The sequence below is a fragment of the Panthera tigris genome, chromosome B1 (assembly GCF_018350195.1).
Source record: "Panthera tigris isolate Pti1 chromosome B1, P.tigris_Pti1_mat1.1, whole genome shotgun sequence".
Lineage (NCBI taxonomy): Eukaryota > Metazoa > Chordata > Mammalia > Carnivora > Felidae > Panthera > Panthera tigris.
The window spans coordinates 31567253-31624609 of record NC_056663.1 but is presented as its reverse complement, the minus strand read 5'-3'; the positions used below and the strand labels follow the sequence as shown (position 1 = coordinate 31624609).

The following is a 57357-nucleotide window of genomic DNA, read 5'->3' as shown; positions in this document are numbered from 1 at the left end:
CTGCCCTGGTTAGACCTTCCAGTTGATGGTCAAAGGAGTGGTGAGGTCAGTTCAGACACATCCTTGCCTTGTCACCAATGTTAGGGGGCAAGCATTCATTTACCATTACCATTAAGTGTGTTATTTACCATTAAGTAGGTTAGTTGTAGGGGTTTTGCAAATGGCCTTTTTCAGGCTGAGGAAATTCCGTGTTATTCCTGGTTTTCTGAGACCTGTTAATCATGAATGGATTTTGGATTTTGTCAGATATTTTTTTGCATCTACTGAAATGATGTCTTTTGTTGAAGGACCGGCCTTGCATTTCCAGAATATTGTTAGATTCTTTTGCTAGTATTTTGTTATTTTTGCCTCAGTGTTCATAAGGGATATTTATCTGTAGTTTGCTTACCTTTTAATGTCATTTTGGTCAGTGTAATGTTGCTCTCATAAAATAAGTTTCCCTCCTCCCCCATATTATGGAAGAATGTGGGTAGAATTCATATATAGTTTCTTCCCTACGTGTTGGGTAGTATTCACCGCTGATGCCATTTGGGCCTCTTATTGGAAGATTTTTATCTGAATTCAAGTTTTTAAATAGAATTATACAGATTATTTCTTCAGTTTTAGCATTTTGGCTTTCAAGGAGATTGTCCATTTCATCTAAGTTACCGGATTTATGAGCATAGTTTTTCATAACATTCTGTTTATCTTATTTCTGCTCAGGCTGCTATAACAAAATACCACGCACTGTGGTTTTTCTTATTTTTTCTTTTATTCCTCCTTCCCCTGTCCCTGTCCTCCCTTCTCCCACCCTCCCTTTCCCCTCCTCTTCTCCTCCTCCTCCTCCCTTTTTTGGTCGTCAAACCAAAGAGTTTATTTCATTTATGGTTAGAAAGTCCTTCCCTTCATTTAGGGTTAGAAAATGAGAAAAAGTTCTTTTATGTTCACTTTTACACTTAAAAATGCTTTTTATTATGAATCATTTTACTTCTTCATTGCATTTTCTTTTTTTTAATTTTTTTTTTTTTCAACGTTTATTTATTTTTGGGACAGAGAGAGACAGAGCATGAACGGGGGAAGGGCAGAGAGAGAGGGAGACACAGAATCGGAAACAGGCTCCAGGCTCTGAGCCATCAGCCCAGAGCCCGACGCGGGGCTCGAACTCACGGACCGCGAGATCGTGACCTGGCTGAAGTCGGACGCTTAACCGACTGCGCCACCCAGGCGCCCCTCTTCATTGCATTTTCATTTCTACTAATGATGACATATGAGAGCTACTGATTTCACTATATTTTACATGTAGCCATTAACTACAGCATTAAGTAACTCTACTTTGTATGTCACTTGACTCTGGTGTTTTGTGTAATTCTATTGTGTCCATATAATTTCACTTGTTTTCCAATATCGACACCTTTTATTTTCAAATCTCTTTCTCTTCTGCTTTAATTGCGGAAACTTCCAAAACAATGGTAAATAAAAGATACGAAGTTGTTTGTTTGCTTCGGGACTGCATGGCGATACCTTTGGTGTTTGTTATTAAGTATAATGTGGGCTGTTGATGGAGATACTCTTTACCATGCTAAGAAAATCTCCCTGGTCCTATTTTTATTAATTTTTTTAATGTAATAATATCAAATACTGTGGCTGTCTATTGAGTTTATTTTTATTCCCTTTGACCCTACTAAAGCGATGAATAGTATTTTTGGAATTTCACTTCTGTATACCAGAGGACATGGATCTTTTGTTCTTGCATGTGGCTGATTTTGTCAGGACTAGGCCAGCTTCGTAAAATTAAACGAGATGGTCTCATCTCTCTCAGTGTTTTACCTTGGTTTTGCTTCTTTTACTCAAGAGTACTGTTGCTAATTCCAGTGGAGTGGGGGTGGGGCGGCAAGAGGTAAGGTGATATTTCTATGGTGGTCACTCCTTCTCCAAAAGGTCCTTCTTATCTTAATTCTGAACTCCATCGAGGTTATAGTAGTTAAAATTATTATAGGTAAAGAATTGGCTCCAAATTACCAAATAATATGCCCTATGAGCGTAATCTTGATTTACACATCAATTAGGAAGTACTTTATTGCTTAAAGGGACCTCAGACCTCATTAAGCCAACCTCCTCATTTGAAAAATGGCCAGATATAAAGTTGTTCTGTCAAGAGTCACACGGCTGTGAGTCACTCTACAAAGACAACTGTAATATATGTCCCTTGTGGGGGAGTTGAAATGTATTCCTACTTTGTTCTCTGAATCGCCCAGCAGTCGGCAGAATGGAGCACCGTAATTTGAACTTTGGCTGGTGACGTTTTGCTTCTTGGCCCTAATCTAGATCAAACTCTTTGCCCAGCAATTCACTTAGTAATGCCTGAAAAGATCTACTGATGAGATTATAGAATTGTGATCGTAAGCAGCAAAGAACAGGTAGTTAGGACGTGATGGGATGCCACACTAGGGACCCTGCCAGACTACAAAAATATTCTTATAAAGTGTTTTCCTCCTCTTACCCTTTCTTCACTCCCTCAACTGGTGGCCAAGTGCTGACCTGTCTTGCGGATAAGTTTATGTGGTCATCAGACGAGAATGGCATCCAACACGCACTCTTTCATTCATTCCACTAACGTCTAGTTACTTCCCTTCCTTCTGTAATTCTTTGAGTTTGCACCTCACCTGCGTTAGAATTAGGGCAAAATTACTTGTAATTGCGTGTGATACTAAGTCAACACTCAATATAATAATAAAATACTTTGCAGGGTATATCGTGGCTTCTTTAGTCCTCTTAAAAATTCTCACTTGATCCCAACTACGTTTCTGAAATGGCGAAAGAGTATTACTCTCCCCATTTGGCCCTTGAAATCAGGCTCAGAGGATGTGACTTGCACAAAATCTCACCACTGGTCAGCTTGGGCTCAGACCCAGTTTTTCTTACTCCTGGTCCCCTGTGTTTTTTGTTTTGTTTTGTTTTGTTTTGTTTTGTTTTGTTTTGTTTTGTTTTGTTTGTGTAATATACACACTGCCTCTTTGATAGGCTCCACACTGTCCCCACAGAGCCTGAAGCGGGGCTTGAGCTCACCCAATGCAGGGCTTGAATTCACAAGCCATGAGATCATGACCTGAGCTGAAGTCAGATGCTTTTTTTTTTTTTTTTTTTTTTAATTTTTTTTTCAACGTTTTTTATTTATTTTTGGGACAGAGAGAGACAGAGCATGAACGGGGGAGGGTCAGAGAGAGAGGGAGACACAGAATCGGAAACAGGCTCCAGGCTCCGAGCCATCAGCCCAGAGCCTGACGCGGGGCTCGAACTCACGGACCGCGAGATCGTGACCTGGCTGAAGTCGGACGCTTAACCGACTGCGCCACCCAGGCGCCCCATGAAGTCAGATGCTTAACCAACTGAGCCACCCAGGCGCCCCGTGCTAAAGATGTTACATAAATTAACTCATCCAATTTTCGTAAAGTAACTTGCCTGGGGCCACACAATTAAACGAGGGCCACTACTTTAAACTGCCAGAAAAGTTGTAGACAAATCTTTGTCAGAAAGTAAACAAGCTTGGGGCACCTGGGTGGCTCAGTCGGTTAAGCATCCGACTTCAGCTCAGGTCATGATCTCACAGTTCGTGGGTTCGAGCCCCACGTCGGGCTCTGTGCTGACAGCTCAGAGCCTGGAGCCTGCTTCACATTCTGTGTCTCCCTCTCTCTCTGCCCCTTCCCTGCTCATGCTGTGTCTCTCTGTCTCAAAAATAAACATTAAAAAAAAAAATTAAAAAAAAAAAAAAAAGAAAGTAAACAAGCTTAAGGTCCTAATTTAGATATCGGTGTTCAGGTGCCAAAGCAGTTCCCAAAATTTTGGATCAAAATGTCCATTTCGTTTCCAATTTATATTAAGTTTGGCCATTATTTTTTCCGTGGGCAGTAAAAGTACAAGGTTCTAGAACTGGATGAAATTTCAGAGATCAAGGTAAAATGTTTTCTGAGTGATATAATTGTGGCTCTTACCTTTCTTTTGACAGGAGAAATTTGAGAGAGCATTCCTTGGATGACCACACAAACAGCCATCACTTTTTTTTTTTTTTTTTTGAGCACTTGAAAGGAAACCTTTTTTCCTACAAGAGAAACGTTAAATAATTGAACCTCATAGATTGCACTTGGCATAAGCCCCAAAATAAAGTGGTAAGTCTGATAATGAGAGATTCTGAAGGAAGTGAACATGGCGGCACAAATGGTATAGGAGAACTCAACTTGGGTCCAGGTGGGATCTCTGTGAATCTGGGTAAAGAAGAGTGTGGCCCAATCAGAGCCATTTTTCTAGACAGTGCCTTGGAAGCAGAGAAACTAGACTAGGAGTCGAACGCACGAGTCATTTATCCACGTTTGTGTTAAAATGCAAGGGGAGCCCAGGAGCTGTGGGTCTGTGTGTTGCAGTCAAGTGGTCTGGATTCACGTCCATATCTGTCACTGCCATCTTGTGTGCAGTACTCTGCACGTGTATCAGTTTTCTTCCCTATAAAATAATAGAGACACCTAACTCATGAGATAATTACATAGAACATCAACTGTATGAAGTACTTACAAAGTCTGGCGTATATTAAGGGCACAGGGACTTCAGCCGCTATTATAAATGTCTGACCCCCCCTCTTCTACCTGATTTATTATCTCATTCGTTTTGAATAAAGGCACTGGGGGAAATAACATGTAATGTAGTACGTACGAACTCTCTAACATCCACACCCAGTTTAACTCAATACGTAAATCGCAAATTTCCCCTCAGGAGAACATACTTTACAGACTCCGGTTCAGGCCTTCCTCCAAAGTGGAGCCAGCCAGACCACGTGTTTTGCCCCTCACTAGGATCTCACCTGCATGTGGCTTATGTCATTAGTATAAACCTGGGAGGGGCGCCTGGGTGGCTCAGTCAGTTAAGCGTCCAACTTCGGCTCGGGTCATGATCTCGTAGTTCGTGAGTTCGAGCCCCGCATCGGTCTCTGTGCTGACAGCTCGGAGCCTGGAGCCTGATTCGGATTCTGTGTCTCCCTCTCTCTCTGGCCCTTCCCTCTCGAGCTCTGCCTCTCTCTCTCTCTCTCTCTCTAAAAAATAAATAAACATTTAAAAAAAAAAAAAGGATAAACCTGGGAAAGGGACATTTACCAAGTCTGTTCGGAGAAAGCCAGGCTGTGCCCGGTAATTCAGTTGGCCTTCACCGAAATCTGCTTCTCTCCACCAAGGAAAGCCTGCTGTTGTTTACAGACCCCTAAATGGGAGGTCATTGTCTCCTGCTCCTTTTTCATCCTTCTCAACTCTTCCCTTGGGCCCTCTGTCCCTGTCCGTGGGCCTGCCAAGGTTCTCTTGCCACAAGAATAAAAGGCGTTACACAAGGACATGCTTCCTGCATGTCTTAGTTCAGTGTCTGCTTCTCGAGCTTTCTCCAGACTAACCCCTAGTTGGTTCCCCCTCGGTGAGCCTTGGTCACCAATCCCCAGGCCTCCGCTTTTCTCCATGGCACTGGTTACTCTCTGAAATTGCCATTCCCTTGATCTTTCTCTGTCTCGCTGACAGTTGTGACAATTGTGCAATAGGACTTTAAGCGATGTCTGAAAATTATTGTTCTGTATATTTGATCCAGTTTATTAGTTGTGTATTGTCAGAAGATAGGTCTAGTCCCTGCTACTCTGTGATAGCTGGGAGGGGAAGTCCTTGATTCATAAAATTTTTTTAAATTTTATATCCTGTCCTAGTGACTACTCCAAAATATAACAGATTTAATTAATTGAATAAGCCAAATGAATTTGTGTGTCTGCCACTGTTGCACAGAATGATGAAATTATACAGTTGTGTAATTTTGGCAACTTATTCTCAAATAGTTCTACCCATGTTCTTACTTTGTCTAGAAGTTTTTTATACACCCCTTCAGTCAGTGATGCAGTTTCTACTTGCGTCTTTCATAGTTACACAACTTTTGCTGTATAATTCTTTTATATTTAGATACTTAAATACAAAGTCTTATTCATAAAGAAAATCAAGGGGATGACCACATATTTTAGTGGAAATTCTGAATAACAATAAAATTTGTAATATGTTACCACTAGCATATAAAGGAAAAGATATATAGTAAGAGGGATTAGTTCAAAAGTTTCAAATTCATTCATTTCTTATTTTAATGTATCAGTTTTGATCTCTTCATTTTTAAATAAATTGTATTAAGGCATGATGTAGAATAAATTCTTTTTCTATTGCTTCCAAGCACATCACCACAATCTTAGGGGGTTAAAACAACACAAACTTATCATCTCACAGTGGCGCAGGTCAGAAATCCACGTGGCGTTGGCTAATTTCTCTGCTCCAAATCTCACAAGGATGAAATCATAGTGTTGGCTGGCTGGGGTCTTCTCAGGAGGTTCTCAGAAGAATCTTTGAAATACACTGAGATTACTGGGAGAATCCAGGTCCTTGTTTGCTTGTGCAACTTAGGCCTTCCTAAGCTCCTCGAGGACTCTCCCCATATGGATGCCTAGATCTTAGCACCAAAAATAGCAAGTTGAATCCTGAAATGTTTGGAATCTCTCTAACTTACTTTTTTGATTCATCCCTTTTTAGAGACATAATTCTCTACTCTTGAGTGCTCATGTGATCAGATTGAGCCCACCCAGCTCAGCTCATCCAGGATAATATCCCTGTTTGTGCATCTAGAGACTTAATTACATTCACAAAGTCCCTTTTGCCATGTAATATAACACAGGCACAGGTTCGAGCGATTAGGACATGGACATCTTTGGGGCGGGGGGAGGGTTCTGCCTGTAATATAAAATATTCAGAGGAAAAGAAGTATAATGTTTAGAAAGAAAAAGAGCAAAATGATCAGAAAATGATAGATATTAAAGACAGGCATCACAGAGAAAGATCATGAAGATGTATAGGAATGCAAAAATATCTAGCACTAACTATGGCAAAAATCAGTGTCTGAAATCCAGTCAAAGAAGACCAGGAATGCAAAGTTGAAAAAACACAATCCATAATGAGGAGAAAAACCAACCAATGTCAACAAAGAACAGTCACAGGAGATAAAAGTGCATTAAAATAATTTTTAAACCTGTATTTTATTCATTTTTTAAGTAATTTTTATACCCAATGTGGAGCTCAAACTCATGATGCCGAGATCAAGAGTCACACGTTCTTTTCACTGAACCAGCCAGGCACCCGTGAATCTGTATTTTATATGTTAAAAAGAGGGGCACCTGGGTGGCTCAGCTGGTTAAGTGTCCAACTTTGGCTCAGGTCATGATCTTTGTGGGTTCGAGCCCCACATCGGGCTCTGTGCTGACAGCTCAGAGCCTGGAGCCTGCTTCTGATTCTGTGTCTCCCTCTCTCTCTGCCCCTCCCCTGCTTATGCTGTGACTCTCTCTCTCAAAAATAAACATTAAAAACAATTTTTTTTAATTAAGGGAAGATATAACACAGATTCAAATCATATTTCTAGGGATTAGAAACTACAAGGTCTGAAATGAAAATACACCAGATGAGATTAATGGTAGATTAAATATTGCAAAAGAAAAGTTTAGTGAACTTGAAATGATACCAATAGAAATTATTCTAAAGGAAAGATAAAAAAATAATGAAAAGACACCCGTGAGCTATAAGACAACATTAATATATGGATATTGGACATATATGGACAACCTAATATATAGATAAATAGCATCCACAAGGGGATCCTGAGAAACTTAACAGAAACCCATGGGGGAGGGGAAGGAAAAAAAAAAAGAGGTTAGAGTGGGAGAGAGCCAAAGCATAAGAGACTCTTAAAACTGAGAACAAACTGAGGGTTGATGGGGGGTGGGAGGGAGGGGAGGATGGGTGATGGGTATTGAGGAGGGCACCTTTTGGGATGAGCACTGGGTGTTGTATGGAAACCAATTTGACAATAAATTTCATATATTGAAAAAAAAAGTAGCATCCACAAGGAAAGGAGAGAGAGCAGGAGACCAAAAAAAGATTTTTTAAGGAAATCATGGCTGAAATTTTTCCAAATTTGATGAAAATTATAAATACAGAGTTCCAAAATGTTTAATAAGCCCCACACATATGAAATATAAAGGAAATATAAAGGAAGCTAAATCAAAGTGCCTCGTAATCAAATGGCTGAAAATCAGTAATAAAGAGAAAATATTAAAGGCAGTGAAAAAAAAAAAGACAACATTATACAGAGAAACAAAGGAAAGGATGATATCAGATTTCTGATTGGAAATAATGCAAACAAGAAGACACCAGAGCAACATTTTAAAAATACTGAAACGAAAGGGGGGAAAAAAACCTGTAAACCTTGAATTCTATACCCAGCAAAAATAGCTTTCAGAAACAATGGAAAACCAACTAAAAACTGTCAGAATCAAAATTTTCAGGACTCTGGATAATAATAAATATTCAGCATTCAAAGGAATACCAAATTAGAAAAAGGCAACCAAAACATGGCAGTAAAGCTTTGTGGCATTTCTACTCACCCTGGCCCCATGCATCCCTGGCACGGAAGTGATCTTGTTGATGGCAGAGCCTGCATTCCCACTGTGAGAGCCTGGTCCTTGGTTTCAGAGAGAGAGAAGCACACAGTATTTTCGAAGAAGTATGTTTGTCTGTTTTAACCTGTGTGGGGGTTACCTGAAAGTGCCTTTGTTTCCCCTGACTTGGAAATCATTCAGGGCAGAAAGATGGCTATATAGAGGGAATTAACTTATAATCGTTGCAAGGCAAATGAACTGCTGCTGCCTGGACAAAAGATTACAGCTGCAGCAAGCAACAGATGTGCCAAAAGTGGGAAGATGGCTTTTTTTTTTTTTAATTGGGGCATTCAAAAGTGACTACATATACTGAGGAACTAAAAAAGTCATGCATATGCCCAAGGCAGGATGTGTGCCTAGAAAAGACATGAAGGGGTGCCTGGGTGGCTCAGTTGGTTGGGCGTCCGACTTCGGCTCAGGTCATGATCTCACAGCTCGTGAGTTCCAGCCCCACGTTGGGCTCTGTGCTGCCAGCTCAGAGCCTGGAGCCTACTTCGGATTCTGTGTCTCCCTCTCCCTAACTCTCCCCACTCGCACTCTGTCTCTATCTCAGAAATAAACATTTAAAGAAATTTTTTTAAATAAAAGAATGAGAATGACTCTCCACTTTTAGAAAAGACTTAGAAAGACACTACACTGTCACCCCTGGCTAATCTCTAGGCCCAGCAGAAGCAAGAAGTAGGGGCTCAGAGTTGTAAATGGGCTGTCAAAGCACTGAAGGAGTGCCCCAACACATACTGAGAATGTTCTTCCCATTTCTTTTCTTTTTTTCTTTTTCGTTGGTTCTAGACATTCAAAGAAATCGCTGTCAAAACACCAACTGATCTCAAGCTAAAGGAACAGAGGCTTCAGAAATTTCACATGACAGAGAATATGGACTTGACAGAAATAGTTTTTAAAGGCCACTAAAAAACTAAACAGCTATAGTCCACAACTAACAACAAAACAAACCCTAAAATGGGAGGGAAATCTGACTTCCAGAGTTTCCATATTATATTCAAAATGTTCAGTTTTCAACAAAAGTTAGGAAGCATATAAAGAAATGAAAATGTATGGCCCATTCACAGAAGAAATTAACAAAAACTGAGGAAGCACAGACATCGAATTTATTAGATGAAGATTTTAAATAAACTGTTTTACATATGCTCAGAGAGCTAAAGAAAACCATAGATGAAGAGCTAAAGGGAACAAGGGGAATATCTCAACGAATAGCAAATATCAATAAAGACACAAATTAGGACCCCCTGGGTGGCTCAGTATCTGACTTCGGCTCAGGTCAAGATCTCGCAGTTCTTGAGTTCGAGCCCCTTGTCAGGCTATCTGCTGTCAGGGCAAAGCCTGCTTGGGATCCTCTGCCTCCCTCTTTCTCTGCGCCTCTACCATTTACACACGCTCTCCCTCTCTCAGAAATTGATAGACATTAAAATAATAATAATCATAAAGAGGCACAAATTATAAAAAGGAACAAAACAAAAGTCCTGGAACTAGAGAGTACAATACGTGAAATGAAAGAATCATCAGATTTGAGCAGGTGGAAGAAATAATCAGCACACTTGAAAATAGGTCAACTGAAATCCAACCTGAGGAACAGAAAGAAAAAACAATTTAAAAAAACCCACAGCTTATGGTTTGTGGTCAGTACATAAGAACCTTGGAAGCTATCACTCCATACGTATCATAAAGCCAAAGCTGAACAAATTGAAAAATCAACAATTCTTATATCCACAAGAGAAGTGACGACACTGAGCAAACCACTGCCCCCCAAATTGGAGAGACTGGCAGGCAAATACAGAGAATAATAGTCTTCTGGAGTAGAAACTGATGAGCTAAAACTTTCCCAGGAACCAATGCTGGGGGTAGGAAAACCTGACCATAATTGATGAAATGCTGAAGGCTCAGTGTGGACCAGTCTGAGAGTTTGAACCCCAGGGAAACCAATCACTAGGAGGTCCTCACACATGTGAGTTTTACCGCCTGGATTTCTACCGTGTTCTCACAGTGAATATGGGAGAAAAATCCACTTGTGCTTACCTAGCAAGGGGGTTGGGGCAGGAGGAACCATTTTAGAATATGCCTGACCATTCTGTTCTTAACAAGGTCTGCCTTCTGGAGAAACTATTTAACCAAACATATATCTGTCTTTTTTTTTTTTTTTTAAATCAGAGCCTAATTGACCTCAGGGAAGGAAATTACCCAATCCTGGGTGACTCTAGTCTTCTACATGGAGGCTAGAGGGAAGGGACGGGGGGATGGGAACCACTCAAGCCCCTTCTGGACTTACACATGGGAGAAGGAAAATACCCAATTTCAGCCCACTCTAGCTATCCTCTCTCACCTATGGGGAGTGGGGATTGAAAATCACGTGTGAAGCTTACAGTCTAGAAGCACAGCCTCACTGAGACTGAGACCTAATCATAGGACTATAGAATATTTCCCCTTGCCTACACTTTACCAGCACATTACTAAAGGCTTATTTACAGCAAATCCTTTTGCTGAGTGCATCATGCTCAGTTAAAAAAAGAAAAATTACAAGACATACTAAAAGGCAAAAAACATGGTTTGAAGACTAATGCAAACATCAGAACCAATCTCAGATATGGCAGGGATATTGGAAATTTCAGGCTGGGAATTTAAAACAATTATGATGAATATGCTAAAGGCTCTAATAGATAAAGTAGACAGCACGCAAGCAATATAAGCAGAGAGATGGAAATGCTCATAAAGAACCAAAAAGAAATGCTTGAGACCAAAAACACTGTAACAGGAATGGAGAATGCCTTCAATGGCTTTATTAATAGACTGGATGTAGCTGAGGGAAAAAACCTCTGAGCTTGAGAAGATCTTAATAGAAACCACCAAAACTGCAAAGCCAACAGACAAAAGACTGAAAAAAGCAGAACACAATATCCAAGAACTGTGGGGACAACTATAAAAAGTGTAAAACATACAGCTTATAACAAGATTATAACAGAATAAGAAGGAAGAGAAAAAGGAATAAAAGAAATATTTGAAACAATAATGACTGAGAGTTTCTCCAAATTAATGCTAAACACCAAACCACTGATACAAGAAGTTCAGAGAACACCAAGTATGATAAATACCAAAGAACTATACCTGAGTATGGGGAGCCTGTGTGGCTCAGTCAGTTAAGCATTGGACTTCAGCTCAGGTCGTGATTTCACGGTTTATGAGTTCAAGCCCCGCGACCGGCTCTGTGCTTGACAGCCCGGAGCCCAGAGCCCACTTTGGATTCTGTGTCTCCCTCGCTCTCTGCCCCTCCCCCACTTGTGCTCGCTCTCTCTCTCTCTCTCTCTCTCAAATAATAAAAAAATAATTTTTAAAAAACTGTACCTGGGTACATCATTTTCAAAAAACAGTAAATAAAAGAAAATCCTGAAGAAAGCTGGAGGAGGGGGGGACCTTACATATAGAGGAACAAAGATACATCTAAACACAAAACTTCTCCTCAGAAACCATGCAAGCATGAGAGTGATGTGAAATATTTCAAAGATTCAAAGAAAAACCCCAGCAACCTAGAATTCTGTATCCTGTGAAACTATCCTTCAAAAGTGAAAAGGAGGGGCGCCTGGGTGGCTCAGTCGGTTAAGCGTCCTACTTCAGCTCAGGTCATGATCTCATGGTCCGTGAGTTCGAGCCCCACGTCAGGCTCTGTGCTGACAGCTCAGAGCCTGGAGCCCGTTTCAGATTCTGTGTCTCCCTCTCTCTCTGCCCCTCCCCTGTTCATGCTCTGTCTCTCTCTGTCTCAAAAATAAATAAACGTTAAAAAAAAAAAAGTGAAAAGGAAATAAAAACTTTCTCAAGCAAAAATTGAGGGCATTTGTTCCCGGTAGACCTGCCTTGCAAGAAATATGTCTCTTGAGAGAAAAGGAAGATGCTGTGAGTCAAAAATTCAGATCTACTAAAAGACAAAAAGAGCATTGGAAAAGGAATAATTGAAGGTAAAATAAAAAGTTACTGTTTTTACGTTTAATTGATCTAACAGATAAGGGTTTGTTCGAAATAATAATAAAAGCAACGATGCATATATATATGCTTCTATATAATGAAAATGAATTATAACAATGATATTAGGGAAGAGATGAAGGAATTAGCCTTATTTTGGTATTGTAAGGTGCTTACACTACCTGGGAAATAGCATAGTGTTACCTGAAAGTAGGCTCAAGTTAGTTGTATGTGTACATTGCAAACTCTAGGGCAATCACTGAATAAAGGGGAGAAAAGTATAAGTGATATGCTAAAAAAAGGAGAGAAAATGGAATGACATTAAATGCATAATTAAAATGGCATAAAGCAGAGGGGAGCCTAGGTGGCTCAGTCAGTTAAGTGTCTGACTCTTGATTTCGGCTCAGGTCGTGGTCTCACAGTTCATGAGTTCAAGCCGCGTGTCAGGCTCTGTGCTGACAGTGCAGAGCCTCTTGAGATTCTCTCTCTCCATCTCCTTCTGCCTCTCTCCTGCTCTCTCTCTCTCTCTCTCAAAATAAATAAATAAACAAAAAAATGTTAACGACATAAGGCAGAAAAAGATTGGAAGAAAAAATAAGAACAAAGACAACAAATAGAAAACCAATTCACCAGATATGGTAAATATTTATCCAACTATATTAATAAGCACTTTGATGTGTATTTATTTTTGAGAGAGAGAGACAGAATGCAAGTGGGGGAGACACAGAACCTGAAGCAGGCTCTGGGCTCTGAGCTGTCAGCACAGAGCCCAATGCGGGGCTTGAACTCATGAACCACAAGATCATGGCCTGAGTTGAAGTCAGAAACTTAACCAACTGAGCCACCCAGGCACCCTCAATAATCACTTTTTTTTTTTTTTAACGTTTATTTATTTTTGAGACAGAGAGAGACAGAGCATGAACGGCGGAGGGTCAGAGAAAGGGAGACACAGAATCTGAAACAGGCTCCAGGCTCTGAGCTGTCAGCACAGAGCCCGACGTGGGGCTTGAACTCACGGACCACGAGATCATGACCTGAGCTGAAGTCGGATGCTTAACCGACCGAGCCACCCAGGCGCCCCTCAATAATCACTTTGAATATAAATGGTCTAAATGTGCCAACTGTCAGAGTGGATTAAAAAACAAGACCCAACTATATGTTGTCTAAAAAAATAAAAACCTTATTTTAGGAGCATGTAGGTGGCTCAGTCAGTTAAGAGACTGACTCTTGATCTCAGTCAGGTCATGATCTCACAGTTTGTGAGTTTGAATCGCACATCGGACTCTGCACTGATGGCGTGGAGCCTGCTTGGGATTCTGTCTCTCCTTCTCTCTGCCCCTCACCTGCTTGTGCTCTCTCTCTCTCTCAAAATAAATAAATAAACTTTTTTAAAAAAAGGATTTTTAAAACCTTATTTTAAATATAAAAACAAAGATAGATTAGAAATAAAGGGATGGAGAAAAATATACCATGCTAACTCTAAATCAAAGTAAGTGGGAATAGTCACATTAATTTCAGACAGAGAAGACTTCATAAAAAGGGAGGTTTTAAGAGATAAAGAGGGACATTACACAGTAAGTATTAAAGGAATTGATTCTCTAAGAAGACATAACAATCTTTAACATATATGCACCAAACAACATCAGACAAAAACAGAGCTTCAGGGAGAAACAGATATATCCATTATTATAGTTGAAGACTTCAACACACCTGTGTCAGAAATGGACAGATCCAGGTGGGAGAAAACCATTGAATACATAGTAGAAATCAACAGCACCATTGATCAACTGGCTATAATGGACATCTATAGATTACTTCATCCAACAATAGAATACACATTATTCTCAAATTCCTATGGAACATTTACCAAGATAGGTCACATTCTAGGCCATAAAACATACTTTAACAAATTTCAAAGAATAGAAATTATATAATGACTGCTCTTGGACCATAGTGGAATTAAACTAGAATTTAATAACAAAGATAGCTGAAATATCCTAAAACACTTGAAGGTTAAACAACACACTTCTAAATGACGCATGGGTCAAAGAGGAAATCTCGAGAGAAACTTAAAAATATTTGACCTAAATTAAAATGAAAATACAAGTTCTCAAAATCTGTGGTATATGGTGAAAGCAGAGCTTGGAGGGAAATTTATAGTATTGAGTGCACATATTAGAAAAGAAGAAAGATTAAAAATAATCTAAGTTTCTACCCTTGGAAACTAGAAAAAGAAGCACAAATTAAACCCAAATTATACCAAAAGAATAATAATAAAAATTAGAAATCAATGAAATTGAAAACAGGAAATTAAGAGAAAATCAATGAAACAAATAGCTGGTTCTTTGAAAAAAAATCAATAAAATCAATAAGCCTCTAGCCAGATAATTAAGGAAAAAAAGAGAGGACACAAATTACTAATATCAAAAATGAAAGAGAGTACATTAACACGGCCCATGGACATCAAATGGACAATATGAACAATTCTCTGCTCACATTTGAGAATCTAGATGAAATGGATGAATTTCTTGAATGATGCAATCTGCCAAAACTCACACAAGAAAAGATAAAGCATCTGAATAGGCCTATGTCTATTAAAGAAATTGAATCTAGGGGCGCTTGGGTGGCTCAGTCGGTTAAGCGGCCGACTTTGGCTCAGGTCATGATCTCACGGTCCGTGAGTTCGAGCCCCGCGTCGGGCTCTGTGCTGACAGCTCAGAGCCTGGAGCCTGTTTCAGATTCTGTGTCTCCCTCTCTCTGACCCTCCCCCGTTCATGCTCTGTCTCTATCTGTCTCTCTCTGTCTCAAAAATAAATAAACGTTAAAAAAAAAAATTTTTTTTAAATAAAAAAAAAAAAAAAAGAAATTGAATCTAAAATTAATAGCCTTCCCTTCAACAAATGATATTGGGAAAACTGGACAGCAAAATACAGAAGAATGAACCTGGACCACTTTATTACACCATACACAAAAGTAAATTCAAAATGGATGAAAGACCTAAATGTGAGGCAGGAAACCACCAAACTCCTAGAGAACGCAGGCAGCTACCTCTTTGACCTCAGCTGCAGCAACTTCTTACTAGATATGTAAGTGGAGGCAAGGGAAACAAAAGCAAAAATGAACTATTGGGACTTCATCAAGATAAAAAGCTTCTGCACAGCAAAGGAAACAACAAAACTAAAAGGCAGCCTACAAAATGGGAGATAATATTTGCAAATAACATACCTGATAAAGGGTTAGTATCCAAAATCTATAAAGAACTTCTCAAACTCAACACCCAAAAAAACAAATAACCCAGTTAAGAAATAGGCAAAAGACGTGAATAGACATTTTTCCAAAGAAGACATCCAGATGGCTACAAGACACATGAAAAGATGTCTAACATCACTCATCACCAGGGAAACACAAATCGAAATCATGATGAGATAACACCTCATACCTGTCAGAATGGCTGAAATTAACAACACAAGAAACAAGAAGTGTTAGCAAGGATGCAGAGAAAGCAGAACACTCTTGCACTGCTGATGGGAAGGCAAACTGGTGCAACATTTTGGAAAACAGTATGGAGTTTCCTCAAAAAGTTAAAAGTAGAACTACCCTATGATCCAGCAATTGCACTACTAGGTATTTGCCCACAGGATACAAAAAATACAGATTTGAAGGGGTACATGTACCCGATGTATATAGCAGCATTATCAACAGTAGCCAAGTTATGGAAAGAGCCCAAATGTCCATCAACTGATGAATAGATAAAGAAGAGGTGGCGTGTGTGTGTGTGTGTGTGCGTGCGCGTACACACGCGCGCAATGGAATACTACTCATCCATCAAAAGGAATGAAATCTTGCCATTTGCAACAATGTTGATGGAGCTAGAGTGGATTATGCTAAGCTGAAATAAGTCAGTCAGAGAAAGACAAAAACCGTATGATTTCACTCATTTGTGGAATTTAAGAAACGAAATAGATGGACATATGGTAAAGGGAAAAAGAGAGAGAGAGGGAAACAAACCATATGAGACTCTTTATTATACAGAACAACCTGAGGGTTGATGGAGGAAGGGAGGTGTTGAGCACTGGCTGTTATAGGTAAGTGATGAATCACTAAATTCTACTCCTGAAAAAAAAAATAAGTAAATAAATAAACTGTAAATAAAAAATAAAACAAAACAAAACAAAATTAAATTAAACTAAATTAAGCCTTCCAAAGGAGAAAGTCCAGGCCAAGATGGGTTCACTCGTAAACTATATGAAGCATTTAAAACATATCAATTCTCTAGAATCTCTATAAGAACATAAAAGCAGAGAGAATTCTTCCTAACTCATTCCATGAGCCAGCATGACTTAAAACCAAACGCCAAATACCAAAACTGGACAAAAACATTAGAAAAAATTGCAAACCAATAATTCTTATGAACACAGACACAAGAGTCTTAAAAAAAAAATTAGCAAAGCAAAGCCAACAATGTATAAAAAGGGTTATATACCATAAACCAGTGGGATTTATTCCAGGAATGCAAGGCTGTTCACATTACAAAATCAATTAATGTAATCCATAAGATCAACAAGCTAAAGAAGAAAAATAACATGCTCATATCAATAAATGTAGGAAAAGCATTTGACCAAATCTAACACCGATGCGTGATAAAAACTCAGTAAACTAAGAAAAGAGGGAAACATCCTCAACTCCATAAAGAATATCTGCACAAACCCTACAACTAATATCATACTTAATGGTGAGAAACTTGCAGCTTTTCTTCTGAGATCAGGTATAAGGCAATATTGTACTGAAAGTTCTAGCTAATGACATCAGGCAAGAAAAGGAAATAAGAGGTATATAAACTGGGAAGGAAAAAATAAAATTGTCTTTGTTCATAGATGGTATAACCATCTACGCAGATAATCCAAAATAACCACACAAAAAATTCCTGGAACTAAGAAGCAGTTATAGCAAGATTGTGAGATACAAGGTTAATATACAAAAGGCCATCACTTTCTATATACCAGCAGTGAGCAAGAAGAATTTGAAATTTAAAACCACAACACCCTTTCTTAGCACCTCAAAATAATGAAACATTTAGGTATCAATCTAGCAAAATATGTGCAAGATCTATATGAAGAAAACTGCAAAACTCTGATGAAAGAAACTAAAGAAGAACAAATTAAATGAAGAGATATGCGATGTTGACGGATGGGAAGGCAGTATTGTCAAGAATACAGTGCTTCCCAACTTGATCTATACATTCAATATGTAGAATAAATATAATCCTAATCAAAATCCCAGCAAGTTATTTTGTGAATATCGACAAACTCATTTTAATATTTATATGGAGCCATAAAAACCCCAGAATAGCCAACACAACATTGAGCATGAGACCAAAACTGGAAGACTGTCACCGGCCAACTTCAAGATTACTGAAAATCAAAAATAATCAAGACCAATGTGGAATTGGTGAGAGAATAGATAGATCAATGGAACAGAACAGTAAGCCTAGAAATAGACACATATAAATATGGTTAACTAACCTTTGACAAGGAACAAAGGCAATCCAATGGAGAAAAGATAGTCCTTCCAACAAATGGTTCCAGAACAACTGGATGTCCACGTAGAAAAAACTGATTCTAGACACAGACTTTATATCCTCCACAAGAGTTAACTCAAAATGGATCACGGACCTAAATCTAAAACACAACATTGTAAAACTAGAAAATGACATAGGAAAAAATATAAATGCCTTGGATTTGGCAATGACTTTTTACTACAACACCAAAGGCTCAACCCATGAAAGAATTAACTGCTAAGCTGGACTTCATTAAAAAAAAAAAAAAAAAAATCCTGTTCTTTGAAGTACATTGTCAAGGAAATGAAAAGACAATCCACAGACTGGGAAAAAGATATTTCAAAAGGCATATCTAATAAAGGGCAGTTTGGCCAAATATAAAAAAGAACTTTTTAAAACTCAAGTAAGAAAATAAGCAATTTGATTTAAAAAAAAAAATCTTTTTTTAACCTTTATTTTTTTGAGACAGAGAAAGACAGAGCATGAACGGGGAGGGTCAGAGAAAGGGAGACACAGAATCTGAAACAGACTCCAGGCTCTGAGCTCTCAGCACAGAGCCCGACGCGGGGCTCGAACTCACAGACCGTGAGATCATGACCCGAGCCAAAGTCGGACGTTCAATCGACTGAGCCACCCAGGAACCCCTTTCTTGTTTTTTTTAATTAAAAAAAAAATTTTTTTAACCTTGCAATCTGATTTTTTAAAAATTAGCTAACGACCTTAACAGATACCTCACCAAAAAAGATACATAGATGGCAAAGAAGCATAGGAAAAGATGTGCCATATCACATGTCATCAGGGAAATGCAAATTAAAACAACAATGAGATACCACCACATACGTATTAGAATGGCCAAAATCTCAAACGCTGACAAATGGTAGCAATGATGTGGAACTCATCAACAGGAAATGTCCATGCAAATGGTACAGCCCCTTTGCACAGGAAGTTTGGCAGTTTCTCAGAAAACTAAATACTTTTGGCATATGATCTAGCAATTGCACTTCTTGGCGTTTAATCAAAGGAGTTGAAAACTTATGCCCACACAAAATCCACACAGATGTTTATAGCAGCTTTATTCATAACTGCCAAAACTTGGAAGCAACTAAGAGGTCCTTTGGTAGGTGAACTGATAAATAAACTGTAGTGCATCCACACAATGAAATATTATTCAGTGATTTAAAAAAAAAAGAGTTTTGAAGCCATGAAATGACGTGGAGGAACCCTCCATATTACTAAGTCCATATTACTAAGTGAAAAAAAAAAACAATCTGAAGGGCTACATACTGTTTGATTCCAATTATATGACATTTCAGGAAAGGCAAAACTATAGAAACAGAAAAAAAAATCAGTGGTGATGTCAGGGGTTAGGGGTGAGCAGGCTGAATAAGAAGAACGCAGAGGATTTTTAGGACAGTAAAAATACTCCATATGATAACATAATGATGGATACATGTCATTTTACTTTTGCCAAAACCCATAGAATGTACACAAAGACTCATTCCTAATGTAAGCTATAGGCTTTGGTGCTAATGATGTGTCAGTATAGGTTCCTCAATTGTAGCAAAGGTACCACTCTGGTGGGGAAGGCTGATAATGGGCAAGGCTATGCATCTGTGAGCACAGGGTTACATGGAAAATCTCTGTCCCTGCTAGATATTGCTGTGAACCCAAATCTGGTATAAAGTCTATTAAAAAAAGAATAAGAAAAATGAACAGGGCGTACAATACCATCTTGTGCATAATGGGAGTCCTAGAGAATATTTGAAGAAATAATGGCCAAAAACTTTCCAAATTTGATAAAAGGAACAAATGTACCCGCCAAAGAAGTCAATGAACTCCAAAAGGATAAAGCCAAAGAAATCCACATTGCAACACCTTATATTCAAATTGTCAAAAGCCAAACACAAAGAGAATATAAATCTAGACAAAAGTTGATTTCTGATCAAAAACCATGGAGACAAGAGGACAGTAGGATAACATTTTTATGGGATGCAGCAAAAGCAGTGCTCAGGGGAAAATTTACTACTCTAAATCTCTACATTAAAAAAGAAGAAAGGGTCCCCTGGGTGGCTCAGTTGGTTAGACGTCTGACTTTGGGTCAGGTCATGATCTCACAGTCTAGGAGTTCAAGCCCCGTGTAGGGCTCTGTGCTGACAGCTAAGAGCCTGAAGCCTGCTTCAGATTCTGTGTCTCCCTCTCTCTCTGCCCCTACCCTGCTCACTCTCTGTCTCAAAAATAAATAAACATTAAAAAAATTTTTTTAAGAAGAAAGACTGCAAGCCCATAGCTTAACTTTATGACTTAAGGAATTGGAAAAAGAAGACCAAACTAAACCAAAAGCTAGCAGAAGAGAAAAATAATAATGATTAGAGAGAAATGTGATAGACAACTAGTAAAATCACAGAGAGAATGAATGAAACCAAAAGTTGGTTCTTTGAAAAGATCAACAGAATTGAGAAACCTTTAGCTAAATAAACTAAGGGGAAAAAAGCAAATAACTAAAATCAGAAATAAAAGTAGGGATATTACTACTGGCTTTACAGAAATCAAAAGAATAGTAAAAGAATACTAAGAACAATTATATGCCAACAGCTTATAAGACCTACATGAAAATGGACACATTCCCAGAAAGACACAAATTACCAAAACTCACCCAAGAAGAAATAGAAAATCCAGGTAGGCCTATAGCAAGTACAGAGAATCGTAAACTTCTAGGCATGAAAAACCCAGGACCAGAAGCCTCACTGGTGAATTCTTTCAAACATTTATTGATTTTTTTTTTTAATTTTCATTTATTTTTCAGAGAAAGAGAGAGCGGTGGGGCGGGGGGTGGGGGGGTGGAAGAGCGATGGGAACAGAGGATCTGAAGCGGGCTCTGTGCTGACAGCCAAGAGCCTGATGCATGGCTCAAACTCACAAACCGTGAGCTCATGACCTGAGCTGAAGTCGGACGCTTAATCGACTGAGCCACCCAGGTACCCAATTCTCCCAAACATTTAAATTTTTTTTTTTTAACGTTTATTTATTTTTGAGACAGAGAGAGACACAGCATGAACGGGGGAGGGGCAGAGAGAGAGGGAGACACAGAATCGGAAGCAGGCTCCAGGCTCTGAGCCATCAGCCCAGAGCCGGACGCGGGGCTCGAACTCGCGGACCGCGAGATCGTGACCTGAGCCGAAGTCGGACGCTTAACCGACTGAGCCACCCAGGCGCCCCTCTCCCAAACGTTTAAAGAGAAATTAACAATAATCCTTCTCAAACTCTTCCAAAAAGTAGAAGAAGGAAGACTTCCTACCTCATTCTATGGAGCAAGTATTACCCCAACACCAAAGGCTGACAAAGACACCACAAAAAAACTATAGACCAGTATCCTTTATGAATGTAGATACAAAAATTCTTAACATTAAGATCAGTCACAAAACAAGGAGTCCTACTTCCACCAAAGCTATTCAACATTGTACTGGAGGTTCTGACTAGAGCAATTAGGCAAGAAAAAAAGGAAAGGCATTCACTTAGAAAGGAAGGCATAAAACTATCTCACTGTCACATGATATGATTTTATACACAGGAAATCTCAAAGAATTAAAGGAATATTACTAGAGCTAATAAATGAATTCAGTCAAGTTTGCAGGGTACAAGACCAACATACAAAAATCCACTGTCTTATTATATATAAACAATTAATAACCTGAAAAGAAAATTTACAAAATAATTCATCTACAATTGCACACAAAAGAATAAAATAGGTACAAATTTAATCAAGGAGGTGAGAAATCTGTACACTGAAAAATATAAAACATTGCTGAAAGCGACGAAAGGATATTTTTTTTTTCAACGTTTTTTATTTATTTTTGGGACAGAGAGAGACAGAGCATGAACGGGGGAGGGGCAGAGAGAGAGGGAGACACAGAATCAGAAACAGGCTCCAGGCTCCGAGCCATCAGCCCAGAGCCCGACGCGGGGCTCGAACTCACGGACCGCGAGATCGTGACCTGGCTGAAGTCGGACGCCTAACCGACTGCGCCACCCAGGCGCCCCACGACGAAAGGATATTTAAATAAATGAAAAGACAACCCATGTTCATGATTGGAAGACTACTGTTAAAATGCTAATACTACCCAAGGCATTCTACATGTTCACTGCAATTGTATCAAAATCCTAGAAGAAAACATACTAGAAAATCTTTGTTACCTTGAATTGGGAGATATGACATCAAAAGCACAATACATAAAAGAACAAATTGGTTAACTAGATGTTATCAAAACTGAAAACTTCTGTTCCTCAAAAGACAGTGTTGGGGTGCCTGGGTGGTTCAGTCAGTTAAGTGTATGACTTTGGCTCAGGTCATGATCTCATGGTTCTTGGGTTAAAGTCCCGCATCGGACTCTGTGCTGACATCTCACAGCCTGGAGCCTGCTTCGGATTCTGTGTCTCCCTCTCTCTCTGCCCCTCCCCTGCTCGCACTCTGTCTGTCTGTCTCTCTCAAAAATAAATAAACATTTAAAAATTAAAAAAAAAAAAAAGACACTGTTAAGAGAAACACCAGACAAGTGTATGTAATGGGGGCGGGGGGAGGGGGAGCGGGAATCTTTACAAATCATAGGCCTGAAAAAATATTTGTATTGTGAACATATAAAGAACTCTCATAACTCAAAAATAAGAAAACAACTCAATTTTAAAAGTGGGCAAATGATTTGAACAGACACTTCATCAAATAAGATATATGGATAACAAGCATATGAAAAGTTGTTCAATGGCTTTATCATTAGAGAAATGCAAATTAAATCCACCATGAAACATTACGCCCTTATGAGAATAACTAAAGTTAAATTAAAATTAACACAATACCAGGTGTTAACAAGGTTATTGAGCAAACAGAACTGTCAAATACTGCTTGCAGAATTATAAAACTACTCTTGAAAATATTTTAGTTTCTCAAGATATTAAACATACTCCTGCCATATGATCCATTCATTTACCTCCTAGGTATTTCCCCAAGAGAAAAGGAACTATATGTCCGTACGAGGAATTGTACATAAATGTTCATAGTGGCCATATTTGTAATAGCCCCAAATTGGAAACAACCTAAATGTGCCTACAATGCATGAATGGAGAAACAAATTACGTATATCCATTCAAAGGAATGCTATTTAGCAATAAAAAGCAACAAACCATTAATATACACAACTACATAAATGAATCTCAAGATAAGTATATTGAAAGAAGCCAGCCAAAAAAGTTCATCATATATGATTTCATTTATATAAAAACTCTGGACAATGAAAATTATAGTGACAGAAAGCAGATCATTGATCACTTGGGAGTGAAAGGACGGGAAGGGCAGGAGGCACAGATTAAAAGGGGCACTAGAGGGGTGCCTGGGTGGCTCAGTCAGTTTAGTGTCCAACTTCGGCTAAGGTCATGATCTCGCGGTCTGTGAGTTCGAGCCCCGCGTGGGGCTCTGTGCTGACAGGTTGGAGCCTGGAGCCTGCTTCAGATTCTGTGTCTCCCTCTCTCTCTGTGTGCCTTCCCCGCTCACACTCTGTCTCTCGAAAATGAATAAATGTTAAAAAAATTTTTTTTTAATAAAAATAAATTTTTAAAAAAGGGGAGCACTAGGAAAAGTGTTGAGGATGATGGATATAGCCACTCTCTTGACTGTGGTGATGGTTTCACAGTGTAAACATAAGTCCAAAGATATCAAATTGTGTACTTACAAACATGTGCTTCGTTGTGTTTCAACCGTTGTGCAAAAAAAAAGTTGTTTCAAGAAAAAAAATTCACGGACAACAGGCTAACCTTTTAGAATATGCATTCTTAGGGGACACTATTCTCAGGGAGAAAACTTCAGCAAGCCAGAGATAACTGCATAAATTGTGGCAATAGGATCTATAATGAGCAATGAAACTGTAACTATAGAATTGAGACTAAAATAAATATGGGAATTATGCTAACATATTTTTGTAGTCTCCTAGAATCCATTCCCTTCCCAGTGTGACTTTGCAGCTGGTTCTCTGACTTGCTTTGACCAATGGAATGTGCAAGGAATGATAGTTTGGAGTTGCTTCTGCTCATTATTCTTGAATTTCTTCTGTCATCATGAGGGGAATATGATCTGGCCAACTCATGGTCCAAGGAAGATTACAGAGCAGGACCAACTTTCACCTTGAAACCAAATCCACCTAAACTGAGTCTATATTAATTATCCTTCAAATACATGACAGAGGATAAATGTTTCTTCTGTAAGCCAGTGAGTTTGGGGTGGTTCATTATGCAATATGATTACAGTAATAGCTATTGGATACATACAAATATATACTACGAAGTATTAACTCTATATTGAAATGAGTGATTAACATATGTTTGTTGTGGTGGAGAAAAGGGAGAAAAGTAAAAGATAGGGAAGGTATGCAACCTTATTTTTACTCATCAAAATTTATCAGATTAAGTTGACAAATCAAGTGATAGATGTTCAACTATATCTAAAACTACAAAGATAAATATGAAGAGAATATGACTGGGGCTCCTGGGTGGCTCAGTCGGTTAAGCGTCTGGCTTCAGCTCAGGTCAATTTTCACAGTTCGTGAGTTTGAGCCCCGCATCGGGCTCTGTGCTGACAGCTCAGAGCATGAAGCCTGCTCCGGATTCTGTGTCTCCCTCTTTAGAAGAAACTGAAGAAAGAAGAAATGGAGGACTAAAGAAATTATACAAACGTATAGTTATAAGAGTAACTAACTGAACAAAAATAAAATTCCTAAATTATAAAATGAAATATATTATAAAACAAAGAGCACTATGGTGAAAGATTTGTTGAGATATCAAACAGAAAGCATGATATATAATAACAATACTAAATCCAAATACATATATATTATTAATGGATATAAATGTGTTAAACAGGGTGCCGGGGTGGTTCAGTCATCTAAGCCACTGGTTTGGGCTCAGATCGTGATCTCACAATTCATGGGATTGAGTCCTGCGTTGGGCTCTATGCTGACAGCATGGCGCCCACTTAGGATTCTCTCTCTCTCCATCTCTCTCTGCCCCCTACCGCCTCTCTCTCAAAATAAATAAATAAACTTTAAAAAATAAATGTGTTAAACTATTGTAGTAAAAGAAAAAAAAATCTGATTATATCCTAAAGCAAAGACAGGTTTTTGCTGTAATCCTATGACACACCTAATGGAATGTAATTCAGAGAGGTGGAAAATTAAAAGGGTAAGTAAAGGTACATTATGATGTTACAACTAAACAAAAACCACTATCACAACAAAAATCAGGATCGTGATGTCAGTATCAGGATAATTTGAACTGAGGACAAAGTGATGACCACTTCATTATGATAAAGAGACAACCATGGATATCTGTGAATCAAATAATGAAGTATCAACTATAAAAGGAGATAGAAGAAATAAAATCATAGTTAGGGGTGGGAAATGTTAACTGACCTTGAAACCCATGACACATAAAGAGGGGGGAAATAGAAAAACTTAAGTGACATTACTATTTTTAAAAAATTTTTTAAAGCATTTATTTATTATTGAGAGACAGAGAGAGACAAAGCATGAGCAGGGGAGGGGCCGAGAGACAGGGAGACACAGAATCTGAAGCAGGCTCCGGAAGCAGGCTCCGGGCTCTGAGCTGTCAGCACAGAGCCCGATGCGGGGCTCGAACTCACAAACCACGAGATCATGACCTGAGCCGAAGTTGGACGCTCAACGGATGGAGCCACCCAGGCGCCCCATTAAATGACATTACTACTAAGGTGGTTCCAATAGATCCATTAACCCTGATATTATGAACACAGAAACTATACCTCCTTTTTAAATACTCGTGGAACATTCTCTAAAGGAAACCATATAGATTTCAAAGAAAACCTAAAAAATAATCTCCAAACGAGAAACAATGCAAAAACATACTCTGATCTGGAAAAAGTCTTAAATACCCAAGTTCAGAAAAAAGAATAAAATAAGTATCAAACGTAACAAGTTAGGAAAAGATGAAGAGGGGCGGCTAATGAGTATAGGATGACAAAAGTCCAAAATTAGATTGTGGTAATGGTTACATGACCCCGTGAATATAATAAAAACACTGAATTGTGAACTTTAAAGGGATTAATTGTAGAGTATGTGAATTATATCTCAATTAAGCCGTTAAAAGAAGGATTTAAGAATAATACAATTGGGTAGGAAGAAATGAGATTTAAAAGTCAATAAAATAGATAAACTATTAGGTAATATAATCAAGAAAAAATTGAGGACATTTAACACAAAATAAGATATAAAGGGAACATCCTATGGCAACAAAGCTAACCTCCCTAAAAACACTGGATGTTTCTTCCCTTAGTGGAATTGTACTAATCCCTTAAAGAAAGGTAATTTCAGTTTTATCTACTTAAGACCATAGAAAAGGAAACTTTCTTTTTTTTTTTTTTGAAAAAGAAACTTTCTAATTAATTTTGTATAAAGTGATTATGCCCAAACTCAGAAAAGACTAAGAAATGTTCAAGACTTTTTTGAAGAAGCACTTTTACAAGATAATAATAATAATAATAATAATAATAAATAGAATAAGGAGGGATATCATAGTGTGAAACTGAATAAAGAAAACCTAATTCAAAGTGGAGTCACGAAGCAATGAAGGAAGGGTTCTCATGTCTGTGCCACTGGTCATAGCTGACTTTACATACACCAGAAGATTTTCTCCTCACCCAGCAACAACCCAGCCAATGAGAAATCGGCACAACCCTGAACTCTTGCTCTCCTCTGATATATTTTTGTTCAAAGCAACCCCTCCAAACTTTCTCCTTTCCTCTATAAAAGGATGATCTCCTCCCTTGTTCTTTGGACTTGCCTAGGGATCCCCAAGATTTGCTCCTCCTCAATTCTTCAGCTATTCCCAAACAAGGTTGATTTTGTTGGTTCAACTGCTCACCTTCTTCTTTTAATGGATGACATTTCTTGGTGTTACCAATGGGATCCAAAGGAGATAAACCCTTGAGAACTACCCACAGGACCCACCTGAGCCCCTTGTGTTCTTCACAAGGTGCAGTCTTCTTCCCTTTGGGTTTGGTTAAGTCTCCTCTTGGATTCAAGCTCTCTCCTTTTGGTCAAGCTTTTGGACTTTATTTGGGACCTCTTTTCATGAAAGTACCACCCTTCCTGCTGATTTTATTTTTGTTTTCTAAATTTCTGTCTTCCTCCTCCTCCTCCTCCTCTTCTTCTTCTTCTTCTTCTTCTTCTTCTTCTTCTTCTTCTTCTTCTTCGGTTTATTTGTTTATCTTGAGGGGTGAGAGAAGAGGCAGGGAGCGAGGGAGAGAGAATCCCAAGCAGGCTCTGTGCTGTCAGCATGGAGCCTGATGAGGGGATTTGATCTCAAGAACTGTGATATCATGACCTGAGCTGAAACCGAGAATTGGATGCATAACCAACTGAGCCACCCAGGTACCTCTGTTTTTGTTGTTGTTGTTCTGGTTGCGTTCTGAGCTCTCCAAGTTTACTGTGCATACTTGGTCTCTATTTCTGTTTATTCCCTTCTGTTTCTGTTTCTATTTGTTGGAGTTTCTTAGCAAGTCACCCATCCTATTCAAAAGGGGTGGGAAAACACATAATTCCTGGTGTTGTAAAACAGCTGTTGGAAAACAGGGCCCCTTGTGGTATATTTTAGAGAATCCAAAGGCAAGATAGGCTCCACCTAATCCTTGGACCAGGTTCTTGTGCCTTTCTGAAAAATGGGTAAAGTTTTGGATACTTTGGAATTTTATTTTATTTTATTATTATTATTTTTAATGTTTTATTTATTTTTGAGACAGAAAGAGACAGAGCATGAGCAGGGGAGGGGACAGAGATAGAGGGGAGACACAGAACCAGAAGCACACTCCAGGCTCTGAGCTGTCAGCACAGAGCCCAATGCAGGGCTTGAACTCACGAACCGTGAGATCAGGACCTGAGCCGAAGTTGGATGCTCAACCGGGTGAGCCACCCAGGCGCCCCACTTTGGAATTTTAATGGCCGTTCTGGGGAAACTTTCTTTTAGATAAATCCACCATTTAAGGTGATCCATGAAAAGAGAAGATCCTACATATTTCGGCAACAATGAAATGCATTCCTAGATCGGTAGAAGGTCTAAAAGACAAAATGACTCCAAAAACAGCTCTAACAGGAACCTTGTAGCATAAAAATGCAAAATCTTTAGTAAAAAACATTGGCCATCTAAGGAGGTAAACTTAACTTAGGCCATCTGCCAGAAACATAATTTGGATCCAACTATTCTTTTGAGTTTTGTACCTGAGATATAACCAAAAATTTTAAAACAAAAGTTATAAGATTTCCGTGTCTGCCTATATATTATGCATGTCTATGTATGTATATTATAGATATGTGATATTTTCCTACCTCTGGATGGTATTGCCAAAATTAATTTGTTAATGACTCCTTTTTATTGGCTTCAAAACAATAAGTACTTATATAAATGAAGTAGACTAACCCAAATGTTTTTTGAGTTCACATGGTCTGAGATAAACTAAAAGCTGGTTTAAGTTTGTCGGTTTCGTAAAAACAAGCATGTCTTCTACCCTATGACCCAGCAATAGCACTGCTAGGAATTTACCCAATGGATACAGGAGTGCTGATGCATAGGGTCACATGTACCCCAATGTTTATAGCAGCACTTTCAACAGTAGCCAAATTATGGAAAGAGCCTAAATGTCCGTCAACTGATGGATGGATAAAGAAGTTGTGGTTTATATATACAATGGAATACCACTTGGCAATGAGAAAGAATGAAATCTGGCCATTTGCAGCAACGTGGATGGACCTGGAGGGTATTATGCTAAGTGAAGTAAGTCAGGCAGAGAAAGACAGATACCATATGTTTTCACTCTTATGTGGATCCAGAGAAACTTAACAGAAGACCATGGGGGAGGGGAAGGGGGGAAAAAAAGTTAGAGATGGAGAGAGCCAAACCATAAGAGACTCTTAAAAACTGAGACTAAACTGAGTGTTGATGGGGGTGGGAGGGAGGAGAGGGTGGGTGATAGGCATTGAGGAGGATACCTGTTGGGATGAGCACTGGGTGTTGTATGGAAACCAATTTGACAATAAATTTCATATTAAAAAAAACAATTTGATATTTTTCTACCTCTGGATGGTATTGCCAAAATTAACTCTTCAGAGTCATCAACATTAAATATAATGCAAATAAATAACTGTAATTCTACTTGGGTTTATTAAGTCAAATAAGTTCATCTTACCTCAATTGCAAAGTTTGTCAGCAGGAAAATTCCCTGGAAATGATGGCTGATCTTGTCTAATGTCTCATTAAGCTTTTGTGAGTAATCTAAACATAATTTGGGGGAACAAAGGATTTAGATAGATGAAATGTAATAAGAATTTTTTTTAAGTTGCAATAATTGTTTTATGGTATGCGTGCTTAAAAAATACCTTCCCCAAATATTTTTGGTAACTTGAAACTTTTAGAACTTTGCTAAGTTAAATTAAATGATGGAACTTCATTGAGTATCTGGATCATTTTCCAAACAAGATAAAATTCTAAAGCATTAATTACTGAACATAGGTTTCTCTACTATTGATTTTCTATTTCAGAGAAACTAAAGGTAAATTTGGGTTTGTAAGTAATGATGTCTTGTGACACATTGAAAGAGTATACTAGTTAAAAGAGCATATGCTTCCAGAACTGTATTAATAAATGAAATACATGAAATGTATAAATACATGAAATGTATTTATAAATTTGTCAGTCCATTATTGCTTACTTCTTAGTTTTCAGAAAGAAATTTTTTGCATGGTTAAGACTGAAATGGATTTATTTAAGTTTAAAAAAAGAGAAAGAATTTTAGTATCAAAAGTATACTGGTACAGAATTAAAATTTGTCTTTTCTATTAAAAGGACAAAGTTTTCTTAGATTATTTTTTTGCTATTAATAAGAAATTATAAACAAAGTTCCTGTACCTTCAATGTAATCTCCCTAGGAAACAAAGAATCTGTGTTTTATCTTTATCAGGTCTTTGATTACCTAGGGAAAGAGTCTTTTCTATTAAAAGGAGCTAAGGCTTTTTGCAACTAGGTAACCTTCTGTGTTTGCCTTTAAAATGTTTTTGTCACTTTGGTTAAATGGATAATTATGTCTTGTTTCATAATTTTCTGTGGTCCTATTTGGTCAAGTGTTAAAGTCTTTTTATATTTTTGACAAACTTCCCAAAATTCTGGTTGAAATCTTTTTGACCTTGAACTATCTTGTGTGTTTCCAGAGGGTTCCTAGAACATCTCAAAGGATTTGTTCTCTCTCCCTACAAAAAAGGGAAATGTTAAACTGATTAGGCTTATTTAATATGTTAAATTACATGAGAAGCTTGTCAAATAAGAAGTAATACCAAACCTTATTTACCTTATATTTGTATATGTAATTATGTGCTCCAAAATTTATATGAAATCCTTAAAATTCTGATATGTCCTGACATCTTATCAGTCATAATTTAAAAATATATGTCACAGAAATAAGCAAGTTTTCTTGTCAATTCCATTGTAATGAACTGTTCATCAGATCTTTAATAATGGGCATTTTTAAGTCTTTTGTCATTTATACCCAGTTATTGTTTTACTCTGATGCTTTTGCAAATGTATTTCATCTAAGGAGAAATTCATGAAAAGGACTCTGACAAGTACTGTAGAATACAGGTCTCTGAAAGCTTTAGGATCATATAACTAGGTTGAAGAAAATGTTTTCTCTTAAGCGATCTATGACTTACAACAATTATGTAAAATCTTTGTGAACAAAGATGAAATGATTTTTTTTCTTCCTAACTGAGCCCTCCAGAATTCAGACACTTGAGTACTTTTTCTCATGGCAATATAGTTATTTGCAGAAGTTCAGTAAGAATCTGTTCTTCTTGTAAACAGGCCACTGCTACCTCCGTGGCTAAGATCCTGTTAGAAAGGATCATTCCTACTAGGGGAACCCCTCTTCCCCCCACCTTTGAACTTCCTAGTGATCGGGGAACCCACTTTACCAGTCAGGTGCTTCAACAAATTTGCGCTGTTTGGCCAGTTTTACAACACGTTCACGGTGCCTACCACCCTCAATTTTCAAAACTAGTTGAATTACTAATTCATCATTAAGACTCAATTAGCAAAATTTGTAGAAACCCTTCAAATTCCCTGGACAAAAGCACTGTCATTGGTTTTTCTGAATCTCAGATCCGCCCCTTTTGAAACTGGTAAACTCCCTTTTTTGAGATAATCACAGGATGCCCAATGCACTTAACTAGTTCCTGCTTTTTTTGATCCACAGCTGATAAAAGGGGATATACTTCAGTTTTGCAAAGGTCCAATAAAATCCTTAAAGAATGATCATACTTAGTAGAACAATCTTTCCACAGTGAGCTCCCAGGAGACAAAGCCATTAGACCTCATAATCTGCAGGCTGGAGATTTCATCTCCTAGGAAAGAAGCCTTCAGAAAGATTCCCTCCAATCAGGCTGCCTGGAAGGGACTTTACCAGGAATTTAAGCAAATGGCAGCTGAGCCAGACAGCTTTCCCAAAATGATAGGACTAGGCCTGTTTACTTTTTCTTGCTATTCTCACCTTACTTTCCTTCTCTCCTCCTTGGAAAGGCAATGCTCTTATCCACATTTCCCAATCTATTTCAAAAGGGGCAAATCTTTCTGACTGTTGGATCTGTCACCAGAAACTCCAATCTATTCACGATGTCAGAGACCCCTTGCTTTTACAAGTAACTGATTTCTCCTTAGTCTCAAATGTCATTCCTGAGTACACCCACAAGCCTTTGGATGTTACCTATGGGGTTAGGATACTACGGCCAGGTGTTCCCCTACTTTATTTCAACCTTTCCCCAGTAATAACCACATTAGCTCAAATAGACACCTCCACCTTTGCCAATCATACAACCTTTGCTTCCTCCCAACCCGTGTCTTTTCCTTGCTTAAATATGATCTATTCCCTGTATCCAAAGGAAATACAGATGGACTAACTCCTCTTTGCAAGGCTTCTAGAAAACACCACTTTAGAATGGGATGGTACCTCACAGAATGTCATCCTAATTCCCCTGACCCCTGGCTTGAAAAGTTCAATCAGGAAATTCCAGCTAATGAATCTATCAACAACCAGGTCTTAGCTGAAGTCCTCTGTGCTCCATCTGGTTTCATTTTTGTCTGCAGTGGATAGCATTTTCATGGGTATATGAATGTTTAGATAGCTGGTGAACCGGACGCCAATGCTTATTGGGACATTTAACCATCCTTGTTGACATGCATAACAAACCAAAAGCCTTCCATTGGTTCAGCCATTGAACCACCATGGCTGCCTTGAATGGGAACTTCAAGAGGCATTCATGACTCCACAGGGAAAGCTTTTCTTCTTTGGGTTGCGGTAAATACCAATGAGCACCTGATCAGAAATCTCTCCCTAACATTAGAAGAGCTAGCCAATTCCACACCAAAGCAGTAGCAGGCCAACAATGATCATTTGACTCATTGGCTAATTGCTTCTCCCTTGATTACCTGCTGAACAAGGAGGCATTTGCGCAATGGCAAACACCGTCTGTTGCACCTTATAAATGCCTCTAGAGAGGTAGAAACTCAATTACACAAGATTAGGGAACAACTGCACTGGTTACAACAAATTTCACCTGACTTCCCTGGTCCTTTGGTTTGTTCAGTTGGCTACCTTCAAATTTGGGTCATGGTTTAGAACCATTATACAAATTGGATTTGTCATGCTACTTTTAATTCTGTTTTGCATAATTATTTTTAAACTTGTTGTTTGTCAAATCTCTCCAGAGGTGATGCATCAAATGGAATGATGTTAGCTCAACATTTTGAGATGATTTCAAAGCTTAAAATCTAGACAAGGTACGACCTTAAGAGGGGGAAATGCCTGACAGCCCCTCCTTCTACCTTCTTTCTTGTTCAAATGTGGTTTCTATGGTTTTTATCACCACCTGCTCTCCCTGCAACATGGGACACGACTCCAAGGAAAAGTCCTTCCTGGCACTGACACTGATAGACAAAAATGTTTAATTAAGTAAATAAGTAACCAAATGCTTGAGCAGCAATTGTCTCAAGGAAAGATCTTGGTCAAAAGAGGGAGATGTGAAAATGAATAAAGGAAACCTAATTCAAAATGGAGAAGGGAATCAATGAAGAGGGTGTTCGCAGGTACCACTCTTGGCAGCCTACCTTACATCCTTCAGCAGGACGAAGCTCACTTCACATACCCCAGCAGGAAGGAAGATTTTCCTCTTGCTTGGCAACTACTCAGCCAATGAGAAGTTGCCACAACCTCAAACTCTTGCTCTCCTTAATGAACTTTGGCTCAAGACAACCTCTTCCAACCTCTTCCTTTCCTCTTAAAGGACACTTTCTTCTTTCTTCTTCAGACCTGCCTGTGGTTCACCATCGTTTGCAACTCCTCTGCTATTCCTGAATAAACTCAATTTTTCTGGCTATTCGCTTGCCTTTTTCTTTTAACGATTGACAATAGTCCTGAATGGGAAGGCAGTTTTGTAAATATGTCAACTATCTTCCCAATTAATCTTTTAATTGAATACATTTATGACCAAAATCTTAAAAGAATTTGCAATGCAATTTGACAAATCCTTAAAAAACATTTTTAGTGTGGAATTTGTCAAATATATTGAAAACTGGAATAATAGTTTAATGTATCCATCACCTAGCTTCAATAACTACTAATACATGGTCGATCCTGGATAGTCAACTTTTAAGTTCATCTAAAGAGTTATTAAACAGTCATGAAGTTTTGAAAAGACCACAGAGGGGACAAACTTCTCTTATTTTTAGCTAATGGAGCTATTGTAGAGAGGCCTTGAACAGATTCATGTTTTTGAGGAAATTTAGAACATGAGAAAGGTACGGTTTCACAGACTGGGTTGCTCAGTCCGTTGGGCATTCAACTCTTGATTTCTGCTCAGGTTATGATCCCAGGGTCGTGGGATAGAGCCCTGCGTGAGGCTCAGTGCTGAGCATGGAGCCTTCTTAAGATTCTCTCTCTCTGTCTCTGTCTCTGTCTCTTTTCTATCTCCCTCTGCCTCTCTCCCCTGCTCAATCACCCTTCCTTCCTCCCCCCCCTCAGATGGTAATAATAAAAAAGGTACAGTTTCAAATCAGTGTGGAAAGGAGGACTTAAAAATTAATAAATATCATTGACTCAATTGACTACTCAGTTGGAAAGAACTGAAGTTAATTAATGTACAACAAATCAAAAATAAATTTCATATAGATTAAGGGTCTCAATATAAAAAAGTAAGGCTATAAGAAAATTAGAAACAATTATAAGGAATGGATTTAAAATCTTGGTGTCAAATATGGCACCCAAACCATATGAAAGTAATAGATTTGATTGCATGAAAATTTTGAACATTTGCAGAGTGACACAAAGTTAAAAGATGACAGACTGAGAGAAATATATGCCACACAGACCAAGGAAAGGCAAAGACATGGATATGAAATAGGTGGAGTGTTTAGGAATATAAAGAAGTTTAGCGCCACCCAAGCAGAAGGAACATGGTTTCCCATGTCCAGTCCCAGAAATAGGTTCAGTGATGGAATCTGGGTGGTTATTTTCTTCGGTATGTCTTCCTGGAATTTTCCACTTTTTACAATGATGGAATAGTACATTTGAAATTTAAATTTTTAAAAAGTCTGTAACAACTAAAATTCTGGCGTGCCTTACATTGTTCCCTATTTAGAGTGTTAATATATCGCCAACTTTGTTTTAGGTTTTAAGACAGGGAGGCACCTGGGTTTTTGCTTCCTTTGTGTCACCATGATACCTATTACAGAAGTGAGCCTTTATACTGAAATGTTCGGGGGACTGGCTAAAACAATGTTGATCCTGTAGGTGTGGGAGATCTGGGTGCCAGCACATGAGCACCTCACACTTCCTCATTACACATTTCTCTCTAACCTCTATCTCGGTTCCAGCCGCATCAGTCACTCCATCAGGCCAGTACAAATGACACGCAAGAATTCATTCCAGGGGCGCGAGTCAGCGTGACTCCCGCGTCTCCAGATCCGGAGCTCGCCTAGGAACGCCCCCTCCCCGCCCCTTCGCTTGTTGTGTTGTCATCACGTGGCCCTAGCGGACCCTGACGTCAGGGGCGGGGGAGGGGCTGCGCAGGCGCAGAAAAGGGGGCGGGGGACTCGGCTTGTTGTGTTGCTGCCCGAGAACCAGAGACGGTCCTGCTTCGGCCGCGGGTCTTCCAGCCGCCCGACAATGTCGTCTCATTTAGTAGAACAGCCGCCGCCCCCCCACAACAACAACAACAACTGCGAGGAGGGTGAACAGCCGTTGGCCCCGACAGCCGGCCTCAACAGTGAGTGCTGGGCCGGCGGGCTCGGTGAAGAGGATGGGGGAGGAGGAGCTGCTCTGGCCGCGGCCGCCAGCTCCGCGCGGAGGGCGGGAGGAGAAGGCAGCCCATTGGCCCCGGCTGAGGATGTGCGGGTGACTGACAGCTCCCGTCACCTGTCAGGGCGAGTTGCTCCTGTCTTCCTCTAGCCCTGTCTCCCCTCCCTCCTGGGGTCTTGGGTGGGGAGCTGCTTGGGTTCGCATTCGGGGAGGGCCGATGGGTGGGAGGAGAAGGGGGGCGAGCCGATCCCACCTGTGGTGGGCCCCCGAGCGGAGCCAATCGGGGCGCGGGGGGCGGGCCTTGGGGCGCGGTGAGGGCGGGGTGGGCGGAGCGGGCGGCGGAGGGGACGTGGGCAGGGATGGGGACGTGCAGCGGGGACGCCGGGGGATGGACGCGGGCGGCGGGCCGAGGGGAGGGGGCGGCCGGCAGACGCGTGGGAGGTCAGGTGTGCAGCGGGGCTCGGGCCTGGCCCGGCGGACCTCCCCTCTCTGGGTCGGCCTTCCCCCAAGGCTTGGAATGTGAGCCCCTTGGTTCCCTTCCTTTGTTACCACAGGCTGGCCAGGAAAATTATTTGGCAATTTAGTGGTTACTTGTATCGCGCGTGGTGGGGAGTGAGGGGTGTGAGGAGGCTATGCTTTTTTTTTTTTTTCTGAGATTTTTTTTTTTTTTCTTTTAGAGTTGGCCCAAGTGAGTTTTTTGTTTTGTTTTTGAAACGATGGAGTTGTGTGCCCTGAAAACCTCTTGTGACCGGCCTCTTTAAACCCGAGATTGCATAAATCTTGGAGTCTGGGGCAATAAATGTTCAGAAACGGGCTTAAAACCACACTGATGCAGTCGGGCGCTTGGAAGTCCATGTGCAGTATTGAGTTATGAGCAACTACAGTTGCTTATCCAGACATTGCGGTGCTCAGACATCTTGTCCTAAGATTGTTCCTAGCTGTCTTTAAAGCTCAGAGTCTTGGAAAGGTTCTTGCCTAACCTTTCTTTCCACAATTGATCTCATAAAAGAGGTAGTTGGGACAGTTAGCATATGGCCTGATGAAATCATTTAAAAATCATTTGGATGCTTAAATGACACTTCAAGGCATTGCAATCTCTTTCATAAGAGGGAGGTGTTCCAACATGGCCTGAAAATTATTTTAGGGAAAAGAATTCCTGTCCCCGCAAGATGGGGATAGAATTTTCTTATTTTAAGATGTTTTCATTGCTTATTGCTCCTGTTCCATCTTTTGATGGATGGATTTCTGAAAGGTGGAGTTTTTAAAACTTATAAGTGTCTTATGTTCTGGACTGTAAGATTATATATTATTTCCCACAGTAAGGATTAATTTATGTGTCTTTAAACGTTATTCGTTTCATGTGTTAATGTGCATTTTAAACACTACTTAACTTGTTTTTAGCACTCTCTTAGAAGCATGGGATTTCAGAATAGGAAGACTTTAGAGGTAACTGCCTCTGTTTACTGGTAAAGGAGCAGGGTGAGAGTAAAAGTGTGTTGTCCAAGTTCACAGCAGGCTAGGACTTAGAGCTGAGATTTCTACTTTCAAATGATCTAGTGCTCCTTTCAGGACACGTCAGTGGCCCAGAATGCCCTGGTTATGTGTGTTTACTATTCTCTCAGTATGTTATCCTGCCTTATGAGCAGAAGTGACCTGCCTAGCCAGCTAGCTCTTTTTGGTGTACTCTTTCTTCATTGTACTCCCTCTTATCCTGCAGCGCTTAGACTTGGCCAGTTGGTTAGTATGCATGCATGATTTCACAGAAAAAAAGACATTTTAGTTTTCCTTTGACCAGCTAGCAAAAACAACAAAGGGGGTTGAGTTGTATGTGATGGTTTACCTCTGTGTCTGGAAGACCCTATGCGGTATTTGATGTTTTGGGACAGTCCGTTGCTGCTGCGTTCGTGTTAGCTCTTAACAGAAGTAGAACTTTCAGTCTGTGTGTGATATCCAAATGGTGCTTTGGGAAATCTGCTAGATAGCAAGTATTTTATTTGGGGTAGGGTGAGCTTTGAAAAGTTACTGAAAAGCTTTTAGGCAGTGCCATATTTAATGACTCCCCTCTTGCCTTTTATTCTGTTTGTTTTTTCAGTTCATTATACAACAGTGGTTCATACCAAACAAGAAGCCTTCCTGATTCCTTCAAATGATTTTTGGGCACTGGGCAAAACAACTTATTCAGACATCTAATACCACCCAAATTGTTGATAAGTTGAAGTTCTTTGTTGAGTAAAGTTGCACCACTGTCAAACACAGAAGATGAACTCGTTGTACAGATTATCTGTGGCTTGTGATTTTTATCTTAAGTTCAGGAATCAAAACAGAGTTTTAACAGCAAATTATTGAAATATTTGAAGTAATGAAAGCTTTCTCTGACTTTTTTTTTTTTTTTTTTTTTTAGTTTACCATTGTAGGGGAACAGTTCACCTTCCTTACAAATTAATGGACAAATATACAGAATACTGGCAAAGTTAAAATGATGTTTTTCCAGTTTCCAGTCTCAGTTCTAGTCTTAAGAATACTGTCAAGTTACTTAATATTTGTATAGGACATTTATGTTATATAATAATTCTTGTTGTTTAATGTAGGAAGTACAGCCTTTTTTTTTTTTTTTTTTCTTTTTAAACATCTTCAACCATGATGCACTTGTTTCCCCAGTATGGCCAGAGAGCTTTTGAGTCTATGGCATGTGAAACTTCACTGCTTCACGATACTATTCTTGAATATATTAGTAACTGGTGTGTAAGTACTCCTTCGTGCAAAATGATTTTTTTTTTTTTTTTAGAAGAAGATCAGTGACTGTTCTTGGTCTGCATTCCAGCATCAAGTGCTTGAAATAAAATAAAGGCTTGGAGGAAAGAACATAAGACATGATGAAATGTATCTCTGCTGGTTAGGATGAAAGTTACACATGGGACCTTGGAAAGTTGGGGGGAAAAATGAGAAATACTCTTCCTCCTTCTCTCCCTTCCTGTGCCCTGCAGCTCTCCCACTCCCCTTCTTGCAAGAGGATTGAACTAGTAATTATAAAACTAGAAAGAGTATATACAGCATACAGTCATGAATATAATCACAATTACTGAACCAGCCTTCATGATGTACTAGATTAGAAAATATAGAAGCATGAATCTCTTAGCAGTTCTGAATCTCTTAGCAATTCTCAAAGATTTGAGAAAATATCTCATGTATGGTGTATATGTACAGTCTGGCATAAGAACACTTTTCAGTTTGTAAGTAGACTTAATATAACAGAGAGAGCCTGCCAGTTTTTTTTTGTTTTTTTTGTTTTTTTTTTTTTTTTAAAGCTTGATTTTTAGGAAGAGAATTCACTGAGATTTTTTTCTACTTTGTATTGCTTGGACAGCACAATCCTCATATCTTGTTTCCTTTCCAAGTAGAAAGGGACTTTATGAGGATTGGTAGAGTTAGAACATCAAGAAATTCTGAAGCTGTAAATCAAGAATGAACGAGGTAACGAAAAGCATGTGTAGTCCATCTATTGAGAAAGACGGGTTTACTTTTTTCCCATTTTACTCAAAAAATAAAGCTGATAGGTAGCCTTTTAATATCTGTGTGCATAGGTGTTTCTGCAGTACAGTTTATTTCCATAGATGATATATCTGGAGAATTGTTGAGTTAGGGAAAGTCTACCTTTTTAGGTGTCTTAATGCATATTGTCAAATTACACTCTATTGAAGACCTGATTGTAATAACATCATATTAGAAACAATTTCGGTTATCATTAACCATCGACATTGGATAATGGCTGAAGTATGGTATATCTTTATGAGATGCAAAGCAGTTGTTTAAAAGAATGAGGTAAGGTAATATGCATTGATGGTGAAAGATATCTACAAACTGTTAGGTAAAAAACACTTTTTACAGAAAAATATGTATAGTATGATTCAATTTTTTTGTAAAGACAAAAGCAAAAAGCACAACTATCGAAAAAGCTCTGGAAGTTTACATTATGAACTTTTTAAAAGTGGTTTTATTTGGGAGTAGAAATAGGAGATTGGGAAGAAAGGTATTTTTACTTTATGTATGTTTATTTTCAAGAAACACATTTTTGCATTAAGAAGTGTTTCTTAAAAGATACAGAGTATAATTACAATATTAGCTAACACATACCATGTACTAATGATTTTCCTTATTTTTCTCAGTACTTTATTCATGTTGTCTTCGTGCACCCCTCTGAGGTAGATATAATTTTTATCCCCATTTTACAGGTGAGAAAACTAGTAAGGGATTAAGTAACCTGTTTGGGGTGTAACAGCTGTTAAGTGTTAGAAAGGGAGTCTGGCTTCATTCTGTGCTCTTAACCACGGATATTAATATATGCCCCAAATTTTTGTCTGCCTTAAGTGGAAATGCCTTCAGTTATGCTGGGTGTGAAGCCAGTTACAGAAATCACTTTTACCAAGCTTTTCCAGGTGTGTCTTCTCAAGTTCGTAGATTATGATTGCTTACCTATTTTTAATGCTGGAAGTAGAACCTAGACATTGGTTTGGAAGTCCTTCAAAAAGGTGAGGTGTGGAAAACCTGATATTGTTACAGCTGGTTTTCTCTTTGATCAGCTACTTGAAGTGAACATTAATTGTATTTTAGGGAAGACTGGCTTCCACAGAGATCCATCGGGAACTCCTGGTTCCTTACTTCTTCTACCAGAGCAGCTCAGGTCTTTTGTTTGTGTTGTTTATACATTAGGCTTCAGTACAAGAAGAACTGATTCTGTTGGTTTAAAGTAAGTTTGAAATTGTAGAAAACAATAGGAGTAGGAAAAAAACTTATCATATACCTCTTTCTTTTTCTGTCTCTCCAGTTAAAATACTTTGCAGAGCTCTAAATTTAGGGATGCTTTTGGCATGTTTCTTCTACACTCCAGAGGCACTCCAAGGATTTAGTTAAATTACCTTTAGTGTTCAGTCTGTCTTAGCTTTGTTAGTCGAATTTGTTAATCCATTTTGAACTCTACCTAGTCTGTCCATTTTTGTTTCTGTATAGAATGAGGTCGCGGGGACGTCCTGCAACCGTGTTGTTTGGCAGTAGAGTCCCAAAGATTTGGTTGTGGTTATTGGGCTGTGACCCCCACTGGGACTGCTGTGGAGGGAAAGGGAGGAAAGGGTAACTTCATTTTTATTCAGCAAACACGGTTCTAAGTACTGGACAAGGACAAACTCGTTTATCTAGCGGATAGCTGAATATCTCCCACTTACTAGGCACTTCACCCGTGTTCCTCTAGTTAATCCTCAGAGCAGCTCTGAGGTAGGGTCTGTGCTTTTATATCTGTTTTGCAAATGAGAATACTGAAGCTGAGAAATACGGGCAGAGAGCAGGCGGTGGAGTCTGATTTCCAGGCAGGTCACCTTTGAGCTGTTCCTTCATAGAAGGATGATGTGTTCACTTTGGATCTAGAATAGTCCTCACTTCATTAATAGTCCATTTGAGGGTTTGAGCCTGTTTTGGTGATTACTTGTGATTTACTGATGGAAGACTGTTCAGCCACAGAACGCTTAACACTTATGCTGGGAGTTTAGAGAGATGGCCCTACCAGCCTGCTTCATTATATTTTCTAAAACAAAATATGCGGGGCACCTGGGTGGCTCAGTCGGTTAAGCGTCCGACTTCGGCTCAGGTCACGATCTAGCGGTTCGTGAGTTCGAGCCCCACGCCGGGCTCTGTGCTGACAGCTCAGAGCCTGGAGCCTGTTTCGGATTCTGTGTCTCCCTCTCTCTGCTCCTCCCCCGTTCATGCTCTGTCTCTCTCTGTCTCAAAAGTAAGTAAAATAAATTTTAAAAATAAAAAATAAATAAAATAAATAAAAAAATATGCAAAGTATGAAGCAAATCCATCACTATCTCTTTTTGTTGTGAAGTTGGCCTGTTGGCTACTGCTGCCAATTCTTATTAAAATTAAAGCATCTTAATGTGTCCGCAAACTCATGGAGCCAGTAAATATTTTCAAGAGCTGTCCAGATTACCGAGGCCACATCCCCTTTCCCGTGGCTCCACCCCCTTTGACTGTTTGCCTGAGAAAACCTCAGTGTCTCCTGTGCAGATGCACAGTAGTTTCTTCCCTAAAACCAACAAGGCTTAATGAAACCCTAGAAAGTAGGAGCTCGTGGGAGAGAAGAAAAGTCAAGTCCACAAGGTACGGTTAGTACATAGAGAAAGGGAATAGAAAGGGGTGAGGTACAGAGGAAAGGAAGAAACTAATCGGTGGCATGGAGACGAGCTTTTTCAGAATTCTTAGTGTTACCACCTGATTTAATTAAGAGCTGGATGCGTTCGTTCATTTTGCACATGTGTACACAAATTGAAACTTACGATTGGAGTTAAGTTCTCTGGGAGCTTCTCAATTGTTTATACTAATTAAGACAGTTGTTGACTTATTTAGATGACTTTCATGAAGTTTCTAAGCCATGTGTTTATTTTATCTGTGGGGAGGGCACAACTAAATAGCTGAAGTAGACTTTGGGGAAAAATATGTGTTACATTAAATACATCTATAACTAAAATATTGAAGATAAGTAGGCTGTCTTGTAATAAAGTAGCCATTTATTTTTTGGAAAGCAATCTCAGAGTTTTCAGAGGAGTGCTTATTGTATATAAACTAAGCTTTAACTAGAGAGAAAATTGGCCGAAAAACACATTTTCTAAGATACTAGTGGTTAGAGTTCCAGCTTCTTCTAAATTGGTTGATTGCATGAGCTACTTCAGGAACAAGAACTATACACATTTTTAGACTTCTGTTGCTCCTTATTTATTGTCTTCAGAGTACTTCTACGTTTGCTTTAAGGCAAGACCGAATTCTTATCGGAATTCACCACATTCGCATCTGTGGGCACATGACAGAGTTTGGTTCTGCTGTGGTTAACTTAAGCTATCTGACTCGTCCAACAGGTTCCTGGGTGGAGCTCCCTATGAACAGCAGCAATGGCAATGATAATGGCAACGGGAAAAATGGGGGGCTAGAACACGTACCTTCCTCATCCTCTATCCACAATGGAGACATGGAAAAGATTCTTTTGGACGCACAACACGAATCAGGACAGAGTAGTTCAAGAGCCAGTTCTCACTGTGACAGGTAAGTGAGATCCATGATTTGGTAGAATTCGGAAAACAGACGGGTTACAAGGTTAATTCCCATTAGAAGAAATAAATTTGCTTTCGTCTTTATTTGACAAAATATGACTCCTGATTTATTGCAGCATGTGAATTTAAATCACAGAGCTAATTGACAAATAGTTGAGTCCCTAGTGTTTTCCCCTAGATTAAATCAGTTTCTTTACTCAGAGTGTATCATTTTTTGATATTTATCGGTTTAAAAGTCAAGGGCATAAATGTTTACTTGTAGAATGAATCCAACTTTTTCCCATTTTCCTTTGTGTCCCTGTTTCAGAGATCACATTCTGCCAGTCACCTCTTCTATGTCTGTCCCCCCTTCTAGCTTGTGAGTCTCCGAAGAGCAGGGGTCATGTTTCATCTCCGTGGTACCCTTGATAGTCATGGTGCTGGTGTGTAGTAACACTCCGTAAATGTTTCTGAGTCCTAGGAACTGCAGCTGATGCAAGTTACGGCAGAATTTGCAGGGTGGAAACACTGACCACCGGCTATCAAGATAGTTAATTTGGGAGGCCATTCTGTTTCTTCAGAGGAACTTTTATTTTAGACCTCATATTTCTATATTTAACTCGGGAAAAGTAATTCCACTGATGAAGAACTGCTTATGGTGAAAGAGTAAGGGCACGGTGATTGAGTTGAATGAAACCAAGTTGTTTGTTTGCTTTTCAGTGTAAGCGTCATTTTTTTTTCCCCCGGGGTACGCGGTATTAAATGACATGGTGATCTACCTAACACCTCCTGGTCTGTGACGGCCATACGTTAGCATTACGGGATACTGGATGATGTGGTTAACTAAGAGTTAACTGATATTATCCATGGAGAAAATGCAAACGCACGAGGAAAAGGCTAAGGAAACACTTAAAAATGGGTACTAAAAATAAAAGTGATTATCTCTAAGGGATGGAATTATGGATATTTTTCTTCTTCTGAACATTTTTGTACTTTGTGTAAAATGTATATATAGCACATTTTATATATCAGAAAAAGTTTAAAAGGAGAAACAGGAGTTCAGTCACGTTTGAAGTTCCTGCCTGTCTTATGATCCACCGATGTCACCAAGGTAGCAGAGGACTGGGTTGCTGGCTCTGGCCCACCGCGCACCCCCGCCTCTGCCTCTGTCCCTGTACTTCCCAGGAGCCTCGTTAGAAGCAGAGCAGATGGCTCTTTGCTGAGCAGCTTGCCACTGATCCCAGTAGCAACAGCATTCGTCTGTCTTTCAGAATGAAGTTTCTATTACGCTGCATTTATATTACGGGACTCGTTATGCGTTTCTGAAGTTTTCTGCTTGTTCTAGGCTTGTTTCTAAGGCTTTTCTGCATTCAAGTACATGACCATTGATGATTGGCATCAATGTGTCCCTTAACCTGTTCACTTGCTGTGGTCATTGAGCAGAGAAGAAGTCCCTTGCTTGCTTTTCTGGTCAACTTCTTTCACTTGTGGTTGTAGTTATACTTGTGATTGGACATGAATTTACTTTCTCACGATCATGTTCAAGTTAGGTCTTTAAACATGTGAAGTGAGGCGTGGCGCATGCCTTCGAGCACTTTCCTGTCCCTCAGCTTGTGTGCCTTTACGCGCTGGGTTCCTGGTCATCTTTCAGAGAAGGCCTACAGCTCGAGCTCAGTAATACTCTCCCCTGCTATATAACACATTTTAACATTCAGAAATGTCTTCAAAATTCAGGTCATTTGAATTGCCATGCATCCCTATATTTGAAGTCATTGAGAAGTGTTTCTTATAGATGGAGAAATTCTAGGATTCTTGGATATTAGTCTCAAAGCTAATTTATGTATACAGTGACCCTTCAACAACGTGAGTCTGAACTGCATGGTCGTGTGAATGCTTTTCGATACAGTCCAATACTGTAAATGTGTTTTTTTTTCCTTGTGATTATCTTTAACATGTTTTTCCTCTAGCTTACTTTATTGTAAAAATACACTAGACAATACATATAACATACAGGATATGTGTCAGTTGACTATGTTATCCGTAAGGCTTCTGGTCAAAAGTAGGTTATTAGCGATTAAGTTTTGGGGGAGTCAAAAGTTATACACAGGTTTTTAACTTTGTGGGGTGGCCTCAGCACCCTGTATTGTTCAAGGACCAACCGAACTTGGAATTTAAAAATTATCCCACAGATACATTTTTGTCACTGTGGCGGTTGTAAGAAGATAACCCCCCTGTGTTTTATATCACATTTCACCCTATTGCGGGTATTGCGGGAGTTCTCAGCCTACACACCAGACATGCCTAGGGAGCTTTTAAAAATACCAGTGCACAGACCCCATCCCTAGAGATTCTCATTCCGTTGTGAGGGGTGGGGTAGAGACAGGATATTTTAAAAGCTCCCCGGCTAATTCTATCATGAGCCAGAATTGAAGCTCTAATGCATTTCACATTGTTAGGAGGAGTAAACCATTGACCAGTGAAACATTGAGTATTTTCCTAAGTGGGATTGGTTCCAACGATAAAGAAGAGTGTAGAAGGAGAGAAGTGCTCCTGTAGGGTTCTTGACTGTGTCATTCTACTGTGTTGACCTGCTTATGGCTACGGAAGGCTCGCCCTTAACTGGATCTCTGGCTGTGAACTCAATGTGTTGGAGCATAAGGACAGTAAACTGAGGACAAGAGTGCCTCCTACCTGGTTCCTGTGCTGTAGCCTGAGATTCCTAGTTTAAGACCAAAATTTTCTAAATACACTAAAATGTGCAGTACAGAATCAGCTTTTCTCTCTTGCCGTCCCTATTTAGGACTCTCTTGTGTCAATGATAATAGTCTGAGGCTCCTAGGCCGAATCAGTCTGACAGATTTCAGGTGAACTTATTTTTGAGTGTGTCTCACCATCATTTCTATATGTTAACATTCTACACGTGCTCTTGGTATCTTGAACAGTTAATATCTAGTCCTTTGAACAAGTCAGGCCTGAGCGTTTTCATCCATACTTCAGTTTAGATTTGGGAGGTGGGGGCGGGGTGTATACTGGAAAATCTAGTGACCTGTTGTGTTATACTTGATCTTAGCCGAAAGGCCGAGAAGCAACAACCTGCCGTGGTTACACAAGGAATCGCTGACAAAACTAAGAATAGAACTTAGCATGTTGTGTTCATCTATTGTATCAAGATAGTTTGCAGTCACGTGTTTTGTCGAAAAGTTTATCTGTAAATTTCTGTTTTGGGGAATATTATACTTTTCATTAAAGTTCCATATTCATGTATGAGCTTCAGTAATTCACTCTGAGATATCTCACAGCAAATATTTCTGAAACAAGTAGAATAGTGGTTCTGAAACTCTTTGGTCCCAGTACTCCTTTACAGCCCTAAAAATTATTAGGATCCCCAAAAGTCCTTGGATTATGTGGGTTATATATTTCAACATTTAACTGTATTAGAAATTAAAACAAAGTTTCAAAATACGCACTCATTCAACAATAATAAACCCTTTGCATTTCAATATAAGTAGCTTTTTAAAATGAAAAGCAACTTTTTCATAACCAAAAAAATTAGTAAGAATTAGTAGCATTGTTTTACATTTTTGCAAATCTCTTTAATATCTGGCTTTAATAGAAAACAGCTGGATTCTCCTCTGCTTTTGCATTGGGTCTGTTGTCATAAAACACATCATGTAGCCTTTGGAAAGTTTCACGATACACGGAGTAAGAATGACAGACATGACAGAATAAGAATGACAAAGGCAAATAAATCGTAATAGTATCGCGAGCACAATTTTAAACTTGAAGACCCTTTGAAAGAGTGCCAGAGGAGGTGTTCGAGAAGACGTGACCGCAGATTGACCCTGAAGCTGGACTTGGGCAACTGGAGGCTCCCCAGCCCCTCTCCTGACCTTGGAATGTGCCTACCTTCCCAGCTCTCAGAAGCTGCCTGAGGAATACAGCTTTGAGACAGAAATGTGGTATTGAGACTGTTTGAACGGCATATGTGACTAGACCCAGTTAAGGCCTCTGTATGAACTTTTAAGATGTGGCAGGCTGATGGCAATCTGATGTGCTCGACTTACTGTCACCCCAAGACAAACCTCATCTGTAAGTTCCCTCTCTCTTCAAAGCCGTCACCTACCGATGTGGGGTGGCCTGCCTCTTTTGCTCTCCTCGCCCTCCCATTTGGGGGCCGGTTTCAGATTATACCCAGGAAGCTCCTCAGGAGGCTGGGAACCAACTAGGCTCTGAAAACTGCTTTCACATGTTGAGACTTGCTGGTGATGAATTATTTAATGAGGAAAGAGTTTTGAGCAAAAGAATCCCAAACCACCTTTCTGAATTTGTAGATCATCGTACCTTTATTGGAAAAAGAGAAAAATAAGGAAATTTATCATTGCAAAGAAATTCATCACCACCACACAAAATTCCAGAACATTTTGGAAACAAGAGTGCTTGATTTCAGAAAAGATAATACTTTTTGATTTGCGGCTTTTTCAAAACCAATTCTACTGTAACTTTCAGTTTTCTAATTTCCAGTGGAGGTTAATTTACTTGGCAAAATGAGAACTAAAATTAATGGCTAAATTCTTTCTCTTCTAGCCCTTCCCCACAAGAAGATGGGCAGATTATGTTTGATGTGGAGATGCACACCAGCAGGGACCATAGCTCTCAGGTGTGTGTGCATGTGTTCGTTGTTCTGATGTACAGTAAACAATTAGGAAAAATGTGAACCTCTAGATAAGTGTGTTTTGCTAAAATATATTGAAGAATAGAAGACTTTAAAAAGTACTTGGAAGCTGTTTTAAGTTATTCAGTTTCTGGTTGTATAATTTGGTTAGGATGATACAGCCCTTGTACTTCTCTACAGCTGAGAATTTGGGGTCCTATCACCCTAAAAGAATTGGAAAATTCTTTTTTTAAAATTTTTTTTAAGTGTCTATTTTTGAAGGAGAGAGAGAGAGAGAGACAGAGTGTGAGTGGGGGAGGGGCAGAGAGAGAGGGAGACACAGAATCCGAAGCAGGCTCCAGGCCCTGAGCTGTCAGCACAGAGCTCGACACGGGGCTCAAACTCACGGACCGTGAGATCATGACCCGAGCCGAAGTCGGACGCTCAACTGACTGAGCCAGCCAGGTACCCCCAGAATTGGAAAATTCTTATCTATGATGTATCATTCTGTATTCTGGGCTAGTTTCTTGAGTTTATAAATGGAAAACTGAGGAGTTTTATGTAAGGTCACAAAATGAATGAAAAGGAAAGCTGTAGAGCCAGGTATGAAAACTTTTTCTGCATCTGAAATCAAAGCAGTGACTTTTGAAGTGAATACAACAGCTAGAGAGAGAATTCATCTAAATTTTGCAGAGTTCATTAAATTAAAGAAGATAAGAATAGTTCACTAGGAATTGATGTTTTAGTAAAATCAACGGATATAGTATTGAAAGCTTACAAGGGTTTATATTATAAAACTTACGATGAGTAAATACTTGTTGTTCGTGATGTAGAATGTTCATAGCCAGCCCTTAACTTTCACCGAAAAGGGTCAGTGCAAATTCGTGAGGACAGGAACCGTTGTCTTGCTCTCCTGTGTTAGGTGCTTGCAGAGTGTTTGATGGAGGTTTGTTTAAATGGATTCTGACAGAAACTTTGTTTTGTGGGGTTATCACTTTACAATGTCCTAAACCCCTTTGCACTAGAAACATTTTACATGGTATGTTGGATGCACCCAGTATTTTCTGTTTCCGAAGGCTGCACAATTTCTCCCTGCTTTGCCTATATTCTATTTGTGCTGTCCTGAAACCTCGCAGATCTGTGGATTGAATACAAATTTATATTATGATGAGCTTTATCTTATAGAGAAGGTTATAGTAGCAAGGCTCTCACGTAGGAAGTTGTTCTGACTGTAGTTGTTGAATTGCTGGCTTACGTATGTCCAGTTTGCCATGTGGATGTGCTATAACTAATGAAGAAGAAAATATATAGTTTCCATGGCAAAGTGGACTAAGGAATCCCAAGACAGAGAAGTGAAATTAATTCTTTGTTGTAGTCTTTCCTGAGGAAGATATCCTCAATCCATATTGTCTTTCGTACGGACAGATTGAAAATCTAGATTAGCCTTTTCCAGAATGTGTTTCGAGAAACAGTTGCTCAATGGGAAGCTCCATAAAATAATCCTGAAGGCAAGTTAAGTGGAGATAATACAGCCCCTGTGCTCCCTCCCCCTCCCATCCCAGTATTTACAGCACATAGTAGTACCTTAAAGGCTCTGACAACTCCTGCAGTAAAAGAATCTGTTTATTTAAACCAAGTGTTTTCCAAGTTAATTTGATCTTAGACCTCCCTCCCCCTTCACACATACTTCCCCCCACCCCCCCACCCCCGAATAAGCTCCCTAACCACCTAATGAAACACTTTGATAGGTGCTCTCCTGGTTCATGGAGTGGCAGTGTACAATTAGCCTTCACTGATAATTGAATTCAAATGGAATTCTAGAGCTGACTGCATCCATCCTAGAATTCCAAAGGAATTTGTGAAATTTAGGAAAGATAATGAAAATCTTTTGGCTTCTGTGTCGGATTATGGTCGTATTGCTAGTGTGGTTCCTATTCAGAAACAGGTACCTAAAGGAACATTGAAGTAAGACTTTTAATAAGACATCAGTAGGTATGATTTACTTAAGCTTTCAAAAAGCCTTTTTCATTGCTTTTTTAAAATTGAAGAAACGATCGTTTAAAAATGAGTAACTTTAGGGCTTGGGAGGACACATTTTATATTTGTGAATGAGAAGCAAGTTTAGGGTTAGCAAACAGAAGCAGTTACCACAGGACTGTTATGGTACTTGATTTTATTGAACATTTTTATATATGTCTATACGAGGAATGTATGACATTTTCAGCCTTTTCTAGGAGAAAGGAAAGACACTGATAGATATATTCTTGGTGCTAAATTTATTCCTAAAAAAAGTTTTTCCCACTTTCGATGTTCTCAGTCCAGTGAAAGAGGTGATGTTAGCCCTGAGAACAAATGGGGAAAGTGAGACTTTGTCTTCGAGAAGTTACTTATCTAAGATCACAAAGCCAATACACAATAGAGCCAGGATTGAAACCAGGGCTGTCTGGGCCTGCTCCTTCTACTGTAATAAGTCCTTGCAGGGGATTGATTTCAGGAGAGCTCATAAGGTCATGAGAATGAACGAAAACATGCCTGCTAAGTTATGCTGTGAAGAAGCCTAAGGGGTAATGCATTTAAGAAAAGGATCATTCAGACTATACTTTTATGACCATAGTCCTCAAGAGTCTTGTTTTATAGTAGAAAATTGACTGTAAATGGTCTCTTGAAGTCATGATGCAGACTGAAGATGTCCTCCCTTCTCCCTCTTGTAAAACTGTGGTTTATCTGCCCAGGGACCCCACTGTATGCAGTTTAATAGTCACATGTAGAGAACTTGAGTGGCCCAAGGAAGGAAAATGTAAGTGATTTGAAGGTGAGGGGCTTCCGCACGAGAACAGGCTAAAATGATGAGAATTTTTTTAGATGTGGGTGTAGAGAGAGGATAATTCAGTTTAAAAGCACAAATCGTATTAATTAGATTAAGTACATTTTTACCATATTCCGGAATTCCAAGGATTAGAAGGTAATTTAAAACCTGAAACTGGCAAATTTAACATGAATAAAAGGGAAGCACACGGTGGTAGTAAACGAGGATAGCATGAGATTCTTGGTTCTTAAGGTAAGCAGTCTAAACTGATTTGGGCAATTTGTATTTTGTTGTTGTTTATTTGTTTTTTACTAGTAGTCTAAAAACTTTGCTTCACTCAACTGAGAGAAAATGACATCAGCTTCGAAAAAATTAGAGCGTAAAATCTTACCACATTTTCATTCTCTTGGAAAGTAGGAAATACTGATCTGTTCACAAATTTAAATGTAAATCTTCGAGCAGTTTTAAGGAGAGACATGTGAGACCAGAGTCGGAAACTGGAAGCAGAATGTTGTGCAGTGTTGCATATAGCCAGATACTGTGGGTACACAAACTGGTCTCTAAGTAAATTGTAACAGTTTATTGTTTTTGATTTAGGATGTTTTCAGATTTATTTCACAAAGAGCCAACTCATGATTCTGAGTAATCTCAACACCCAGTGGAAAAAGCTTAATCCTAAAGGCTACATTGTGTCATTCAGCGGAATTTGCTAAATCCAGCAGAACTAAATAAGAATGGTACTACCAGAGTAGCAGAAATCCACAGGGATTTTACTTCCGGTTCGATCGTCTCTAGATGCAGGTAGCCCATTTTATTCTGAAACCACCTTACTGGGGCACCTGTTTCAAAAAGAACTAGCCTGTCAGAGAGAATCATGTTGATCTATTAAGTTCTGCATTTCATTGCTGTCTGCGGAAAGAATGAAAGCTTTGGCCAAAGAATGAATCCTATTCAAGCAAAGTAACAAATCAAAATAGTTTGCTCTGAGACCCTTTGGTTTGAGGTCCTAGCATCCATTCTGTAAAGCTGAGTGAACATTGCTGTTCATTTTTAGGAATATCTCCTAAAAATTCCTGTGGCTTCTTTTGCATGTTCTTGGCCTGAAACTATAGCCTATAGTTAGCAAGAGCAAAGACTTCTTTCTCATTTATCTGATGGAAAAATGTCGAATTCTAAGTCAGTAGCAAATAAATGAGTCCAAGAAACTTTTGGTGTAAGTACTTTTGAATAAACCTTGGGAAATGTTTAGTGATTTGTCTAAAAAATAAAACCTAATGCTTATGAGTGGGGGCTGTAGAAGACCGTTTGCCCAGGTTGAAATACTGGCCCCGCCTTTTACTGATTACGGAACCTTAGGCAGTTACTGACTTTATGTCTTCATTTCCTCATCTGTAAAATGGAATGTCAGTAATTCCTGTTTTTGTAGGGTTGTTGCAAGGTAAAGATTAATGCATGTGAAGTGCTTAGAATGATGCTGGTATTTTGATGAATGATTAATAAATATTATTATTTACTTCTTCATCACTTCTCCCACTGATTTCTTCCCTCATCACTTTAATTGGTTTGTATATACATTTGGATATGTTGTCTTTTAGTTTTAATAATGAAAAATTTTAAGTGCGTACAAAAGTGAAGAGAATGTTGCAGTGGGCCTGTGAAGAAACATTGCCCAGATTCAACAGTTATTAATGGTTTCTGCACTGTACCTAGCATGATAGCCCCAAGTGCGCTTTTTTGAGGTTCACATCCTCTGCTTAGATAGAACCGCAGTGAGGCCCGCTCAGGTTCTTTTTAAGATCTCGAATGCTGTGATCTCAGATCATTTTGTCAGCCTGTTTAGAAAGCTGTCATGTTTCTTCCATGAAAATTGCCCAGGCACAACCTTAGGATCTTCATATATTTGCTGTCTAGATTTGTCTTTTGTGGTAGGAAGAATCGGTCTTCCTTTGTTTTTCTTTTTAAAGTTGTAATTCTTCTTTACAGTCAGAAGAAGAGGTTGCAGAAGGAGAGAAAGAAGTTGATGCTTTGAAGAAAAGTGTAGACTGGGTGTCTGACTGGTCCAGTAGACCCGAAAACATTCCACCTAAGTGAGTTCTTGCCCGTGTCTCCTCTGGACACGGGGGAGGTGTGAACTACCAGCGTGCGGTGGACCTACTCATTTCCAAGGTGTTCTCAGCAAGTGCATTTCTGACCCCTTCCTCTGCCTTTCTTTCCCCAGGGAGTTCCACTTCAGACACCCCAAACGCTCCGTTTCCTTAAGCATGAGGAAAAGCGGGGCCATGAAGAAAGGGGGTATCTTCTCCGCAGAATTTCTTAAAGTGTTCATTCCATCTCTCTTCCTCTCTCATGTTTTGGCTTTGGGGCTAGGGTAAGTACTGGTGAACTCCCAGCGTGTTTTCCATTTATTTTACCCTCCTATTTTATTTCCAGATGTAAGAAACATGGCTGAGACCGTTTGTATTGTTCCCCTTTTAATGTTTGAGTGCAGATAGGGTGAGCTTAAAAGAACTGTTGAAGCCGATACGTTATTGGTACATTGGTAAGCATTTTTAATAGCGGAGTTTTGTTTTTCTTATTTGAAAGTAAGTAGTTCGTGTTAGTCCTGTAGTGATCATTTTTAAGTGGGCTCTTCTGTGTCTGATTTTTCCTTTTGGGTTTTGTCGTTTATAAATTATTCAAGATTAGCTAAGCTTTAAAGTAAACTAACCTTTAGTGTATAAATTTGGGGCTGATGTGAACATTTTTTTTCCCCCAGATGGGAAAATACACTCCTTTTATCGTCTCCTTTTAGTTTTATTGAATAGTCTTTGAGTGAAACTGGTAGGTTGGTGGGGGTCCTGTATTTTTCTTCCTGTAGCATTTTCATTGACTCTTCTAAAATTGACCCCACGTTTACCTGTAGCTGATTGATTTTTCAGTCTTTTAAATTCTTTTTTTCTTTTTTTTTTGATCGAACAGTTGAGGAAATCTATTTTTTTGGAGAATTTTAGGAGTTAAACACTAGCTGTTAGTTTCTTTCTTTTTTTAAGGTCTGTTATTCTCTTTAAGCATGTACAAGGAGTCATTTTCTCTATATAATATGCAAAAGAGATATCCCTTATTTTCCCTTTAAGGAGCTCAGCATATGAGAGAGTATTTACAGTCACAAACATGGAAACATATACGTGACTTTCCCATAGACTCCTTTTGTCTTTCTGGGTGCTTGATCTGTTTTTGTGATGGCAAAGACCGTGATGGCAGACAGCGGAATGGAAGGTGTTTGTGCGGAAGGAAGTGTGTGAGTGTCGTTTGGGGTTGCTGTGAGGGCAGACTGGGTAGGACTTTAAATTTCCTTTCAGTATAGGGGCGCGTGGGTGGCCCAGTCTGTTAAGCTTCCGACATCAGCTTGGGTCATGATTTCGCGGTTTGTGAGTTCGAGTCCTGCATCGGGCTCTGTGCTGACAGCTCAGAGCCTGGAACCCACTTTGGATTCTGTGTCTCCATTTCTCTCTGCTCCCCTGCTCACACTCTGCCTCTCTCTCTCTCTTTCAAAAATATAAACATTCAAAAAAAATTTTTTTTTAATTCCCTTTTAGTATTGACTGCAGAGTAGTTCATTTGCCCTCAGGGAGTTGGTTTTTGTACCTTGTGCGGGCTCTTTCTTTCATGAGTCTTCAGATTCTCTCTCTTGCTGGAATAAGTGTGTTATTATCGATGAATGTAGAAAAAAGGATTTGAGAAAGTTGGTTGGTTTTGTTACACTGGGAGGGGTGGGACTAAATTCCTATTTTCCTTAACTTCCTTTCCGCTTACGTTACTTAATGGTAAAATGCTTGCTTGGCATGGGAAAGCAGTGTTAGGCCTGATCCTGAAGAGTTAAATGGTTCGTAAGAGCCCACTGTAAGGCACTGGCAGCTTTGTGATTTGGCTCATTACCGTATGTCGTATCTCAAATATCAATAGACCTCTGTCCGCTGTAAGGGAACATCTCAAAGGAAGTTTGTGCTTTGTTCTTTGGGGAATCTGTTCTCTCTGGTTTTACTTTTGTCTGATCGCTGCCCCTGTGCTGTCCAGTCCTGCCTAATGAGTAAACATAATTATATAAAACCAGTTTGGCTGGCTGCTGACTAGTTTTAAGTAAGTCAGCAGTGATTTCAGGATGATAGGGAACTGTGCACTGACACCTTTTAGCCTTCTACGAGAATTGAAACATTTAGTTTTTAAGTACAGTTCAGCCTGTGGAAAGCTGGTATACACCTGTTGAAGCCGATGAAACGTGACACACTCTGTTTCCTTTCAGCATCTATATTGGAAAGCGACTGAGCACACCTTCTGCCAGCACCTACTGAAGGAAAGAAAAGCCCCTGGACAAGCGTGTGACCTGTGAAGTGGTGTATTGTCACAATAGTTTATTTGAACTTGAGACCATTGTAAGCATGACCCAACCTACCACCCTATTTTTACATATCCAAGTTCCAGTAACTCTCAAATCCAGTATTTTATTCAAACTCTGTTGAGGCATTTTACTAACCTCATTCCCTTTTTGGCCTGTAAGACACTTTAGAATTTCCTAACAGAGTTTACTGTTATTTAGAAATTTGCAAGGGCTTCTTTTCCGCAAATGCCACCAGCAGATTATAATTTTGTCAACAATGCTATCGTCTCCTTTTAGTGCTACCAGACTTAGACCTGCATCATTCGTGGTATAAATTTTGCTCTTGCAAGATAACTACCATCTCTCTCTTCAAATGAGATCAGGTTAGCAAATGATATGACAGCTTTGTTGTTTTGTTTTTTTCAAGACAAAGGCAAGCTTCCCTAAGCTTGAATTTATAGTTATTAAAAAAGAAAACAAACAAACAAAAAAAACCAAGACACACAAAAAAAAATATCCTGGGCAATAAAAAATTATTTTAAACAAGCTTTGGAGCCACTTTTTGTCTAAACAGCCTCCTTAATGGCGCCTTTTAATTTGTAGGAGGCCAGCTACATAAACGATGGGTATGACGTAGAATCAGAACTAAAGCACATGAGCGTATTTTAATACTAGGATGTCGTAATGCTGTCTTTTCTATGGTGTAGAATCTCTATTACTCATAAGGAACGTCTCAGGCCTACCTAGAAATAGATGAAATTGCTTTGGGGATTTGTGTGTGTTTGGTATTTTTATGTTTATTAGCTTTAGCTGCATGTGAATTTTTCATGACTTTTAAGTTCTTCTGTTGTTGTTGTTTTTTTCCTAAGAGGAGGCTTTGGAACGAGTTCCAATTTGTGGTACAAATACGGGCTTCTTGTTTTAGGAAGCACCACTTACACTCTGAAGCCTTTAAACTGTGAAGGTAATTGTTTCGGAGTGATTCCAAGCACTCGCACAGCTTTGAAAACCAGACGTGGGTTGTGGGGACAGTTGACAAAGTTCTAAAAAGATGGTGTTTGTTTTCTTCGGATCTTTCCCTCTCACCTGTCCAGCCTTCCCACGGTGGTCCCTGCGATTGGGCAGGCGCTGACGGTTTTCTCCTCCCGTAGCCATCTTCAGTTGTGAACTCCTGAAGTTCCAGGGCACTCGGCAACAGTGATCGGCTTGTGTGTGTTTGTGCATTTGGGTTTGTTTGTTTCTAAAATGTGAAGCTTTAGGACCAAATTGTTAGAAAGCATCAGGACCCCCAGTTATTGCAAGTAGATTTCTTGGATTTTTGGAACACCTGGCATGACTCTGAAGGATACTATTATATGTTTTATATATAAATTGCTGTTTATGATGTAGACATGACTATTGACTATTTAGAGGACCATTGGTAATCTTAAAACTGGCGATCTCTTCATTAAATCAAGTGCATCAGATCGCCTGGGATAAGAGCAGTGACAATAATAGATTTGCCAGTCTGCAGAAACTATCTAACTCTGTTCTCTTTCACATCAGATTTTGTAAACTGGATGTGTTGTAGTGGAAAATAACCTACAGATTAAACAAAACAATAATAATTTCTGGCTATCTTCAAGAATATAGCAGGTTATCTTTGAGAAAGATGATATATCCAAAATAGTTTTCTGAATTATTTTATGTTTTCTTTCGAGCGGTTGATGTCTGAATAATTTTGGGTATCTTTTTATTATACTTTGTTTCTAGCTTATTCTTAAACCTGGTAACACTTGATTTGCCTTCTATAACCTATTTATTTCAAGTGTTCATATTTGAATTTGTTTTGGAAAGTGAATCTGACGGCCCACTGATTTTGAAAAGCCTGCCTAAAACTGGAAAGGCCGATCAAGTTGCAAGAACTAAAGAGTTGGACCGCTGTAATATACAGCTTGTATTACAATCCGTATCATGGGAGGGAAAAGTAAAATTATACAAAAAGTAAGAGCAACTTTTTTATAGGCAACACATTGCCCTCTTTTGAAACTCAGTAGCAATTCTATCAGTAGTGTGGTTGAACTTGGGTATGTTTATGATTTTCTTCAACATCAGACATAAATTTAGTTCTTTTTTCTTAAAATATCTGTGAAATTTTGGACTATTACTTAAAACATGAATACATGATCACAGTAGAACTTATCATAAGATACAGTCATGCAGTATTTATTGACAGCCCTAACATATGGAATACATGTTGATGCTCCCACCCAGATTTATGTCAAACAGAAACAGATTGCGTGATTAGAAAGGAGACTTCAACATGTAACAGTTGACGTTTTAAGAATAATGTTTTAAAAGCTTTACGCCTGTTTACAGTTTGGGGGACTAAAAGGCAGGCTTCATCTTTCTTGATTGATGAAAGCTGGCTAAAAATATTCGTAGATGGAATCACGAGCAAAACTGCACAAACTTGCACATTAAAAAGTGCAACAAGTTACTTTGCAGCAAAAGTATTTACTGTTGTAAAAAGTGAAAACTGAACACTTAGCCAGTGGGATGAATTTTTAAGTGAACCAGTTGTTGAAATTATTGGAATTAACTGAGCCAAAGTGATTATGCATTCTTCATCTATTTAGTTAGCACTTTGTATCATTATATACAGTTTACAATACATGTATAACTTGTAGCTATAAACATTTCGTGCCATTAAAGCTCTCACAAAACTTCTTCTGTCAGCATATCGTTTTATGTCATGTGTGTTGCCTGGGAGTTCAGAGAGGAGGCCTTCTGTGTGCACAGAAGTTTTCCGCCATTGAGCTCCTTGAATACTAGGGTGCCGAGTTCACAGGGACGAATGCTCTTCCTGCCCTCCTGAGTTCCCTCCTCTTGGGGGGACCGTCACCACACAGATGAAATTATTTATCAGAGGTGTGTATAAGAAGTAGAAGGGGACCAAAGCAATTTAGAACTTTTGTTCTGCCAGAGAGCATCAGGATATTATTCACAGAAGAGGTGATATATTGAAAGATGAGTGAATGTTCAGTGCAAA

The 57357-nt window shown here is 39.2% G+C and overlaps 1 protein-coding gene and 1 long non-coding RNA gene across 4 annotated transcripts; one reads left to right on the top strand and one right to left on the bottom strand.

Moving 5' to 3' along the window:
• Positions 1 to 4316: 4316 nt before the first annotated feature.
• On the bottom strand, positions 4317 to 35135 carry LOC122237877. 2 transcript variants are annotated; one of them, XR_006216594.1, is made up of 5 exons: positions 35002 to 35135; positions 29290 to 29375; positions 8465 to 8541; positions 6262 to 6483; positions 4317 to 4473 (listed from the first exon to the last, which is right to left on the bottom strand). It is a non-coding gene; the product is annotated as an uncharacterized LOC122237877 (long non-coding RNA). The 2 variants fall into 2 exon arrangements; XR_006216595.1 differs by having other exon boundaries at positions 6262 to 6377.
• An 83-nt stretch (positions 35136 to 35218) lies between these two features.
• BNIP3L (BCL2 interacting protein 3 like) lies at positions 35219 to 57034 on the top strand. Of its 2 annotated transcripts, none has more exons than XM_042983183.1 (6): positions 35219 to 35410; positions 42345 to 42528; positions 47100 to 47172; positions 51956 to 52059; positions 52191 to 52340; positions 54252 to 57034. In XM_042983183.1, exons 1-6 carry the CDS (start codon positions 35311 to 35313, stop codon positions 54298 to 54300), a joined length of 660 nt encoding a protein of 219 aa, XP_042839117.1. In that variant the 5' UTR covers positions 35219 to 35310; the 3' UTR covers positions 54301 to 57034. The 2 variants fall into 2 exon arrangements, with proteins under 2 accessions (XP_042839117.1, XP_015398287.1); XM_015542801.2 differs by lacking the exon at positions 35219 to 35410 and adding an exon at positions 41479 to 41592.
• The last annotated feature ends 323 nt before the right edge of the window (positions 57035 to 57357 follow it).

Bases quoted from the DNA above. Each gene is read 5' to 3' on its own strand.
- BNIP3L (XM_042983183.1), top strand. From the start codon at position 35,311: ATGTCGTCTCATTTAGTAGAACAGCCGCCGCCCCCCCACAACAACAAC. The intron at 47,173-51,955 runs GTGTGTGTGCAT...TCTTCTTTACAG, and splicing joins GCAGGGACCATAGCTCTCAG to TCAGAAGAAGAGGTTGCAGA. The intron at 52,060-52,190 runs GTGAGTTCTTGC...TTCTTTCCCCAG, and splicing joins CCCGAAAACATTCCACCTAA to GGAGTTCCACTTCAGACACC.